The sequence below is a fragment of the Choloepus didactylus genome, chromosome 8 (genome assembly GCF_015220235.1).
Source record: "Choloepus didactylus isolate mChoDid1 chromosome 8, mChoDid1.pri, whole genome shotgun sequence".
NCBI lineage: Eukaryota > Metazoa > Chordata > Mammalia > Pilosa > Megalonychidae > Choloepus > Choloepus didactylus.
The window spans coordinates 79058010-79130098 of record NC_051314.1 but is presented as its reverse complement, the minus strand read 5'-3'; the positions used below and the strand labels follow the sequence as shown (position 1 = coordinate 79130098).

At 36.4% G+C, this 72089-nt stretch overlaps 1 protein-coding gene and 2 pseudogenes across 1 annotated transcript; 1 reads left to right on the top strand and 2 right to left on the bottom strand.

The window, feature by feature from the left end:
- Positions 1-10944: 10944 nt before the first annotated feature.
- Positions 10945-11916, bottom strand: LOC119542745 (olfactory receptor 6C74-like). Its single transcript, XM_037847414.1, has one exon. It carries the CDS (start codon positions 11914-11916, stop codon positions 10945-10947), a length of 972 nt encoding a protein of 323 aa, XP_037703342.1.
- Positions 11917-36367: 24451 nt separating this feature from the next.
- Positions 36368-37745, bottom strand: LOC119542413 (annotated as a pseudogene).
- An 11822-nt stretch (positions 37746-49567) lies between these two features.
- Positions 49568-50032, top strand: LOC119541273 (annotated as a pseudogene).
- Positions 50033-72089: the final 22057 nt, after the last annotated feature.

Genomic DNA, 72089 nt, shown 5'->3' with positions numbered 1-72089 from the left:
TATTTGACTTGTAATTCTTGTATAGCTTGTTTAGTTGCAAAGGTTTATTATACTGAGCTTCTTTCTTTTACACTGTTTCTTATAATATTGCTTCCTTTGTTTCTCAATTTTCTATAATCAGTTTGTACTTCTGTGTGGCTGTCTATTTCCCTCTTAATAAAATCATATATATCTTTAACAGTATTGCACTTGGAAAGCCAGCTCTCAAACTTTCTTCTGTATCTGGCACTTTTCAGAAATGCACATACCTTCTTTTACTTTTCTCTTTCTTTCTTTTTTTTTTTCTTTCTTTTCTTCTTTTTTTTTCATGTATTTCTTTTGTACTGTTTTCTATGTTCCTTACTAATTTTTTTCTTTGTTTTTTTTCTTCCTTTCCTCTTCAGGACAGCTAAATCTTCTTCAATTTTATATACCTGTAGAGAAGACAGTGGTATATAACTTCCATTATTACTTTTTCTTTATGTGACATATTCCAGTATTTCTTTGTCAGGTTATCTGATCCTCTGAATTAGCAGAATCAATTAATAAATTAGAATTATCAAGATTTTGCCTAAAAGGCATGTATATGTGTGTGTCATATAAAAATCCATGGAATTACCACTTTTGAGTGTGGCCTTATGTATCATTAGAGATGCATGATCATGTACAAAAACATCCCACAGACTATTTCATAAATTATGAGGATAGAGATACAGCTCTTTATTTTCTTAATGAAACCTAGGCCCTAAATATGGGGTCAGAGAATGGTAAAGATTCAAAGTCTCCTTCTACCAGTTTTCAGGTGTCCTCAATTTCTTGAGGAGAATCCTTCATAGGTTGGTGCTGATGATAATTATTTTTATTGATTCTTCTTCCTTTTTAATATTTATTTTTGAAATACAAATCCATTTCCCTTTTATTAATGGGGACCTGTTGGATATCTCTGTGTAGATTTTCTTGATGGTGACAGTTTTTATTGTATCCTGTCTATCCATGAGTATTTTATAATTATGGAGATAAAGACTTCATAAGACAATTTTAGCCAAATTCCTTTGTAAATCTAAAAGGTTCCAGCTCCATCTACTTAGCTCCATCAGATTCCACTTCTCCATTTTTCCATTCTTCAAAAGTTACTGAAAAATTCAGTTCAACAATGGCCCAATTCCTATTCTGTTTGTCAATTTGTTTACAGTTTCCACCATTTACAACAACTTTAATACTGATTTCCAGATGGAGAAATAATCTATTATATATAATTTATAATCTTTAACTAAAGGATCCTGAATTACTAGTTCTTCAAACATTTCCCCTCTATTGAAAGTGGGAATCTAAAAGCAAGCTGTACATGTAAATTTATAAAATGTGATTTCTACACATTTTTCCTGCCACATCAACACTCTAAATTCTCAAATCTACATTTCTGTTGCATGCATTAGATTGTAAAAGCCCTTTTGATTGGGGAAATGAAAGTTATGGAAATAATGTACTGCATATTTTACAAGGAAGAGGATATTTGTAATTATTCAAAGGAAAAGAATTTAAAGAAAAGCAGAAACAATATTGGAATAGTTATTTCAGTTTTCTAGAACTAAATCTATGATGTTTGATATGCAAATCCTAACTTTGGCAATAAAGAACCAAGGTGATATACATGATGCCTGAAAAGTCAATTCTTATTCTTCTTAGTGTTTTATAATCCAACTTATTAAAAAATCATTAAATTATAACATACATTGATTCCCCAAATCCCTTCTCACATTTAAAATTAACTCATTTACTCACCCAAACAAAAATCTTCAACAATTGATAAAATGTAAACACATATATTGAACAAATGAGAGTAATATCAGTTGGAAAAAAAAATTGGTGGGCAGCATCACATGTAATATTGTGTGAAATTATCAATCCCAGTTTAATATTAATGAAAACAACAACAGATCAATCCTAAATTTACACTCTCTATAGGTAAACCTCCACTAACGCAGTATCTATCCAGGGAAAGGCATCTAACTTTGCATCAGCATAGAATTGAATGACGTATTTATTCCTTGAACAAATGTTTACTAAACGCTATAAGCCAGTGTTTTAGGATCTGAAAAGGTAGTGCTTAAGTTACATGCAAATACACACTGTATGAATCATAAAAGAAAAAATAAAACAGCATGTTCTTAGGAAATTTGTTACAGTTTAAGCACTTGGAGGTATGATTGAAATGCCTGCCCCTTTGCCAATTCTAAATATTATAATTGTTTGACATGAGATACAAATTACATAGGGGAAAATGTACGTCTTTTAAGGGCACAAAGTAATGAATTTGATCAAACATGTATATAAACATACCTGGTATATATATCTGTGTAACCACAAGAGAGGTGGTGATTGATAATTATAATTGACAGATGATAAATAAATATATCAATTAATCACAAAATGGGATCAGGTATATAGTGAAATTTAATAGACAATATACTAGTCAATTATCTATATATTACTGTAATGAATAGAATATTGTTTTTCATTACCTCTTTGATTTTTCTGGGAAGAAGATTCATTGAACAGTTCAAATACATATATTTCACATGAATAAAGAAGTATGGGGATTTTCCCCTGGAGTACACAAAGGAAAAAAATCTCCAGAAGTGGAAAACACTGAGGAATGTATAACACATTTAAACATTTTTAATTAGGTGGCCTCGGGAGATTTACTGAAATGGCTAAGAAAGGTAACCAAAGATGAAGGGACTCTGTGAGCTTGTAGAGTAGAGAGCTGGCATGTACATCACTCACATTATTATAACAAGATCAAAAGCCGGACTAACTGCAAATTAATGACTTTTCTTAAAAGCATGCTGAAATTAAGGTTGCAATGCAAGTGACTAACTTCTAAATCTAAAGGGAGACGGGTGCCAGCAGGGAGAAACAGAAACCAAATTGTTGTTTATCTGTGGAGGAACCTCACAAAACATACATGTAAAAAGACAGAGTATTAACACAGAGAATTTAATGATTTGCTAAATGTTGAATGTGGGCTATCAGGAGAGTGTGAAACACCTACGGGTCCACAGAGGGGGATTTGGGCTCTCTTCCACATGTGTCCTCCAAGCCCATCAGTTTCTCACGGACACAATCAAGGAGAATCCTGAGCAAGCATCCCCCATGGTGCTGCCTGGGGGAGGTGAACAGCAGCTGCTGTGACACTCTGCTCAGACCCTTTGCCTTATAATTTCTATGGAACAAAACTAAATCTTCAAGGAAGGACCACAAAAATGTAGCAGACAGCAACTGCAGTGGGAAATGAATGGCAACTACCTATGAAACTATGCCCAGACCCATCTCCCATACCTCTGTTATGCAAAAAAAAAAAAAAAAAAAAAAAGCCACAGACTTAAGGGAGAGGAAGCGCAAAATTATAGCCTAAGGTTCCTGGTGGAAATCCATGCAGTTGTGAAAGTGGAAGAGGGGGGAGAAACTGTAGCCCTGAGCAGTGGTGGGAACACTTGTGAAGGCCACAGTCCAGAGACCCAAGTTCATACTACCTGCCTAGGACCAACTTCATTAGAAGATCAAAAAACTCCTCCCCCCAACACCTTACTAACAAACAAGTGTGGAGTATACATTGCAGTGGAATACAGTCGTCAGAGCTCCAAAAAATAAATTCTCTCTGGGACCAGTGCAAAGACAAGGGAAAAAGATGAGCAGGGAGAACCAAGTCAAGAGGGGTTAGATGTTCAGAAAAACACTCTGACTAATTAGCCCACAAAATAAAAACAAGGATCACTGAAGAAATCTGAAATCCTTAATGACTGAGGGTAACTGTAGAAAGTACGAACTTCAAACACAGTCCAAACCTGATTAGATTAAATTAAACAATTTGAATTTCTTTCAACAGCAAATAATGAGATGTACTAAAAGTGGAGATATGCCAGTAAACATAAAGCAAGCAATCATCAGAACTGGAATCTGGTATGACAGAGATATTGAAAGGATCAGGTAATGAAATTAAAATTGAAATAACCATGATTAATGTATAAAAGAATAGTGGAATAGGTAGATAGCATGCATAGTTTCATGATTATAATTTCACGAGAGAGATGGAAACTATAAGAAAGATTCAAATGGAAATGCTAGAAATAAAGGAACAAAAACCTTCCAGGAACAATAATGAAGAGGACTTTCCATGGGGTGTGTTAGTAGACTAAGGACAGCCAAGGAAGAACAGTGAGCTTGAAGCCAGGTCAATCTATTTCTCCAACTGTAATCCAATATCATCGAGTTCATTCTAGCTTTCTCCATGTTTTAATTTCTAACCTCCAATTCCAGCAGTGAGAAGACTGGCTCCCAATATCCAATATCCATTTTTTTTTTTTTAATTCCAATGTGCATGAAGAGTAGTTTTAGAATTTCTAAATTATAAACTTGTGGGAATCAACTTTACCACCTAGAGCACAGTACTTAAGTAGTATTCTTTTTAACCTTATTCTTAGAATATATACTAATCTCCAAATTACTTAGGTTAGCAACATTTTATCCCACCCTTCTCAAGTTAGGTTATACCATAGTATAATAATACTTTTAGATTATTTTCTAACAATGTGAATTCCATTCCAACATCCCTCTATCTTATAAATGATTTTTTTAATTTGCAGATATTAAAGTTCAATCTTTTAATGTAATATACTATGAATTTTGACCAATATATAATGTCATGTACCTACTGCCACAGCATCATACAGAATAGTTTTACCACCCCACAACCTGCGTTTTCACCTATTCAATTAGTTCTCCTTCCCAAATTATTGACAACCGCTGATCTGTTTAATTTCTTTGCAATTTTACATTTTCCAGGATGTCAGCATATGTAGACTTTCAGTCTACCTTCTTTTCCTTGGATATATGCATGTAAGATTCCCCCATATTTTGGGTATATTGAGAGCTGACATTTTTAATCATTGTATAATATTCCATTGTTGCTTCACAGTTTGTTTGTTTGTAATCCATTTATCTATTGAAGGACATATGGGTTGCTTCCAGTTGTGGGTGATTGTAAATAAAGCTGCTATTGAAAAGTACATGCAGGTTTTATTGTGGACAGAAAAAAATATGATCTTACAATTTAAATTTTTAATGATTTTTAACAGATTTATCTATAATGCCTATATATTTTAGTACAATAAATATTACCTTTTGGAGAAATATGTGATGGTTATAGATGAGCTTTTGTCAGTGATATCACTATACCACATGGCAAATGGTAAATGTCAACAAGTATCTGTTGTAAGTTATGCATTGCCCATAAGCTTTTATAAGAAATGGAATCCCATTGGCTTGGAATTAATTAAATATGTAGTTTAATTTTGCTCATTGCAAAATTTTATATCCTTCAACAAAGATTTTATATGAATATTTTACATTAAATACTTATTCCCTATTTTTATTATTTTCCTAAATTTAGATGCAGCTAAACATCAAGAGTTTTAAATGTATTCCATTATCATACATAATATCAATTTATATACTTAAACCCATTTGCTCATAGGAAGTGTCTTCTTAATAGATTTTCTTTTGATGCATCCAATGTCTCTGATGTTGAGCTGACATCACTTATACATTTGGAAAACCTTCTTCTGCTAATGGAGACATTAATGAATATCGTTTCACAAATGCTTTCATGCATACACAAAGAAACTTGAAATTGAAAGTAAGGGAAACATAAGAATTTTCCTAAATGAAGTCATGCTTTATAGAGTGATATGTGAATACATCTCCAGCAAATTTTCATGATTAAATGTTAATATTTAGGGAGATTCTTTTGAAAATGTCCAGTAATTTTGGAGAAGCTCTTACATATTACTCAGCATATTTGTATCTTCAAGTTTTCATGTTTTACTATAATGTCAACAACAATTAGACAAGTTACACAATGCCATAAATTTTTGTTCAAAATGCAGATTCATTGTTGATTATTTATTAAACATGAAGTTTCTTTCACTCAGTGCTGCTCTAAAGCTTACTTCAAAATCAAAGCTAATAAAATAGATGATAATTGCCAATGGTGTTGGGGATTAAATCATGTCTCCACACAAAAGTATCAACCAGGTCTGAACCTTGGTCCTGTGGGTGGGTACCCATTTGTAATAGGAACTTTGAAGATGTAATTAGTTAAGGTGTGACCAAACGGAATGAAGATGGGTCTTAATCTAATATGGCTGAAGTCCTTATAGGCAAAGTAAATTGAACACTGAAAGAGGAAGCCATGAGGACCAGCCAGAAGATGGGAGTCAATGGAACCTGAAGAGAGAAGAGAAGATGCCATCATGTGCTTTGCCGCGTGACAGAAAAACCAATGAATCCCAATGATTGCTGGCCAACCAGAACATACTGACCCTGGCAAAAAAAGGAACCTTTTAACCTCTGAAACTGTGAGCCAATACATTCTTGTTGTTAAGCCAATCCACTGCATGGTATTTCTTTTAACTGAGATTCCAAAACAGATGTTGACCATACATTTATACAATAAAAGGCAAAATGAGTAAAATCATGTACCAAGACCATCATGTGACCAGTGGGTGCCACATTGTCTGATACTTCTCCCACTAGTGCCACCCCCAACTTCCAAGGCTAAAAGAAGTTAGCTCTACCTAGTCACTTCTGTCCTGGTCCAACTGCATCCAAAAGGAATAAAGAGAGTAGTGTAAGGTTGTTATTTATTGTCATTCAGATTTAACAAGGTTTTTAATTGAAAATGATAGTCATTACATATGAATCACCCATACCTCTGGACAATATCAATGCAGAATCTGGAAATTAAAAGTGTAGGACTAGAAACCAAGCCTAGTCATTGTAAAACTATAAAATTTTAAGTGAAAAATCCAGGAAATTTGAAACTCCAAGGGTTGCCATGGCAAAAGATAAATATCCAAACTATAACAGAAAACCAGGCTCATGGTCACCCTGGTTTATACATCAATGTGTGAATGAAAAGGATAGTTTTCCTTTGGGGAGGCAGCAAAGGGCATATGGAGACCAAATTAATATCACGAAGAAAGGTCTAGGAAATAAGTCACAAGATAAACCAAGTATAACTTTTCTCTGGTTCTTAAGCTTAATATTGAAATAAATAACTTGCTTTTGGGGAATGGATTCATAATACTCTCATAACCTGCTTGATAATTCTCAACTGTAGCCTTGGTTCAAAACAACAGCAAAGGGTTCCTAGTTCTTGAAGTTTCTCTTTATCATTGTATTTAAGCATTATAGTCTCAAATCAAATAGATAATGCATGGTTGCTCTATTACTCTTGAAAACTAAATTCTTAAGCATCTTAGGTTATACTGCATATGACAAAATGTGACCAGTTGTTTTCCAGATGTCTTTAAAAAAATGATGTGTACAGATTGGTGAAAACTGTGGAGTGAACAGCAAGCCACATGCTTGAAGGTGTGATATTTCATAAATTATACATAAACCTCTCAGTTTAAGAGACAGTTGATCAAATTGTCATTTATTATCTTAAACTTCTAATGCCAAACAGTGATTAGCATTGAGATACTCAGAATGGTAAATTACTACTTAATATAGAAGTATTCCAGTAAATAAAAAAAGGACCCAGTGCATTGGCTATAACAGAGCACTTATTCAGCATTCATGATGCACATTCAGGATGTGGTACTACAATCACATACAAAACACTGCATTAATATGGTTAGCAGAGGAAATGTTGAATGCATAATAACAAATGATCAAGTACAAGTTTTGAATCTAATGTGAATACAACAATTTAAGTAATTTATTTAGTCTGTAATAGAATAGTGTTTCAAATCTGTCTGCAGAGTAGTCTGAGACTTCACCTGTGTTTACAGTAAGCTTACAACCCAGTTAAGGATGCAAAATATAGACATGTATGGTGAATCTTACCAAATATTTTGTCTTTCAGACTGCTCTATTCAAAGTGCATAAGCAATATTCACTGAAGGAGTGATGTGGTAATCATGAGATTTGAGTAACAGTGCTTTACCTAATCTGTAGACACTACAGATTTAGAAAAAATAAAGTAGGAGAAGAGATTCAAGTTAATCTACTCTAATTTTCACAGAAATCATTTTATACAATCTCCAAGAGATTGTCATCCATTTCCTTATAAAACATTGCCAGAAATGTATATGATTACTTAACAATACAAACCACTATTGTTTTATGAGTTATAATGGTCATATGTATATATTTTGCTTGGAATTCTAATAGCCCACTATTTGTCCATAACTATGGAGACAGACCCCCTACATTCATATCCCAACAAGACCACACACTGATTCTCTGACCTTGAACATGTTGTTTAAATGCCTTGTGTCTGAGCTATCCAGTTTTTCAAAGAGGACCTTGATAAATGATGTTACATAACACAAAGAGGAAGAGGATTTTTTAAATAGTAAATTCATTGATTGTTATATAATGAATAAATAAATCTTATTGCTCATTGGAAGTATTTTCGTCTTCGATATTATGTAGATGAAATGTAACTCATTTTTCGTGAGATAAAATTCAAGTTCTTAAAGAGTCATTGTTCCCAGCCATTCCCTCAATATGGACTAACCATTTTCAGGCTTCAAGAGCACTTGTCTTAATATGCCCTATAGGCAGCGTTTCATAGGCACATTAACATTATGGCTTATCCTATCTTTCTGTAATTATTTTTAATTAAGCTCAGTGTGGAATATTTTTGCATATATGGGGAATTTTTTCTCATATTTACTCTATTTCTATCTATGAAGTGAAGCATACAATGCTAGCGTGTTTCCCAAATGCTACAGCTACTTCATACGTAGCTTGTAGACAATTAAAATGACATGAAATTTGAAAGATATGCACAGTGTAATTAAGTAGCAATCAGCAGTGAGTTAATGAATAAAGGTTAGAGAAATTTTGAGCAAAGTTTTAAATTTCAAAGTTAGGGTAAATGTGGAGGGCTTTTCTTGGAAATACTTTGGGGCAATATACTAGCTTAAAACTGGGTTCACAAGGCTCAGTTTGGGGAAATAGTGGAAAGAAAATGGACTGATTCTAGTAAGAGTATTTGAAAGTAAGGCAGATTTTAATGAAATATTGGAGTTACCACATTATTTAAAGCAACATAGTATTTCACAATAGAAAAGTGTCATTCTTGAAATATTGACAAGGAAGATGGTTCTAAGTGGGGTGGGAAATGAAACAAAGGAATAATTACAATTGCATCAATAACTAGAGTAGTATGAAGGGAAGAAGCTATATTTTGGAGGGGTTAATACTTAGGAATTTGTTGTAGAATTTTATTGCTTCAAATGTGTCTACTATCTGGATTTATGGTTACTGAATTCTGAAATTCCAAATTTGTTTTCAAATCATGAAATCATGGGCAAGTTAATTTTGGAGTCTCAATTTAAACATATGTAAAATAAGAATATTAATATTTATCTTTTTGGTTGGTTGTGAGTTTCAAATATGCTAGACAAAATTATTAGTGAATTCCAAGAGTATATTGTTCATACTAAAATATCACTATTTTTTGTTTCTTGCACCTAGGAACTAACATTTTGGAATTCTAAAACAATGGCATAGAGCAGTCACCCCAGAAGAGCAACTAACATAACTCTGTTATGCCTGAGAGATCTTTTCATGAGTGTACTACAGGTTTCAACTAAAAAATAAAAACAGCCTTGTATTACAGAATAATATTACCCATTTGAAGGCAAAGTGCTTACTGATCCGCAGTTGCTCTCCTTTATCAATTGCACGTATGATCTATAATTGATGCTTCTCTACACCTGAGGCCCTGATAAGATTAAAATAAATTACACACAATCCCAGAATTATTATCATCTTCCTGGTATACACCTTATTTTATCTGTATTATGAAAAGAATGATGTCTTATCACAGATAGGTATCTTTGTTCCTTGATGACTTTACTTAAAGGCCAAATAACATATTAGTGAGATATTTTAATAGCAGGTCACTAATTACAGATAAACAATTACCAGAGTAGTCCAAGACATTTGAAAGGAGACAGTAAACCAGAATATTCAGAAGTTGCAAAATGCCCTGGTTTATACAAAGATATGTGCCATGAAAGACATCAAGGAGTTTCACAGTCCCTGTCCCTTTATCCTTTCCCAATTCATTGAGATGAAGCACAAATAGGGAATTATAAGATACTGTATACGCACAAAAAAAATGTCTTCAGTGAATTCCAAATATTGAATATATTGACAATTCCTGAAGAACATTTTGGATATCCTTTTGCATTTGAGCACAAGCTCATTGCTCAAGATAAATAAGGTGACTTCGAGAAAATTAACTATATATTAAAACTGAAAAGTCTCTAAGATTGCAAGTTATTCAATAAACATAAATGTATAAAACAGTTCAGTAAGTTACATCTAACAGCAGAAGACAATAATAAATATATGTGCCTTGGAGTCAGAATATATTTATTTGAATATGGGCTTTCCCTTACTGTTTGTCTGACTTTGGGCACATTTCTTAATTCTTCTCAACATTGATTGTCTCACCCATAAAACGGAAAGCTAAAATATTACCTCATGGGAAATTTATGAAGATTAAATGAGATACCCTACTGTGAAACAGTAAATTTAGTACAGTCAACTCACAATTATTAAGAATATGCCAAACATTCTACTTATCAGGTTAAATGAAGTATAAGGATCAATTCTCCACACCAATGTTTATTTTTCTAAATTACAAAGACATGACAAAAATAGAGACATTTAAGTTCTGTTTTCTGTAAAATGTAGATTAATCAGAGACTTGAAATTAGAGCAGAGAGAAATTGTCTCAATCAAAGTAATTCTAGATCTTGAAATACCTATTGAAAAGAGTGGAATTCAGGAGAATATTATGCAAAAATGGGTTGGAGGGAATAAAAGAAAAGGTAAAATAAAGATGATTCGGACATCACCAATCAAAGTAGGTGTTCAACTTCTTTCAATTTTTTGCAGACAAAAGGATTTACTTGATAGGAAAGAAACCAGCTTTCTTACATTATCTCTGAAGGCCTGTTTGACTTGCTGGTTTCTTAGAGTGTAAATGAAAGGGTTTAGGAGTGGGGCAACTGAATTATTGAGCATGGCCACACCTTTATTTAAAGCCACCCTTTCTTGTGCATTAGGCTTAATATACATAAAGATACAGCTTCCATATGAAATGCAGAGGACAATCATGTGAGAAGAACAGGTGGAAAATGCCTTTTTCCTTTTCTGTGCAGATGGAATCTTCAAAATCGTCCTTATGATGAGTGAATAGGAGATAATCACTAGCATCAGGGTAACAACAAGTGTCACTAAGGCTAAAGTAAAAGAGAAGAGTTCTATGTGCCTGGTATCTGTGCAAGAGAGCTGAAGGACAGGGCCATAGTCACAAAGAAAATGATCAATTATATTGCCTCTACAGAAATCCAGCTGTAGACCCATGATTACCCCTGGAAAGACTTCCAGAAATGCAACAAACCAAGAAATAAAGACCAGCTTGGTACAGACCCTGCTGCTCATGATGGTTGTATAATGCAGGGGTTTGCAGATGGCCACATAGCGGTCATAGGACATGGCTGCTAATAAGAAAAACTCTGCTGCTCCAAATAAAATGTACAGAAACAATTGGACTGCACAAGCATTATAGGTAATTGTCTTGTCCTTTGTTGCTATACTGACCAGAAATTTAGGAATACAAGTTGTTGTCATTGAAATTTCTAAAAGGGAAAAGTTCCTCAGAAAAAAGTACATGGGTGTTTTAAGGCTGGAATCAAGGACAGTGAGGGTGACGATCATCAGGTTTCCTAAGATACTAAAAACATAGGTTATAAATAAGAAAATAAATAGCACAATTTGCCAGTTTGCATCATCTGTCAACCCCAGAAGAATGTACAATGTTGGCCTTGTATAGTTTTTCATGGCTTTATCCACAATTTGTAAGATCTAGAAAGAAAATAATAAGAAAAGTCACCCCAAACCATAAGTTTTTAATGGAGTATTTTGAAAGTCTTTTTGAAAGGCCATATGAGTCAGTAAAAAATTACTTTAAAATAATATACACAGACTAAACCCTGCAATAGATATGCCATTGTGCATCTTCCCTATTTGTTTTCAATCCACATGTTCATTTACTATATTCTTGAAACTATAATTCTCTGCAGTGATCATACAGAGAGTTACATCCTTATTGGATATCTCTACCCCAGATTTTCCCAAGAGTCTCCTTTTTAAATATTCTGAACAATTGCCTCATAATGTTTGCATTGGGTAGAAAGAAAACACTGTTGATTCATAAAAATGTGGTGTTTTTTATTCCCAGTTCTCAATATTCTCTGATTGCTTTTATCAAACAGCAAGCCTGGGATGGAGGGAACACCTTCACTTAATTCAAATATAGCTGTGCAGGAAGTTTAAGCGTGAAAATAATGTGAAAACATATTTATAGGTACTATATCATTTGTTTTAAGCTAGTGTTAAACTCTATTAAAAACATACAATATATCCTATGTTGTAAACAAATTTATTAATAAACTCTTTTCTTTTCATGTTCTTATTCTGTAAATTAAAATTATTTTTAGAGTTAATACATATTCCAGTTTTTCATTGATATGCCATGCAGTTAATGTATTATTTCTTTAATGAAAAATATTTTCAAGTGACTTCCTTAGACTTTATGCAATTTCTCATCTATATTTCATTTCAGTATTGTCCAGCTCATGGAAATGATGAGCACATGGTAATGGATTAATTTACTTTGGTCTTTGGTGATTTAAGCAGGTTTTCTAGTTCAAAGAATTATACATATTCACATCAAAGCAACAGATAAAGCCATGTAAATATTTTAAGAATTAAATTAATATAAAATATTAATAGATTCTAACTTTAAGGAAAAACATTAAGTGTTTCATTTAGGACTCTGTTCCACTATTAGGTAAGTAGGAAATGTACTATCAAAATTTATATTCAGGATTTAACTGCCATAATTTTATAATAATTGCCTCTATTTCTGAATTTGAAAAATATGGCTAAAATTTTAAGTCACATAGACAAATGATGGACATACCCATTCTTTTTATTGTTTAGTTGTTTTTTATTAAAAAAGACTCATTGACAGGGTAACTGTTAAACATACTGTGAAGCTGGAAGAGTAAAAACTTTACTAATATTTAAACTCTCATTTTACTCAGGAAACTACAAAGAAGAAACAAAAAGCACCTGATGCAGTCTGGCGTGTCAAAGATCCCATGCGGTGCTAATTGAGACCCTTGCCTCTAAGGGAGAGGAGGAATTGTGATAAACAAGTCATGCTGGCATGAGCAAGTCTACTGTCTTCACCGGACAGGTCCATTCCTACACAAACATTCTGCCTGGGTGGCTTTTGCAGATTTATTGTACCCAAGTACCCCCTGCCCCAGACAACCCCCATAGCTCACGTCCTCCTTGCTTCCCCTCCCTATTCCCCCACACCGTTTCTTTGTTCTAAGCAGGTATATAAACTGTTTCCCCACCATTTTGCTTTAAGCATTAACTTTCTTTTAGTTCTGCTCCCACATGTGCCACTTAGCTCAATTAATTTATTCTGCATCTTGGTTTATAGTCTTTTTCAACTTAATACTCACTTTTTAAAAAAACAAATCATAAAAACTGGGGGAAGTTAAAATACCATTTCTCCTTGGTGTACTTCATAAAAAAGCTTGGTGATTGCTTTGCTTTTATTTCATGGAAGTCTCTTTGACTTAAATGTATATCAACTGCAGGGTCTTTATTTGCAAGATAGCATGTAAAAATAACCTTCATTTGGAGATTTCAAATCATGCCAGGTTTTCTGCATCCATTTTCCTTCATCCATTGCCAATGATAGTGTGATTGTTCCACCAGAAATCAATTTCCTAAACTCTAAAAGCAATGTCACTTTAATGCAGAAATCTTGTTTCACATATAGTGAACTAATGTATACTGTATCTAAAGAATGATACTTTAAAAATCTTATTTACGCCTGAGTCAAATGTGTTTCACCAAGAAGAAATATGTTTTTTTCTAATTCAAAACAAAACAACAAAAAAATACAGACTTCCTTTTTTCTTTTCCTAGAGCTGAGATGATATATATTCAAAGTCTAAGGACAGAGATCTTTGGGGAATAATTCACAGAATGGTGCTAATTAAGCATTGTTATTAGTCAGTTTCTTTTTTTTAAAAAGGGCATAGCCCAGGGAATCAGCACATTTATATACAATGCTAATACAAAGTGAAAAATAAACACTGGTGAAGCACTCTATCCAATGACCAAACAAAACACCAAGATAACTATTTTTAACAATTTATTTTCTCACTCTTTTTTCTACAAAAGTTACTTGTTTTAAAAACTGGGATTATGTGCTATTTAAAGTAATGGACCCTATTTTAGTTCCCATTACATCATAAGAATTTTCTTGTTCTTATATAAAAATTAAAATCATTGATGATTACATTGTATCCCATTTCCTAATTATTTCCAGCTTTCCTTTCATTGATGCATTTGGAGTGTTTTGTAAAATCAGTGTCATCTAGTAGTTAAAATTATTGGATGTGGAGTGCAACTTCATGCACAGAATTCAAGATCTTTCATTCCTTAGCTTGTGACTTTGATCAAGTTTTTAATCTTCCTCAGATTTACTTTCTTATCTTCAAAATAGGTGTAAAACAGAACTTCATTTGGTTTACGTGAGCGTTAGTCATGCAAAACATTTATCTGTGTGCACAGAACTCAAGAAATGCCTGCAATTATTGACTCTAATTGTCATAAACAGTATAAAAAGATTTTACTGTTTTATAAAAAAATTAACATTTCTATGAATGTTTTTCTTCTTTCATTACTCACATATTGAATTAAACCAAATGGCATTGTATAAATATGCTAGCTTTTAAGTATATATGACTTTGCATACATCAAACTTTTAGGCATTATCTCTAACATATAATAGCATCATATGGTTGTTTTAAGGTTCAAAACATTTAATTAAATGTAAATAACTCAGAAAAAACTTGTACATATTAAAGTACCAATAAAAGTTAACTATTATTTTTGTTATCAGTAGTACTAGTATCCATTTGTAAATGCCCCCTTCTACTATGAACTTGCTATTAATTTGTACCATAAATTGCTGTTGAATTTCATTACATGCTGTTACGGTTTGTGTTGGAAATCTGCCACTGAAGTTCTCCTTAAACATTTTTAATGTGCTGAATGCCATTTTATATTTTTAAATCACACATGATCCTTGCATTGTTGAGGTAATATTTACTTGGTAATGGTTATTTATGAGAATGTTTATACTTTGCTGATTTTAATTAGGAAATAATTTAATCATTTTGTATGTATATATTCATAAATGCCACTGAGTGCCCTTGACCTGTTTGATATAAAAGATACAATATTTTTTTCAGTGTCTTGGTAATTATTCTATTTTATGAAAATTTTTAGAAGACAAAGACTTTGATATCTTCATTGTGTTGTTCATTGAATTTTTAGCAATATTGTCCCTAAAATACTCTAGATATGCTGATAGTTTATGTTTAGATTTCAACACATAATTACTAAGTTAAATATATTTAGCTAATTTCCTTGTGTTCCTCTGGAAAAGATACATAGAAAAACTAAGTTTAATTTTAATTTTTAAACATACTATTAAAATGTTGTTGAAAGTAATATTCTTTTATTTTATTTCTTTCTTAATTATTTGTCTACACTTATTAAAATGTCATTTCTTTATAATTTTTTTCCTTCTTGATCAATACTGATAGGCTTTTGACTATTGTCTTAGTCCTTTCAAAGAAATAGCTCTTGTTGATATTTAATCTTTCTGTTTTAATTATTGACATTCAATTTTATGTATTGACTTTAAGCTATGTTTTTTGTGAAATTTATATTTTAATGGTACCCTAAACTTATTTTATCCTCTTGCCTTTAGCAATATATCACTATTCTAATTCTCTTAATTGTTACTCTAAGTGTAATTAACATAACATAACATGTTTGTTTCAACCATATTTTAATATATTTCCTGGTTGATATGTTAACTTTTGCTTCTGTTATAGAAGAAAAAGCCCTAAATGAAGGAGTATTGTCTTTTGCTGATTTACCTGGAATGATAGAATGGTGTTTATCCATTTATTGGTGCTTAAGAAGGCATACAATATATGATCCCTATATAAACCAATCAATAAATAAAAACAAAAATATAGGAGGCCAAAACTGATAGAGCTGGGAGGAAAAATAGACAAATCCACAAATACTGATGGGCACATCAACCCTCAATTATCAGCAACTAAAAGAAATACTAGGCACACTCAGCATGGATATGAGGAGTTTAACAAGGCAGTCAATAAACAGGATCTTATTTAAGTATTTAAGATAATGAACTCAACAACAGAAGACACACTTTTGTTCCCAAATTCTCATGAAACATTCACCACGATAAACTATATTCTTGGAAATGAAACAAAACTGCTCAAATATAAAATAATTGATATCATAACAGACTCTGTACTTTGCCATCAATAACTAGAAATTAAAGCAGAAATATAACCATAAAATCTCTAAGCATCTACCATATAACACTTCTAAATAAGCCATGGGTCAAAGTGGTACTCGCAAAGGAGATAATGTTCACATCTCCACTCAAAGTCTGATCTCCTTTTCAGCCTCTCTAGTGGTTGATTTATGGGGCAATGCTGACACTCACAGTTGCTGTACCCTGGCCCCAAGTCCCAAGTGCCACACAAACACCTAAAGCTATAGGGACTGACCCCATCCACAGAAACAGCTCAGAATCTCAAAAATTTAGAAATAAGTGTTACAACTCATGAATAAATGTGACTGCTGTAGGAACTTACAAGCTAGGAACCTCCACACAAGCCTTCCCGTTATAGCCCATGCTCCCAGATTCAATTCTCAGAGTTTATGCACTGTTATTAGTCCATATTAGTGAGCCTTTATAATATTTGTCTTTTCAATTCTGGTTTATTTCACTCAACCTACTGTCCTCATGGTCTGTTCTTGCTACATACCTCACAACTTCATTCTTCCTTGCTGCTCCCTGATGCAAAAACAATCTTATATTTGTACATGTTGACCACTCTATGTTTCACTAAGTTATGCCATCCCAGTCTTTATCTTCTATCTTTCTTTCTGGTGTCATACAGACCCCTAACCTTCCTCTTTCAACCGTATTCACAGTCATCTTTTTTTCATTGAGCTTACAATATTGTGCTACCATCACACTGTATTCAGCTATCCATTTCTTGATCTACACAATCAATCCTCTAGAACATTCTATACTCCTTCAAAATCAAATATCCACTCTCTACCCTCTTACTACCTCATTTGTTCATCTCTGCACTCTTCTCCAAACCTCTCTCCTGTCTTTTTCTATCTGTCTGTAGCACTCCCTTTAGTATTAGCTGTAGAGGAGGTCTCTTGTTCATGAACACTCTCAGTGTCTGTTAATCTGTAAATATTTTAAACTCTCCCTCATTTCTGAAGGACAGTTTTACAAGATATAGGATTCTTGGTTGGTACCTTTTCTCTTTCAGTATCTTGAATATGTCATACCATGGCATTCTCACCTCCTTGGTTTCTGTTGAGAGATCTGCACTTCGTCTTATCAAGCTTCCCTTATATGTGATGTATTGTTTTCCTCTTGCTGCTCTCAGAATTCTCTTTGTCTTTGACATTTGAAAATCTGATTAGTAAGTGTCTGGGAGTAGGTCTGTTTGGATCAATTCTGTATGGGGCATGCTGTGCCTCTTGGACCTGTAATTTTATGTCTTTCATAAGTGTTGGGAATTTTTCACTGTTTATTTCCTCTATTATTCCTTCTGCCTCTTTTCCCTTCTCTTCTCTTTCTGGGACACCTATAATGTGAATATTCATGTGCTTCATGTTGTCTTTCAATTCCCTGAGACCCTGCTAATATTTTTCAATTTTTCCCCTATCTGTTCTTTTGTGCGCAGGAATTCAGATGTCCTGTCCTCCATCTCACTGATCTTTCCTTCTGCCTCTCTAAGTCTGCTGTTGTATGTCTCCATTGTGTTTTTCATCTCTTCTATTGTGACTTTCATTCCCATAAGTTCTACCATTTGTTTTTTCAAGCTTATGAATTCTTCCTTATGATCACCCAGTGTCTTCTTTATATCCTTTATCTCTTTTGTCACATCTTTTCTCACATCTTTGATTTGATTTAAAAGATTTTTTTTGAACATCAATAACTAGTTGTTTCAACTCCTGAATCTCAGTTGACATGTTAGTTTCTTTCTTTGACTGGGCCATATCTTCCTGTTTCCTGATGTGGCTTGTGATTTTTAGTGGTGTCTTGGCATCTGACTTTCCTGATTGGTTTATTCTGGAAGTTGTTCCCTTGCCTAAGGATTTCTTGTTGGTTGACTTTGATCTCTATCTTTTTTTTTTCTCTCCCTGGCCAGTTGTCAGATTGGTTCTGTCCCCCAGTCTTCTCCCCACAATCAGGTGCCCACTGTGGCCTGCCACAGGGATAGGAGGTAGGCACGCCAGCAAGTTCACTATGTGTGGTAATACGTATCTGCTGGCTTCCAGTGGTGCTCTATTTTCTACTGGCTAGCATGATATGGGTTTGATTTGGGTCCCTGCTTTAAAAGTTGGGTCTTTTCTATTTCTCAGCCAAAACAGGGCCAGGCTTCTGTACAGAGTGTATAGACCAGCTTCTGTGTTCTTAAGAAAGGGCTGTCCAGCAGATGGCACTGTTTTGAACTTAATTGTCCTCAGAGGCTAGTCTGTGTCAGAGTTCAGCTTCTGACTGCTGCTTCTTTCCAGGATGGGGGAAGGGCTTTTGGACTCAGGGCTGGAAACACATCTCTGTCCTCATTTGCTCAGTCTCCTTGCCCCTCACTTTTCTGGGTCTTGAAATGTCCTCCCCAGTCCACTGAGTGTTAAAACAGTGAGGGTATTTTTCACTGCCAGGAGATTTTAAAATCTGTGTCCCCAGTGAGAGAGTTCTTGTCTGCCACTTCTGTGCCTTTCCTGCACAGAGACCAAGTGAAGGGAAGGGGAGAGGACTGGCTGGTCAGGGATAGAAAATTCATACCTGATATTTTTTCTGTTTGTTTAATTTGGCATTTTTAGGGTCTTACTCCAGTCCATGTCCTCCTCCAGAATTTCAAGCAATTCAGAATTGTTCCTGTTTTCATTAATCCCTGGAGAGAAGTTTTCAGTAGCTGTTTACATTGCTTTGTTCTAAACACACTTGTAAACAACCCTTGTGTCATGGCAGAAATTATAAGAGAAATCAGTAAATATCTTGAGGCAAATGAAAATAAGAGCACAATATGTCAAAGTTATGGGATGCAGCAAAGACAGTGTTGAGAGAGAAATTTATTGCCCTAAACACCTGTATTAAAAAAGAAGAAAGAGCAAAAATCAAGGACCTAACTGCTTACCTGGAGGCTCTAAGATAAAGAAAAGCAAACTAACCCCAAGCAAACAGAAGGAAAGAAATCATAGAAATTAGAGCAGAAATACATGAAAGTGAGAACATGAAAACAATAGAGAGCATCAACAAAACTAAGAATTGGTTCTTTGAGAAAATCAATAAATTAGATAGACCCTTAGCCAGGCTATAAAAGAAAAAAGAGAGAGGACACAAATAAATGAAATCAGAAATGGGAGGGGGGACACAACTACTGACACTGTAGAAGTAAACAGATAATGAGAAGATATTATGAGCACCTATATGCTAACAAATTAGACAACTTAGACAAAATGGACAACTTCCTAGAAAAGCATGAACAACCAACACCGACTGAATAAGAAACAGAAGACCTCAATGAAACAATCATATATAAAAAGATTGAATCAGTCATCAAAAAACTACCAAAAAAAAGAAAAGTCCAGGACCAGATGGCTTCACATGTAAATTCTACCAAGCATTCAAGAAAGATTAAGTATCACTGCTGCTGAAACTCTTCAAAAATGTGAAGAGGAGGGAAACCTATGTAACTCATTCTATGAAGCCAACAACACCCTAGTACCAAAGCCAGACAAAGATACAAGAAAAGAAAATTACAGACCAATGTCTTTAATAAATATAGAGACAAAAATCCTGAACAAAATACTTGCACATCAAATCCAAGACCACATTAAAAGAATTACACACCCTGAAGAAGTGGAATTTATTCCAGGTACGCAAGGGTGGTTCAACACAAGAAAATCAATTAACATAATGTATCATATCAATAAATTAAAGAAGAAAAACCACATGATTGTCTCAATGATGCAGAAATGGCATTTGACAAAGGTCAGCATCCTTTCTTGATGAAAACACTTCAAAGGATAGGAATGGAAGGAAAATTTCACAACATAATAAAGGAAATACATGAAAAACCCACAGCTAACTCATACTCAATGGGGAAAGACTGAAAGCTTTCCTTCTAAGATCAGGAGCAAGACAAGGATGCCCACTGTCACTATTGTTATTCAACATTGTGCTGGAAGTTCTAGCTAGAGAAATTAGACAAGATAAAGAAATAAAAGGCATCCAAATTGTAAACGAAGAAGTAAAACTTTCACTGTTTGCAGAAGATATTTCTCTGTGTGGAAAATCCACCAAAAGCTACAGTAAAGCTACTAGAGGTAATAAATGAATACAGCAAAGTGGTGGATACAAGATCAATGTGCAAAATCAGTAGTGATTCTATACACTAGTAAGAAGCAATCTGAGGAGGAAATCAAGAAAAAATTTCTGTTTACAACAGCAACAAGAAAAAAGTCAAGTATTTAGGGATAAATTTAAGCAATGACATAAAAGACCTATACACAGAAAACTCAGAAAAAATTTGCTAAAAGAAATAAAGGAAGACCTAAATTAATGAGAGGACATACCATATATAAGCATTGGAAGACTACATATAGTTAAGATGTCAAGTCTACCAAAATTTTATTAGATTCAATGCAATACCAATTAAAATTCCAACAACTTACTTTGCAGAAATAGAAAAACCAATAATCAGTTTGGAAGTGAAGGGTGCCTTGAATTGCTTAAATATCATGAGAAAGAAAAATGAAATGGGAAGCCTCACTATACTTGACTTTAAAGCATATTACAAAGCTACAGTGATCAAAACAGAATGGACTGGCATAAAGATAGGTATACTGACCAGTGGAATCTAAATGTTCAAAAACAAACCCTCTCAAATAAGGACAATGGATCTTTGATAAGGCCATCAAGTCAAATCAACTGAAACAGAGCACACTCTTCAACAAATTGTGCTTGGAGAACTGGATATTCATATCTAGAAGAATGAAATAGGACCCCATCTCACACATTATATAAAAATGAACTCAAAATGAACAAAAGACCAAATGACTAGAGCTAAGACCATAAAAACTTTAGAAGAAAATGTAGGGAAATATCTTAAAAATCTTGTGATAGGAAGTCATTTCCTAGACCTTACACCCAAAATACAAGCAATGAAAGAAGAAATAGATAAATGGAACCTCCTCAAAATTGAAAACTTTTGTGCATCAAAGGAATTTTTCAGGAAAGTAAAAATACACCCAACTCCACAAGAGATAATATTTGGAAACTGCATATCAGATAAGGGTTTAATATCCAGAATATATAGAGACATCCTACAATACAACAATAAAAAGACAAACAACCAAATTAAAAACTGGCAAATGACATAGACACTTTTCTGAAGAGGAAATACAAATGGCTCAAAACATATGAAAAGATGCTCAACTTCACTAGCTATTAGGGAAATGCAAATCAAAACCACAATGAGATATACTCTCACATCTAGTAAAATGGCCATGATAAAAAAATAAAACAGAAAACTACAAGTGTTGGAGAAGATATGGAGAAAGAGCTACACTTATTCACTGTTGGTGGGAATGCAGAATGGTGCAACTGCTCTGGAAGACAGGTCTGTGGTTCCTCAGGAAACTAAGCATAGAATTTGCCGTATGATACAGCAATCCCATTACTAGGTATATACCCAGAAAAACTGAAGGCTAGGATGCAAATGGACATTTGCTAACTGATGTTTATAGCAGCATTATTCATGATTGCCAGGAGATGGAAAACATCCAAATGTCCATCAATGGGCAAATGGATAAATAAGCTGTGGTAAATACATATGATGGAATATTATGCACCTCTAAGAAAAAACAAAGCCATGATGCATATATACATGTAGATGAACTTTGAGCACATTATGTTCCATGAAATTAGCTAGAAACAAAAGGAGAAATACTATATCATCTCACTAACATGAACTAAGGATAATGAGCAAACTCTGAAAATTCAAATTAAGAATGCAGGTAATCAGGAAGTAGAAAGAGGGTGGACATTGGGCATTTGATACTGAAGGAGTACAGAATGTTCAACAGGACTGATTGTGAAGATACAGAGATGGATGGCACAATACTATGTGATGTAGCAGAATACTGTAAGTATAATGAACAAAGTTGAGTGTGGGTGTAGTTGAAACAGGAAGGCCAGGGGCATGTATGACACCAGAAAGAAAGACAGAGGATAAAACTGGGACTGTATAATGTAGCAAAAACTTGAGTGGACAATGATGGTGATTAAATGTAGAAATATAGTAAAGTTTTTACATGAGAGAACAAGTGAATGTCAACATTGCAAGATGTTAAAAATGGGATGGTATATGGACAGAATACAATCAATGAAAACTAAGGTCTATAGTTAAAATAGCATTGTAATATTCTTCCATTAATTGTAACAAATGCAATAACCAAACCCAATGTCATCAGAAGGGGATATAAGGAAAGGGTATGGAGTTCTTGCTGGTGTTTCTCCTTTTTTATTTTATTTTTTGTACTTTATTCTTTTATATTTTTTCCTGTCTTTTTCTTCTTTTCCTGTGGAAGAAATGGAATCATTCTTATATAGATTATGGTGCTGAAGGCATAATTATGTGATTATACTGGGAGCTAAATATTAGTCACACAGAATGTATTGCATGATGTGCAAATGAAACTTTAAAAAATAAACAGAAAGATACAAGTGATGGGGAAGATGTGGAGAGAGAGTTATATAAATTCACTGTAGGTAGTGAAATAGAATGGTGCAGCTCTTCTGGAGGGCATGTTGATGGTTCCACAGGAGGCTAAATATAGGGCTGATATATGATCCTACAACCCTGTTATTTGGTATATGCTTGGAAGAAATGAAAGCAGGGACCCAAACAGACATTTACAGACTGGTACTTATAGCAGCAGTATTCACGATTTGCAGTGAATGTAGGTGGCTCAAGGGTAAATTGATGGGTGAATTGTGGTATATATACACAATGGAATACTGAATGGCTGCAAGAAAGAATAAAGTCTGAGGCATGCAACTAGGTAAATGACATTGAGGACATTATGTTGAGTGAAATAAGTCAGAAATGAAAGAAGAAATATTGTAAGGCCTCACTAATATAAATTTATTATAATGAGCAAATGCTGAGAACTGAATTTGAAAGCATAAGGGATAGAATGTGGACAGAGATAGGGAAATCGACAATGCAGGAGTGTGGCATACTCAATGAGGCTCATTGTAAAGGTCTATAGATTGTAAGCTCTTATGGCAGTCAAATTTATTCCCAAGTTTTGATCACTATTTAAGAGATGTTTATTTGGTACAAAATTTATATTCTCTGTAGCATGCTTTCCAATATAACCTGTATGGTAAGTTTATTTAAACAACATGGTTGCATAGAACCTAGAATGGGAAATTAGATCTTGTTATTCTGTACAGGTTAATATGATATTCCAATGTACCCTGGAGTACTTTGAGCAAATATGAATTTGCAAATCCCATTGAAGAACTTGGTAAAAATGTCAAAGTATTGTACTTTCTCACCTGGGGAATTCCTGCAATTCCCGTAAGCATTAGGGAATCCCAATTTAATAAGTCATGCCTTCGATCTTGGGGCTTGCCCTTATGAAACTTATTCCTACCAAGGAGAAGCTAAGCCAACTCATAGTTATGCCTAAAAGCCACCAAAAGAGAACATCTTATTTTGTTCAGATGTGGCCACTTTCTCTTAGCCAACTCTGCAAATAAACTCACTATCATCTCCCCTACAAGGAGCATTACTCCTAGGGGTTTAGGTCTCCCTTATAATGAGGCACAGGACTCCCAGGGATGAACCTGACCCTGGCATTGTGAGATTGAGAATTCCATCTTGACCAAAAGGGGGAAAATAAATGAACCCCCCCCCCCAAAAAAAAAAAAGCTTCAGTGGCTGAGATAACTCAAATAGAGATGAGAGGTCAATCTGGAGGTTATTCTTATGCCTGAAATAGGCATTCCTGTTTAGTTTTTAGTGTATTAGAATAACTAGAATGAAATACCTGAATCTGTTTAATAGTAAAACAGTAGACCTGATTTTTGGTGATAACTGTATAACTACATAGCTTTTATTGCATTACTGGATGTACTGAAAACCTAGTGACTGTCACTGGCTTTTATCAGTATATGGGTAGATGAGTAATAAAATAATGACAAAAATATATAAATAATAGGGGGGATAAGGTGTATAGGGTGGTTTGGGTGTTCTTTTTAATTTTTTATATTTTCTTTATTTTGAAGTAATGAAAATGTTTGAAAATTGTGGTGATGAATACACAAATACATGATAATACTGTGAGATATTGATTGTATACTTTGGATGGATTATATGGTTAGTGAGTGTATCTATTATTAAATTTGCATTTAAAAAGTGGTAAAAACAATAAAGAAAAATATAATTAACAAATCCCAAAGAACAGTGAGCATGTTTGGCAGGTTACTCAAAATATTTGGATCATCTCTTGTTTCATCATAAGCCATCATGGTTTTCTTATTTGAGAAAATAAATGAAACAAAAAAGTGTAAATAAAGAATGTGTAAAAGAAGAATATGTCTATTATTATTAAAAACAAAATGAAAAACATTAACTGGGTTACTATTTTGTATTTCTTCAAGCAGTACAAAATAATCATGTTGTCAAAATAATATAAAAGAACTGCATTCTGTAGGATGGTGAGAAAAATAATAGAAGAAAAAGAGGACATAGCCTTGAAATCCAAAATATAATTAGAGAAATGCAGAAACAATCAAGGAATTGCAAAATTGTGGTGGGAAGAGGTAACATAAAAAAATATAAAGTATATTAGAAGATGCTCAACATCACTGACCATTGAAACCATAGTTGAGATAGCCAGGAGACCTAACTAAAAATCAAGATTCAGGCCAAAATCTCCTGCTTATCAGAATTTATATAAAAAGAAAAACTGTATGTCCAAATAGTTACTACCAATAAAACAATGTAGTAAAATAAAAGTAAAATTACTATAACTTAGCTTAGTTATTTCTAAATAAGTTAAGAAAAAATAATAATAATATTAAAGCTTAAATTCCCAGCTCAAAGTCTCATTAAAAAAAACAAAAATCTTCCATGTAACCACAAAATTAAAATTTCTAAAAACCAAACACAAAATCTCATCTTATAGATGGGTCAATTACAATGCAAACTGAATTTACAACTTCCCCCACCTCTGTTTTAGTATCAAGCCTTCCAAAGCAATTAAATAATAAAAAATTATAATAATATAAAATGTGCTAGCCTATCAGTTTTAAAATTTTAAAAAAAAACCTAGCCATAGAAGTCCTTGCAAAAACCTAAAAACTGCTAAAACGTCATAAATAACCAACACGATTTAAAAATCAACAAAACTGCAAATTTTCAAACCAGTGTTGCAAAATAATATCTCTACTAAGTAATCTAATAATAAAAACTTTAACTCTCTCTCTCATGCGGCAAGAAAATAATCATTAAAAATCTTTGTCTCCACGCAACATACCTCTACACAAAAGGCTAAACTCAGTGCAGTTCTCACAGCCCTGCAACAATTCCCTAACGTACCTCTTAATATTGTAACTCAAGAGTACACAGTCTACGTGGTTCAGCATATTAAAACAACATTGTTAAAAAAAAAAGTCCTAACTTTTCCCTCTTTACACTTTTTCTCTCCCTACAAACTACACTCCAGTGCTGCACCAAACCCCTTTTCATCCCTGGCATTTCTTCTCACTCCGATCTTCCAAACCCTCTATCTAAAAGCAATTCTCGAGCTAATGCTCTAGTTGCCTTCAACCTTTCATTTCACAATGCAGTTGCTTCCCATGAGTTTTATCATCAAAATGCTAAAGCTTTACAAAAAACAATTCATATCACCCATCAGCAAGCCAAACAAATTATTAAAGCTTGTCCTAATTATCAAAAAATTGCTCATCCTGTTCCCTCAGAAGGAATAAACCCATGAGGTTTACAAGCCAATGAAATATGGCAAACTAATGTAACACGTCTCCTCCTTCAGGCGCCTCAAATATCTTCATGTAAGTATTAATACTTTTTCTCACTGTATTATGCTTCTGCTCACTCAGGCAAAAAGGTCAGTCATGTCCGTTCTCATTTTTTAAAAGCCTTTGTCACATTAGGAAAACCCTTTACTATAAAAACAAACAATAAGGCAGCTTATGTATCCATGCCTTACAGCTTTTATTCCAACAATAAAATATTAACCACATTACTAGCATTCCATATAACCCCCAAGATCAAACTATCATAAAACGTGCTCATCACTCATTAAAAAATTTATTGTTAAAACTAACAAGGGGGGATACTGCCTTATGTCTGCCACTGAAAGATCAATTACAAAAAGCCCTTCATACATTAAACTTTTTAAACTGTGACAACATGGGCTATTCTGCCATTGAACGGCATTTTCATTTTAAACAACCTGCAGGGCCTCGCCCCTCAGTGTTGTATAGAGATATCCTAGACAGCCCCGAATGGAAAGAACCTATTTCTCTACTAACCTGGGGGAGAGGCTATGCTTGTATCTCCACCCCCACAGGAACCCGGTGGCTGCCTGCCAGGCACATCAAACTGTACCATGGACCTTTCGACGGAGCAGCTGAAACCAATGACCTTCAACTGGACTCTGAACCGCCCGACAACGGATGACCCAGAGCAGCTTGTACCACTGATGAAAAGAATGAAAATTCAGAACCGTGGAAGGAAGAAAAACTTCAGCAATCATCTGCTGCAGTGACTTGCGGTGAACTCAAAAAGTTAGATCAACAAGCCTCTAATGCTTAAACAAACAGAAACATCAGAATCTCCTGACAACCGCTTTCTTGCTTATCTTGCAATTGTATCCAGTAATTCAGTCAGAGCTTTCATGATCTTATGTTTGCTGTTATATTGTACCCCTGCTTTGGGCAGTTATATGTATTGGGCACATGTACTTGAACCCCCTCCATTAACCCTTGTTACTTAAAATAACCCTGATCCCCCTATATCCTGAAATGACACTGCCTGGACTGGGGGAGCTTGGCTTCCCCCTTATGGCATCCTAGATTCACGCCTACATCATTTGCAGATTAATTAATCCCTCTCCTTTTATTCTTTGTCTCATCCCCTTTGTGTCCCTTATAATGATAGTAAGTCATCTTGCGTTCCTGTTAAACCAACTCAACATGCTTTTAAATTTGTAGGAAACGTCTCTAAACAGGTTAATTTTTCTGTGATTGTTACTAGTGGATTTAATTGTAGCATTGTTACTCAAAATATCTCTATGTATCCGCCTCCGCCAGCATACCGTTACTGTATACGTGGAAACTTTGCCGCCCCACAGTGGTGAGCCTACTGTTGAGTGCTTCCAACTGGTTTGTAGCAGAGAGAATGTTAGTTTTATTAATTGGGGACCTGATTAGATTCTTACCTCCAATGGCCATCATGCAGACTAGAATGTTACTTATCACGGAGGTTTCGGTTAGGAGAGCTTTGGAATCGGAAGCCCTATTATCTACATGCAAAGTAATTCCTCTACTAGCCCCTGGCACACCAATCTCTAGAGATTAGGTCTTCCATTTTTTCCACACTCTGTATTCACTGCTATGTATATGAAAAACTTTCCAAACTACACCATAACAAAACACAATATACACAATACCTCAATTATGATTTGTGCTACTCACCCATGTTTTTCTTGCTGTTCCTTCTCAGTCCATTAGCCTCTCCAACGGGATTTTTAACCTCACTATCCCCCCTAACAGTTATTACTTCAGCTGTGATACTCATCAGAACATTTCTTCTTTAAATATTACCACTCTTTTTCTCCTTAAAAGGAAAACAGATGTATGGTTGCCAGTCAACCTCACTAGGCCCTGGCAACCCCCTTCTTGATTGTCACTCTTTTCACAAGCCTTAAAAAAAGTTACATTAGCGTAAATTTCTAGGTACTGGTATCGTGTGTATTATCTCCATAGTCCGCCTCGCTGCTACCGCGTTCACCGCCATTGCAGCATTGTCCACCTCCCTTTCTATAGCTAATCAAGTAAATCATAATGAAAAATGTTTCCAATAAGCTCTTAGAGAAAACGCAAGTTGATAATGAAATCATGTCTAGACTCGATGCCTTAGAAGCAGCTATCCTTTGGATAGGAAAATGACAACAAGCCGTAGCGACTTTGTTAACCTTGCAATGTAACTACAATTTTACTCATATCTGTGTTACCCCCTTATCTTGGTCTCCTCAGAATATGTCTTGGCAAGAAATTCAAGTTTACCTACAACATGCATTTCAAAGTAACTTAACTAAAGAAATAGTTTCCTTAAGTGTTGTCCTTAAAAAAACAGCTACAAAATATCCCTGATTCTGTTAACAATAATCTCACAAAAATTTCCACAGCTTTGAGAAAACTAAACCCTAAGCAATGGTTGCCTCAACTTCATATTCAAAACTGGTTTAATACAAGTTTTCACAATATTATATGCTGCATTATATTCTTACTTGTTAAGTTCTTTTCTCAAAAACAACAAAATCAAAGTCTGTTACAAACGTTTCTGTATCTCATGCTATCTGTAAACAAAAAAAGGGGGAGATATAGCAGGGTATGTGACATCTAAAGTCTAAGGAAATGCTGGAACACCGCATTCACAAGCTGAACACAGCTCGGCCTTTGGATTAGGAGGTCTTGTACCTTGCGTAAACATCTCTGGTTTTTGAATTCAGATCGTTTTAAATTGCTCCTGTCCCCAAGATGTTTTCTTAAGAATGTAGGTACGCCTGTGATCAACATGTTTTCCTTCTTAGTGCACTTAGCCTTGCTTAGCTAAAAGTGGTAATGCTAAAAATAGTAACACTGCGAATGCTACATAAGAAAAGATCAAAGAATAAAGCTTAAGCTGTTGCTTGCACAAAAGGTGAGATGGATCTTTTTCATGCATCTCTGGCTTGCTATTTCACAGGACGAAATAGCAACCAAACCACAATATATGGCTCCAAATATTTTCTCCCATTGAGTTGGCTGCCTCTTCGCCTTTTTGACAAAGTCTGCTGAAGTATAGAAGCTTTTTATTTTGAGGCATTCCTACTTATGTATTTTTTCTTTTGTTGCTTGTGCTTTGGGTGTAAGGTCTAAGAAGCTACCTCCTATTACTAGGTCTTGAAGATGTTTCCTTTTATTATGTTTTAGGAGTTTTATGGTACTGGCTCTTATATTTATGTCTTTGATCCACTTTGAGTTAATTTTTATATAGGGTGTGAAGTAGGTGTCCTAGTTCATTCTTTTGGCTATAGATGCACTGAATTCCTAGCCCCATTTGTTGAAGAGACAGACTATTCTGTCCCAGTTCAGTGGATTTGGTGGCCTTGTCAAAAATAAGGTGACCATAGATCTGGTGATCTCTTTATGAACACTCTATTCAATTCATTGTGGGCTGGTATTTTGTCCTGAAAAATATCAAGCCGGAGATGCATGAAAGAAGGAGTTTCTCTCCTCATGCAAACAAAAGCTTAAGCTTTATTCTTCGTGTTCTTATTTTATAGCATTTGCAGTGTTACTATTTTTAGCTATGAATGGCCATGTGCATAGAAAAGGAATATGTTGATGGAAATCATACAGTTTTAAGATAACATCTTAGGGGCTAGGAAAATCTGAGAACAACCTTAAGTTTCTGACCAGAGGTGTTTATGCAAGGCACAAGGCCTCTTGATCTAAAGGTCAAGCTGCGTTCAGCTTGTAAATGCAGTGTTCCAGCATTTCCTTAGGCTTTAGTTGTCCTGTACACTGCTACATCTCCACCTTTTTTGTTTACAGATAACATAAGATACAGAAAGGTTTGTAACAGTTTTGATTTTGTTGTTTTTGAGAAAAGAACTTAGAAGTAAGAATAATATAATGCAGCATATAATAATGCCAAAACTTGTATTAAACCAGTTTTGAATATGAAGTTGAGGCAACCATTGCTTAGGGTTTAGTTTTCCCAAAGCTGTGGAAATTTTTGTGAGATAATCATTGTTAACAGAGGTGGGTCAAGTACATGAGCCCAATAGATATAATTGCCTAAAGCTGGGGTACAATATAATAGCAAACATAAGATCATAAAAACTCTGCCTGAATTACTGGATACAATTGTGAGATAAGTGAAAAAGAGATTTTCAGGAGATTCTGATGTTTCTGTTTGTCTACGCATTGCAGAGGTTTGTTGATCTAACTTTCTAAGTTCACCCCAAGTCACTGCAGCAGATGGTTGCTGAGGTTTCTTCTTCTTTTCGCGGTTCTGAATTTTCATTCTTTTCATTGGTGGCACAAGCTGCTCTGGGTCATCTGTTGTCGGGAGGTTTGGATTCCAGTTGAAGGTCGCTGGTTTCAGCTTCTCCTTTGACAGGTCCGTGGTACAGTTTGATGTGCCTGGCAGGCAGCCACCAGGTTCCTGTGGGGGTGGAGACACAAGCATAGCCTCTCCCCCAGGTTAGTAGAGAAACAGGTCCTTTCCTTTTGGGGCTGTCTAGGATATCTCTATACAACACTGAGGGGTGAGGCCCTGCAGGTTGTTTAAACTGAAAATGCTTTTCAGTGGCAGAATAGCCCATATTGTCACAGTTTAAAAAATTTAATGTATGAAGGGATTTTTGTAATTGATCTTTACGTGACAGACATAGGGCATTATTCCCCCTTTTTTCTTTTAACAATAAATTTTTCAATGATTGATGAGCACACTGTAAAATATCTTGACCTTGGGGGTTATGTGGAATGCCAGTAATGTGGTTAATATTCCATTGTTGGAAAAAAAGCTGTAAAGGCTTGGATACATAAGCTGGCCCATTGTCTGTTTTTATAGTAGAGGGTTTTCCTAATGTGGTGAAGGCTTCTAAAAAATGAGAACGGACACGGCTGGCCTTTTTGCCTGAGTGAGCAGTGTTAGGTTTGGAGCCATTCAAGAATTCACACAATGCAGCGAGTCAAAGTTTAAGTATAAAGTTTAAGATTTATTAGAGGAAGAAAGCAGTTGGGAGCCAGCAGAAAAGAAGAAAAAAGATAATGGCTCCCTCTCTCTATCTGAGAGCAGCATTCTTTAAAGAAAAAAGGAACCCACGCTGGGTAGGGTGTCCGCTGTGATGTTCTGTGCCTCGATTGGGTGAGTGCCTGTCTCGTTTTGGGCTGATTGGTCGGTAGAATTCTGAGACAATATTCTTTTTAGGAAAGCAGCCGCATTATCTAACTAGGGAGAGCAGGCCTTTTTGGTTGTTTATTTTATGGGCATTATCTGTCCTTGCCTTACCTGTCTTTGAGGGGCCACTGGGACGGCCTTGAACAGCTTTGAACAGCCTTCATTCTTTAGTTTATGGGGCACCTGTTTTCTTGTGAGATAAGCTGTGGGGCCCCTGAGTTAGAAACTCCTTCTACATGTTAGTTTCTTCTTCTGGGATCTAACAAGCGGAAGCATAAATACAGCGAGAAAAGGTATGAATACTTTTGTGAACATATTTGAAGCACCAGAAGGAGGAGACATGTGTTACATCAGTTTGCCATATTTCATTGGCTTGTAAGCCTCGTGGGTTTATTCCTTCTGAAGGAACAGGATGAGCAATTTTTTTACAATCAGGACAAGATTTAATAATTTGTTTGGCTTGCCAATGGATGATATGAAATGTTTTTTGTAAAGTTTTTGCATTTTGATGATAAAACTCATGGGAAGCAACTGCATTGTGAAATGAAAGGTTGAAGGCAACTAGAGCATCAGCTTGAGAACTGCCTTCAGATAAAGGGCCTGGAAGATTGGAGTGAGAATGTGAGTAATGAAAAGCGGCTCAGTGCAGCGTTGGAGTGCAGTTTGTAGGGAGAGAAAAAGTGTAAAGAGGAAAAAGTCAGGACTTTCTTTTAACAATGCTGTTTTAATATGCTGAACCACGTAGACTGTGTACTCTGAGTCACTTATAATATTAAGAGGCACGTTAGGGAATTGTTTCAGGGCTGTGAGAATTGCACTGAGTTCAGCCTTTTGTGTAGAGGCATGCTGCTTGGTCACAAAAGGTTTCCAATGGTTATTTTCTTGCCATGTGAGAGAGATTTTTCCTGTTTTACTGGCGCCATCAACAAAGACAGAAAAGGCATTGGTAATTGGTTGGTAAGACACTATTCCAGGAACAATTAAAGAAAGCACTGGTAGCTGTTGGAGTAACTTATCAGATGGCAAGGTTAGTAAAATTTGTCCTACAAAATCAGCTAATGCTATTTGAAATTTGGGTGAAAAGGAAAAGAGTTGATTTAATTGTTGTTGTGATGATTTGCTTTGAAGGAATTCAGGATCTTTTCCTGTTAATTGGCAACAACGAGTATGTCCGTGAGCAATTAAGTCAGCTAATAGCTGGTAGTAAGGTGTAACTGAACATTTTGGTAGATGTGACAAGAAGATCCATTCTAAACAAGATAAATTGTAGGGATATGACTGAAATATCTGCTCCAGTGTCAATGAGGCCTGAAAGCTGCTGATTTTCTACTGTAAGGTTTAGCATAGGCTTATCAAGATTTAATATTTTTGTCCAAAAAAGAGCATTTATGTTGGTACTGCCAAAGCCTTCTTTACCTCTAACCTTATTGGAAGAGTTTGTTTTTGAGAAGGAATTATAATGGAGTGATTTTCTTTCCTGGAGGGATAACTTGAAAAGTAGGTGAACTGAGCATGATTTTTATTTCACCCTTATAATCAGTGGCAATAATGCCTGGGTGTACAATGATTCCAGAGCAGGTAGCACTGGACCTTCCTAAGATAAGGCCAAAGATCTCTGGTGGGGAGAGGAGCCCATACTCTTGTAGGAGCCAAGTTAATTTTATGTTGCTCATTAAGAATTACTTCTCGGGAAGGGGAAAAGTCCAAACTGGCACTTCTGGTTGTGGCTGCTTAGAGCTCAGTAATTCCTCATTGTTGGTTCCCCAATAAGTTTGTTTGCAGCCCTGGTATTTTTTCAGGGTGCCAGTGGCTGTGCTCCTCCTCCAGTTTCCCGACAGGGCTTGTCCTTGGACATTAAATTTATATTTACACTGATTAACCCAGTGTTTGCCCTTTCCACATCAGGGACATAATTTGTTAGGAGTAGCAGATTTAGCTTGTTGTTTATTGAATTCCTGACAATTTTTCTGAATATGACCCTTTTTCCCACATTTGAAACAAGTAATATCTTCTTTAAGTAAAGCTGCTAGGATTTGAGCTTTGTGGGTTTCTGTTCCTACATTTTGACATGCTTTTAGAAATTCTCCTATGCCAGAAGCTAGATTTTTAACTGGTAAAATAGCTTTCTGACAATCTGCATTGGCATTTTCATAAGCTAACTGCAGCAAGAGGGTGTCTGCAGCCTGTGGGTTTTCTATTTGTCTGTCTATGGCATCTTTTAGTTTATCAATAAAGTCCATATATGATTCGGTGGCACCCTGTCTTATGGAAGCAAAAGATTTTTGTGGTTGTTTCCCTTCTGGGACTGCTTTCCACAAACGGAAAGCTAAATCAGAGCATTGCTGGGCTATATGGGCATCTGCTCGAATTTGGTCAGCTCACCGAGTGTAGGGGCCAGTTCCCATAAGCAGCTCAAGGCCAATTGGAATGTTATTGTCGTAAGTTTTCCATAGCCAGCCGGGTAGCTCAGACTTGATATTCACTAAGCCAAATGCTAAACTGTGCAGGGGTGAGCAAGGTTTTTGCTAGAACTTTCCAGTCCCATGGAATCATAGCATACGAAATTTCCAATGCTTCTACTATACCTTTAGTAAAAGGAGAGTGCATGCCATTCTCACAGATACTCCTTTTTAATTCTTTAAAGACTGCATAGGGTAAAGTTTCAGGCACCAGAGGGTGCTTTGGTGCTCTGATTACTGGAAAAAGACCTGCACAAACATCTCCCTCTTTTAAGGTTTCTTTAAGGCAGCTTTCCATAGAGGCAACAAAGGTTTTAAAAGCGTCGGGTGGCAGCTGTGGCGGGCCAGAGTCCCAGTCTGGGGCAGGTGGGGATATTTGAAAAAACAGGTTGGAGTTTTGACTTTTAAACATTTCTTTTTCTGGTTCTTCACAAGGGGAGAGAGCAGAAGTGGGAACTGATGCAGCTTCACAGGTCGAGCAAGCCTGTACTTGGATTGGTTCTAAGGCGGTTTTTATTAACCCCCAGATAAGCATGTGGGTGAGAGTAACTCGACCTCCAGCTTCCTGGTGATATTTTAATTTTTCCATTCAGTAATGTCTAAAGTACCATTTATAGGGAACCAAGGACAATAATTTCGGATGACGTGAAGAAGCAAAAGCAAACGTTGCTTTTCAACTTTGCAATCTGCAGCTTTAAGAGGCTGCTGCAGCACCTTTAAAAATTGTCCCTGCTGTTTAGAGAACTCGGAACCCATATTGATGTTTATATGTTAAAGGAGAGAAAGAGAGAAATAAGGAAAGTAGAGTACTCTGGCAGTGTCTGTAGCAGTGCGATCCCCTACCCCGGAACGAAGTCCGGACTTTTGTTTTTTCCCCTGCCTGGGCTGTACTGCTGCGACTCCACCAGATCACGTCGGGGTCAGCAATTGTGAGCTGGTATTTTGTCCTGCAAAATATCGAGCCGGAGACGCATGAAAGGAGTTTCTCTCCTCATGCAAGCAACAGCTTACGCTTTATTCTTTGTGTTCTTATTTTATAGCATTTGTAGTGTTACTATTTTTAGCTATGAATGGCCATGTGCATAGAAAAGGAATATGTAAGACATGTTGACTGAAAGCATACATTTTTTAGTGTGCTTTATGTTCGATAACTAAGTTTCAGACTCAACTGAATGTGTTTAAAATTTTTGTTTCACTTGATTCTACTGAAATTTCAATTACCTACTACTTTACTTAACCAAATTACATATGAGGTGAGTATCAGCTAAAAAAAAAAAAATCCACAAAATAAAGTTAGCAATTTAAAGAGTAAACAAAATCATAATGCCCTCCTCATATTCTGAGTTTACAAGTTTATGAGTTAACTATTGCATATCCAAGAAAAGTTTACTATGTAATTTAAAAGCTAATCTTCTTGCACATTTTAATCAAATTATACTGGGAAATGTGGGACAAAAAACATGGCAAAACTTGTTTTTGGTAGCAGAAGACAATACAATAATGAATTCAAATGGAACATAAGACCAATGTCTTAAGTTTCTAACTTCTAAACAAACACACACACTTCTATCTAAAAAACATTCTTGTAGCAAATTGGACAGAATAAATGTTTTGATGCAAATAAAGAGTGTAAATTTCCAAAGACGGCCTGATAGCCAGCAATAGCTTTTTAAAACATGTATAGCCAACTAACAGTGTTCTAAAACACATATTTTGGCACTGAAAGATCCCTGCTAAAATCAACTGCATTTAAATGGGTCTTACTGAATCAGGACTTTCATGATAGAAATCTTTTTAAAAGTGAGTACAATAGGGCTACAAGAATAACATTACTATTCATAAAAATTATAGAAGTGATTATTGCTGTACTTTTCCCCGAAAACACTATCAAACTTTGTTGAAGTTGTGCAATCCCAAATTTCTTTCCTTCTTACTGAATTCCATTATCTTTCACTAATCTCTAAACTTTTTAATTCAGCAGAGAATGAAACTTAAAATCTGTTCTGCAAGAATTCAAAGTATTTAAATTTGTAGCTTCACATCATACAGCCATGTTTTACTCTTCTTGTTTTCCAGATACACAAAAGCAATACATATTTTTCTCAAAAATGAAATAAGATGTCCCCATTAAAAATAAAGCCTACAAAAAGTTCCAGAGCTAAAACAGGTTATTCATATGGCACAAAGTGATCTCCTACTAGTCAAAAGTCCAAAACATTTAAATGAAGTCCATTTAAATGTCTTGTTTTCTTTTCAATGGAATATTACATTTATTGAGGTGAAATCGCATTTTTTTAGTTCTTGAGTCAACAAGTGTACACAAATTTTTTTTTAATACAGTTATTAAAAATAGACCAAGTTGAGAGTGTCAAAGGAAAAGCATTCAGTCAAAATTTTCAGAGTGATCAGGAAGAAAATTAGAGAAGGGATTTCCTTGGTTAGTTTCCAAAGCCTGATAAACCAAAAGCAAAAAAACTCCCACAACAACAAACAACAAAATTTTTATCCACAGAGGAATATTATATCCCTTTTTTGTCTCTTCTGTCTTAACATCTGCTAAGGAAACATACTTAGGGACATAGTTAGGTGAAAAAGATTCTTCTATCCTGAAATCACTTGAGTTCTAACAGCCAGCCTGCAGCCCCTTTGATTGGCCTGCAACAATTAGCAATAATTCCTGTTGGTGTAGATGCTTCAGAGGGAAACATTTCCTCAAGAATATCCCTTTCTACTCTTCATTCCTCTGCTTTTTTTCTCCCACTTCAGCTCTCATTAATGGTTTCTTTGGTGCTCTTCTGGATATGTCTGAGAATTCAGTGATTGGTAGAATAGGAGCTGCAAGCTTGAAATTTCCAGTCACCCTATTGACAATTAAGGTTTGGTTGCTTAAAGCCATTATAGTTTCAGCTATGAGAGTACTCTCCAAAGTTACTGCACCATCTATACGAAAATGTTCTGACGTTTCCACCCTTTTCCTTGGAATTCTTCTTGGCCTTCTGAAGAGTCTCTAATTAATGCCTGCAGAGGTCTGCCTTTTGAATGTCCACCTGTCCATTCAGTCCAGTTATTCCAGCTTGAAAATAGCTCTGATTGTGTTCAAATCTTCTTTGCCTGAGTACTACTGGAGTCTGCGCTGCCCCTTGTGGTGCTTTCTTCTCAAGCTTCAGCTCTACTTTTTATTAGAGCCTTCCTCCTTGTCACTGTGTCTGTCAGAGTCCTTACTCCCATCCTGCCTTCTATTTTTTGCTGAAGAAGAAACTGTTAGCAGAGGTGTCGATCTTGATTCTGCTCCTTGTTCCCTCAGTTTTAGGAGCTTTTTCTCATACAAGCTTCCTGGTTGTTCCTACAGTAGGACCAGGATTCACTTCATATTCCACAGGTTCATCCAGAAGGTCTTCATTAGTGAGTTCTGCTACATCTAGATCATCTTTATCTTTTTAGTCTGGGTTTATCAGTTTTCTCTGTGGCTTTCCTGTCATCCGCGGCGCGGCTTCTGTGGGCAGCAGCCCCCGCGGAGCCGAGGACCGGGTGGGCTCGCGCTCTTCGTCGCTGGGGAAGTCCGGGGTCCCTTGCTGTTGGCGCCTGCGGCGAGCGCTCGCCGGTTGTGCGCCGTGAAGTGCTGCAGGTGGAGGGGCACGTCCACCTCTTTGCGCGGCTCCCCAGCCGGGAGCGTCAAATTGTTGGCGATCAGCTCACAATTCAACTTCTCCTTTGTCAGCACCGAGGGGTCTTCCAGGAACGGCATCTCTGTGGAGAATCCGCGTCCCCGCAGCCTTCACACCCGCTGCTCACGCCGACGTGCTCTCTCCTTGCTGGGGCCGCGCAGCCGCCTCCGAGCCTCCCGGCTCCAGTCCGGGAGGAGCATCGCGGAGCAAAGCAAAAACTTGCAGACACAAGGCAAAGCAAAAACCTGTGAGGCCAAGATAGAGCCCGGCACCAATCCCAACCCACACTATATTTTCTCTTTATTAAGGAAAGCACAGTTGATGAAAAACCAACTTAAATTGGTACCAGTAAAAGCTAAAGAGATTGCTATAAAGAAGGATACGTGTAATTGATTAAAATATATCTCTAGGTAAGCAGTTCTTTTTGGAGAAGATTACATGTATTTTAGAAACCATGTAAAAATTTAAATAACTTCACTAACAAGAAAAATGTTCTACTTTTTTGTATTAATGTGCCCTCTTTGCATGGGTTTTGAAAACAGCAGAGAAGTATGTCATGTATGTTACAGTTTAAACAGAGAGCAAAACTACTATGATTGATATGGAATAAAAATTTTAAAGAAAATAAATCAAGTCATGCACAACTGTGGAATTGATGAAGACATATATGTAAGACTGTTGCCCCCACTGCTTTTGGGGATCCTGCAGTTGCTGTAGGAAGCAGGCCAGGAAGTTTGGAAGAAAACCGTATGAATCAGGGATAAATCTTATATTTAAAGATAGCAGATTACTGCAGAAGCAATGAAGACTAGCGTGATTAAAATTACAGAAAGAAGAGAACCTTTCAGTACAGGTATTTTCACAGGGATCATTTGCTGTATCTTACCTCTAGACAAAGATGAGAATTTGAGCTTTGCCCCAGTAGAAGGTTGCTTCTGTGGGTCAGAGAAATTGATAAAAGTACTAGCTATCCAGAATGGTTGTAATACAAGATGTAAAAATATGGATTTAAACAAATGGCGAATTTTATTGCTAAAGACCATTGCCAAATTCTAAAGCTGGGTGAGATCAGAGGCTAAAGATTAAAGATTTAGGCAGATCTAACTGCCAGTATTTATGAAACAAAAAACTCCTCCGCTGAGAACACAAACTGCAACCAACTAAAATTACCCAAGGAAGCATTGCCTTGAAACTCATGATTTCCAAAGCCTGGAGACACTTCTGTATCTGCAAGTCAAACTGCATCCATGGCAGAGGGACTTGGGAGGAGAGAGAAACCAGCTGAGATTTTAACAGTTGCATTAAAGTTAAGTAATAAAATTAGAGTTGGAAAAGTTTCTCAAGTCTAGAGTTGTTGCTTCCTCAAAATATTTGCCAAACTTTGAAGTTGAATTGAGCAGGAATCTGAAGAGATAATCTCTCCATTTCTGAAAAGACTACAGAAATGCTTACAGAATCTCAGTACTAGGAAAACATAAATCCAACCTCCCACATCACAGTGTATTAGTTAGAATCTTTGGAGAGCTACACATTGGGTATAGGAATGAATGAGAGTTAGGTTGATTCTAGCTAAATTCAATCCAGCTTCAATTCAACATAGTTCAGGTTTAGATTTAGTTGATTAGCATCACCTCTACTTATATATAACGGAATATGATTATATATGTTATCAGAAGTATATAAGGATTTAAAAAACAAAACAAAAACACAAATTCCAGTGAAAGAGGATTGTGGGAAGTTGAGTGAGTAGGAGTCTCCAGGAATCAATCCCTCCTCCAAAACAACTACTGAACTCTCTGAATCAACTATTTGGAAATTCTGCAGTCTAGTGGAATACAATGCAGCATAGAAGAAAGAGCTGGAGGAATACACTAGTATATTTTGGTGAATACCAGTGAATTTCACCCTCCCTGCATCAGTTCCCATCCCCCAACTCCCAGACTCATGGAGGGCAGCAGCGGGGTCCACAGCACCACACCTTGGTTCAGCTTGCTTGATATAACAACCTAATCCTAAAAATTCCAGACTTGTATGGTCTGATTGAGATCACTGATTTAATCAGCTACTTCAGATCATGGGGGCCTGTTCTGAGGGTGGCCCATTGTTTCAATCCCCATCATACAAATGTATAAGAGGAATCTTAAAGAGGATACCCTTCCTTAAAATAGCAAAAAACAGTTACAGGGCTGCAGCAACTGGGCAAGGACCAAATCAAGAAAACATAGCTTCAAAAGCCTTAAGAGAATCTCTTTGCATGCTTGATGGCCCCCTCCCCACTCTTCCACAATATGAGGTGGAGGCAGCCTGCATTCCTGGCACTGTTCTGGCAAGAGTAAAGTAACCCCTATGGGAATACTGGAATGCCTGTATGTTGGGCCAGTCAACCAGGAGGCAATCTGAAAGATTAATTTCAGATTCCCATCTTGGGGGCTTACTATTCCAGAATTTGCCCCCTCTTAAACCCTTTCATTTACACTCTGAGAATATCATAATTATATGATATGAAAAAGCATGGGACTATTAATGATAATGGCATAAATTAATAGATGGTATTAAACTTGAAGGAATGGACCAAAGATCTCAATATAAAAGAAAGAACCATAAAATTCCTAGAAGATAATGTAGGAAAACATCGTCAAGACCTTGTATTAGGCGGACATTTCCCAGACTTTACACCGAAAGCACAAGCAACAAAAGAAAAAATAGATAAATGGGAACTCCTCAAGCTTAGAAGTTTCTGTACCTCAAAGGAATTTCTCAGAAAGGTAAAGAGGCAGCCAACTCAATGGGAAAAAATTTTTGGAAACCATGTATCTGACAAAAGACTGATATCTTGTATATATAAAGAAATCCTACAACTCAATGACAATAGTACAGACAGCCCAATTATAAAATGGGCAAAAGATATGAAAAGACAGTTCTCTGAAGAGGAAATACAAATGGCCAAGAAACACATGAAAAAATGTTCAGCTTCACTAGCCATTAGAGAGATGCAAATTAAGACCACAATGCGATACCATCTCACACCAATTAGAATGGCTGCCATCAAACAAACAGGAAATTACAAATGCTGGAGAGGAGGTGGAGAAATTGGAACTGTTATTCATTGTTGGTGGGACTGTATAATGGTTCAGCCACTCTGGAAGTCAGTCTGGCTGTTCCTTAGAAAACTAGATATAGAGTTACCATTCGATCCAGCGATTGCACTTCTCGGTATATACCCGGAAGGTCGGAAAGCAGTGACACGAACAGATATCTGCACACCAATGTTCATAGCAGCATTATTCACAATTGCCAAGAGATGTAAACAACCCAAATGTCCTTCAACAGATGAGTGGATAAATAAAATGTGGTATATACACACGATGGAATACTACATGGCAGTAAAAAGAACGATCTTGTGAAACATATGACAACATGGATGAACCTTGAAGACATAATGCTGAGTGAAATAAGCCAGGCACAAAAAGAGAAATATTATATGCTACCACTAATGTGAACTTTGAAAAATGTAAAACAAATGGTTTATAATGTAGAATGTAGGGGAACTAGCAATGGAGAGCAATTAAGGAAGGGGGAACAATAATCCAAGAAGAACAGATAAGCTATCATGGGTAAATTTAATGTTCTGGGAATGCCCAGGAATGACTATGGTCTGTTAATTTCTGATGGGTATAGTAGGAATAAGTTCACAGAAATGTTGCTATATTAGGTAACTTTCTTGGGGTAGAGTAGGAACATATTGGAAGTAAAGTAGTTATCTTAGGTTAGTTGTCTTTTTCTTACTCCCTTGTTATGGTCTCTTTGAAATGTTCTTTTATTGTATGTTTTTTTAATTATAATTTTTTTATTTTTTTATTTTTCATACACTTGATTTAAAAAAAAAAAGTTAAAAAAAAACACGGAAAAAAATATGTATAGTCAGCCCCCTTGAGGAGCCTGGAGAATGCAGGGGTATTGGCCTACCCCACCTCGATGGTTGCTAACATGACCATGGACATAGGGGACTGGTGGTTTGATGAGTTGAGCCCTCTACCACAGGATTTACCCTTGGGAAGATTGTTGCTGCAAAGGAGAGGCTAGGCCTCCCTATAATTGTGCCTAAGAGCCTCCTCCTGAATGCCTCTTTGTTGCTCAGATGTGGCCCTCTCTCTCTGTCTAAGCCAACTTGACAGGTGAAATCACTGCCCTCCCCCTACGTGGGATCAGACACCCAGGGGAGTGAATCTCCCTGGCAGCATGGAATATGACTCCCGGGGAGGAATGTAGACGCGGCACTATGGGATGGAGAACATCTTCTTGACCAAAAGGGGGATGTGAAAGGAAATGAAATAAGCTTCCATGGCAGAGAGATTCCAAAAGGAGCTGAGAGGTCACTCTGGTGGGCACTCCTACACACAATTTAGACAGCCCTTTTTAGGTTCTAAAGAATTGGGGTAGCTGGCGGTAGATACCTGAAACTGTCAAACTACAACCCAGAACCCATGAATCTAAAAGACAATTGTATAAAAATGTAGCTTATGAGGGGTGACAATGGGATTGGGTGCGGGACACTGATTACGTGCTTCGACTTGGCGGGCCTGGGCCAGGGGATCGGCCACCCCTGGGGAGGGTAGTGGGTACGGGTGAACAGCGCCCTTCACAGCCCCCCGGGCCTGGGAAAGTGAGGCCGGAGGCAGGCCCCATTTCCTCACCCAAAATACCACTGTTAGGGGAGGCTTGCCGGAGGGAACCGCCTTTTCCCCACCCCCTTATCTTGCCCGGACACTCCCCGTTGCCAGTGCAACTCCCATCACCACCAGTGCGCATACATTGTTGCCAGACACCGCTGCCAGAGCAACTCCCGCCCCTTTTCAAACAACCTCCGTGCTCTCTTAGAACCAATCCTAACCTCCGCACCCTCTCAGAACCAATCCTAGCCTTTATCCCCTCAGCATTGACTTGTAACAACCCCCGCCCTCTAGGCCAGCCTATATAACCTGTGCTCACCCCTAATAAACTCTCTTGGCTTCTTCACCCTCAAAGAACCGTGTCCTGCCTGTTCCTTCTCGCCGCCCTCCACACCTTGCACGCCTCCGCCGGGGACCGGGCCCAGTCCCCCGCCTCGCCCTCGCCTCCGGGAAAGAGCCACCGCCGCCGGTACCCTCCGAGCAACGCCGAGAGCCGAGGGTTCAGCAACCGGCCGCCCCCCCCCCAGACAATTCAACTGCGACCGCAATTGGGAAAGCCATAAGGACCACACTCCCCTTTGTCTAGTTTATGGATGGATGAATAGAAAACTAGGGGAAGGAAACAAACAAACAGACAAAGGTACCGAGTGTTCTTTTTTACTTTAATTGCTCTTTTTCACTTTAATTATTATTCTTGTTATTTTTGTGTGTGCTAACGAAGGTGTCAGGGATTGATTTAGGTGATGAATATACAACTATGTAATGGTACTGTGAACAATCGAATGTACGATTTGTTTTGTATGACTGCGTGGTATGTGAATATATCTCAATAAAATGAAGATTTAAGAAAAAAAAAAAACTTGAAGGAGCTGAGGCCTAGGAATGGAAGTTTTACTTTCCAAAATGAAAAAAAACACAAAGAGGATTTTGCTGCTAAAATACTACTATAGGTTTCATTGAGCAAAAGCAAACATGCATGTGGAACAGAGCTAAGAAACAGCACCTGCTGAGGGGTTAGGACTTACAGAGTGTCATACATGAGTTGCCTTGGGAAGGGGTAGGGCATTGTTAGGGGGTGGTCTAGGGCAGATTGTCCCTGATCTATGTTGGAGTGTCCTTCAGGTACCACACCAGAGTGGAATGCTGTTGGACCTGGCTAGTTCAGTCACTACAGAAGCAGGATGTTCATTAGCAGACTTTTTCCTTTTGTCTGGCAAGCTAAAACCAGTTGCTTAGGCCTTATGGTTGCTGCAGCTGCAGAAGTGTTCTGGGCTCACTTGGAGGGCAACACAAAGGATAACTCTTATTTTAAGCTAGAACAGAGGCTGCTTGCCTCTCAGTTGGTTCCGACAGATTCCCAGTCAACTCAGCTATATCCTGTATAATGTGGGAGCTTTAGCAGATCAAGATGGTTAGTGTAGTCATTAACCATTCCTTTTTCTCAATTAACATGATCAACCCAATATCATCTAAGAACAATATTTACCTACAGGTAAATAAAACAATATTTATGCAAATGTAATATAAGAAAAAAATTAATGCACTCTTCAAGTATATATAAGTAAACCTGAACAAATAGGATGGCTTAATGTTAACACATATTAATACTCACATTGTAAAGAGGCAATACCCACATTGTAAAGAGGCAATTTTCTCCACATAAATTTGCATATAAGGTGTTTGCAATTAAAATACCCAACTTTTAATTTCTGCTTAGTGATACAGAGAGGGAAAGATCTTTAATCCCATAGTAACATTAAGAAGAAAAAAAAAATCCTGGATACACTGCAAAATCAAGATTTTCTTGGAACCATCTAAGACCTGAGGACAAAGGGCAATCAGCTAAACTGAAATCTGGGGGACACAGTTGCCTACAGACAGAAATAAGAACTGAGCATTTGTTTTCCTGGAGCTGATGATACCAAAGAAAACATACATCGGTAAAACAATACTGCTAGAAAATTGTAAAGCTTGGCTAAATGTCAAGTGTGGGCTAGTGTAAGAATGTGAAGCCCCAGGGGCCATGTACACAAGGGATTTCACACCTACTTCTAGGCTTTTCCCCAGGGAGCTCCATCAGCAGCTCATAAGGAAGATGGGGACAGATTCTGAGTTAAGCTTCCTATGTGGTACTGTCAGGAAGAGCAAAAGAGCAGCTACTGCCCAAATTGTTCCCAGATCTCCTGTATCTCCAATATGAAACAAAAGGAACAGTTTTCAGGGAGAAGGCCAACAAAACTTGTAGCCTGAGAACATTGGTAGAAATACATTTAAGCTGTGGAAGGCAGACAGGAAAAAAGCTATATCCCCAGTCATAAGAATAGGATTCAGATGACGTACAGACTTAGACTTAGCAGAGAGGTGATTTAAAGTTATCATGCATAATATATCAAAGGCTAAAATCACAAAGGTAGACAACATGTAAGATTGGGTGGGTAATTTCAGCAGAGTGATGGAAACTATAAGAAATAAATGCAAATGTCAGCATGGGAAGGCAGGTTATAAGAGCAGAGAGCTCTGACTTTTTCCCCAAAGGAACTGATTTTATTTGAATCAGAGTGTGGGAAAGTTCAAGCCTCAGGAAACTCTTGAAAACAATGGAAATTTTGTTGAAAAGCAATTTAGGGGAGGCTGGTAACTCCATGAGAGCAACCAGCTAGACTGTAGGCCAGCTAGTTTGTCAGAGAATGAGGAATACAGCAAAGATGATAACTCCCGAGAACATAAAAAAACAACAACACAAGACCAGCCTCAAAAGTACCCATGCAAAGAGGCCTGAATTTACTTGGATAAGATCATGAAGCTACAAGAACAAGAATAGCACTACATCCCTTATAGTCATCAACAGAACACTATACCCATCAACAGTGGAATATACATTATTTCTCAAGTCACATGGAACATCTTCCAGAATAAACAAAACACTAGGCCATAAAATAAGTATCAGTTAATTTACAAGGATCAAAATCATAGAAAGTATGTTTTCTAGTCACAATAGTATTAAATTAGGAATTAATGACAGAAAGAAATTTGGAGAATGTACAAATATGTGAAAATCATATAATGCACTTCCAAATAACCAGTGGGTCTAAGAAAAAGCATGTAGATGGAAGAAAATAATTGATTAGAGCAGAAAATAATGAAATAGAGGATAGAACAAAAAACAGGGAAAATCAAGAAAACCTAATTTGGTTCTTTGACAATATCAACTAAGCTGACAAAGCTTTAGCTAGACTAACCAAGAACAGAGCAGAAAAAAATAAAATAATAAAGCAGGAAAGAAAGAAGAAATATGATTACAGAGCATACAGAAATAAAAAGAAATATAACAGAATGTTATGAACAACTGTATGCCAACATATTAGATAAATCAGATTGAATGGAGAAGTTCCTAGAAAGACACAACTTATTGAAACTAATGCAAGAAGAAACATAGACTGAATAGAGGTATAATAAGTAAATAAATTGAATTGGACACATAATAACAAAGATATTGAGAAATCAAGTTTCAGGTGGCTTCACTGGTGAATTCTTCCAAATATTTAAATAATCATTTAAACCTATATGAAATGTTCATATAATCAAAACAGAGAATATTTGTGTGTACATTTTGTATATTTATGAATAATATTTATGGTATTTTATGTTCTGCAATTTGCAAAATGTCTCTGGAGAAATTAACAAGTAGTGGTGAGGGTAGGTGCCATTATTTTGTTGTCATTAATATAACTAATGCTACCATTTAACTTTGAGTATGACTTTAAGTTTAATTTAGTGTACATTTTCATTAAGGCTTTGGCATAGTTCACTTCAAATGTGAACAAAAAGTTTTTCTGTTTTTCCTTGAATATTCATTTTCAAATAGTAAGATCATAATTAGCTTTCTCATCTTACCTATTTAAAGGATAACATTATTATATTATAGAATGCCATTATAATTTGTATCTTTGTGTTCTTATACTAATGCTTTTTTTACTGCATTGATTCATTGTAGTAGGATTTCATAAAGGCTTATGCATATATCATATGGATAGTTTATACATTAATGACTATATTATTTTCCATTTATGTATGCAACTATTTACATAAATCTATATGATAAATGAATGTTTATACATTTAAAGCTTATAACAGGATATTCATAAATTATGAGAATGTTTTGGGGACATCATTTTAGCACTTTGTATTTTTATTAAGTCCTTCTGTATTTAAAATATATATTAACATCTTTTGCTGCTTCAGGAACATGCTAATTTGTACATTCTCCTATGAATTTTCAAATATTCTGTTACATAATTGTACATAGCATCATTTCTACCTTACTATACAATAATTATACAATTATACTGGGTTTTATCATAATTCAGAATATTTATACTTCTTATGCTTTAGTGTCACAATTACTTACAGTATGAGAATTGGGAATTTTTTAGTAATTATCTGTTGTATAAGCCTTCTTGATTATTTTTTATTAATTTCCATATATATTATTTTCAGTGCTCTGAATTTCAAATTCAATATTTTCATTCTTACAAATTATTGACATGAGTTACTTAGAGTGATTATTTGTATACAGCAAAGTTGTGTATTATTTGTCCTTGGACTCCTCTTATTTATTTGGGGGCTGATAAAGTCATGATCTTTGATTCTTATACCCATGTTAATGGATATGTATAAACCCTGCATTAATTATATGTGACATCAACTGAATTTTATCATCTCACACCTCCCTCTATTAAACAATGAAATTTTGTAATACTGTATTTCATCAGTTCTTACTAAACCTGTTTATAAGTTTCCTTGAGTAGATCACCCTTCACAACACCTACTCCTCTGCTACTTATTGTTTATCAGGGGGTGCATAATCTGAAAGGATGTAGATAAATGTTTCTGATAGAATAGAGTTGATGGAACAAAAATTTAGAAAGCTTAAAATATCCTATCTTCACAACAGAAGAGATTGTTTCTCAGTTATTTTTCACATACAGATTCTGAATATCCGATCAGTAGAATAAGGAATAAAAGTAAGGTAGAAACAGAGCCCTTTCCAATAAATAAAAATCATGAAGTACTATTTCTAGGTCTCAAAATTAGGACCCATTCCATTGTTTAATTGTGAGATGCTGTACATTTTTCTTTTGGTTAACTTATTTTCAAATAGGACTTGAATATGCTGTCTAAATCTAGCTACATATTCTCTTAAAGCAAAGAGCAAGACTCTTTCTTTCTTTTTTCTTTCTTTTTACAATCACATCTCACAGTCTTCCTATGCTTGGTACATGCACAATACATGAATCTATAGACATGAGAAAATTAGAGCAAACATAAATGATTCTACAAGGAAGTAAATTTGACTGTAGAAAATATACAATAAAAAACGTCTTAAAATAACTGTGAAGTCTACAAAAAGCCTTTTAATTTGGAGTCTGACCCATCCCTTTTCCTTACTGTATTTCCTTTTATTCATAGCTCTTGCTAAGAATTAGGTAATTTACTTATTAATCATGCTTATGTTTTAAAATTAACTCTACCATGGTGGTAACCCATATGTGCTTTACTTCCTTGGGTATATATACAACCTAGAACAATGGTTTGGGTTTGCATGCGGTTTATTTGTGGTCTGAAGTACAGATTTAATAATAATTACTTTTCTTTTGATAATGACACCCTTTTGATTGAGCCCTTAAGAGCTTATTTCACCTGCTGGTTCCTTGAGGTGTAAATGAAGGGGTTCAGCCTGGGAGCAACAGAAGTATTAAGTATTGCTACACCTTTGTTCAAAGCCACCCCTTCTTTTGCTGAAGTTTTGACATACATTAAAATACAACTCCCATATGAAATGGAAACCACAATCATATGGGAGGAACAAGTGTAAAGGTTCTTTTCTGTTGCTGGGCAGAGGGAATCTTCAGAATTGTTCTAAGGATGACTACATAGGAGAAAATCATCGAGGTCAAAGTTACCATGAGTGTGAATACTGCTAAGAAAAATGCCATGAGCTACAGGAACACTGTGTCTGTGCAGGAGATCAGCAGCAAAGGAAGAGAACCACAAGAGAAGTGGTCAGTAATGTTGGAGTTGCAGAAATCCTGGTGGGGTCCCATAATTACCAGGGGAAAGATAATGAGGAATCCAGCCAACCAGGTGCTGATTACAAGCATGTGGCATACTTTGTTGCTTATTATACTTGTGTAATGCGGAAGTTTGCAGATAGCCACATAGTGATCATAAGACATGACAGCCAAAAGAAAAAACTCTGTTGCTCCCAGAAGGATTAAAAAAACAATAATTGATCCATGCAAGCATTATAGGAAATGTTTGTGTCTCCTTTAGTGATGCTATTCAGAAATCTAGCAATACAGGCAGTTGTGAATAAAATTTCAAAGAGAAATTCCTGAGGAAGAAATACATGGGAGTCTTCAATATAATATTTGACAATGTTAATGTGATGACAATTAAGTTTCCACATACACTCAATAAGTATGTGCACAACATAAAGAAGAATCACATTTTGTAATTCTGTGTCATCCATTAGTTCTAGAAGAATAAATTCTGTAATTGTCTTATTTGGCATGCTAAGCTCTGAATTCTGGTAGGTCTGTAGGTAGAAAATAAAAGTAGTTGTCAGTCTATTGTATGACTTCAAATACCTTTAAAGTACTCTTATTCTGCACAAATAACCATAAAAGATGCATTTAAGAACAAATGGAAAAATAGCTATCCCTCAAAATTACAAGGCTTTTTCCCAATCTCTTTGGTTGGTAAAAAGAATAGTCACTTCCCTTACTTTAAAAATACAGTGTTTTTCCCTTCAGGATGAGCTCCTCTCCCAGGCTGACTGCACTTCTGGGCTTTCGGGCTTGGGACGACCTTGAGAAGCAATCCCCTGATTCTCTCAATTGGACTGGACTGTCAGCTGACCTGAAGGTGGTCCTATTGTCTGTAAAAGACTTTTTAGCTTTTCCCCTATGCTTCTGCTAGGTATTAAAAAACCAACCTCTCCCTCTGGTATGATAGGATCCAGAGCAAGATAGGATCCAGAGCAAGCTGACCCCACTTCACCTCTGGTGCTTGGCAGCAGGAGCAGGGATAAGGAAAGGAGCCAGAGAGAGGAAATTGTGACATGTGTTCTGGGCAGGGTTTAAGGTTCGGGAGCATTTTCTAAAAGGGACAGCAAGCACCCTGGTACGTTTCCTAATTTTGGGGTTGCGGTGCAGCGGCTGGGTCCAGAGTGTGCTGGACTGGTCATGATACAGAGGATCCTCCAGTGCATTAGGCTTGTCCTGGCTGTCTCATTCACCCTGATTTGGGAATCTTCAGTTCAAGGTTATCCCATGCAGAGAGCCAGGTACCAGGGGGTGTGCTGCAGCCCAGACAGTATTTCTGCAAACTGTGTTGAGGAGAAGGGACCAGTGTTCAACCTGCATCCTGATGAATCTAGCAGGATCCTCCCTCCGAGGATTGACCCTTTATCAATGATGAGGTTCCCGAACATGCACGATCTGTTCCCTCTTCCTGAGGACTAGTCTGGATCAGGCTCTGGCTCTGGATCGGGCCTTGGAAGTGGATTCCTATCTGAGATGGAACAAGAATATGAACCAATAGATGAGGATGATGCTCTCCATTACAATGTTCAGCCTTTCAATAGGAATCTGCCTTCAGACTAACAGGACTTGGGTCAAGATGGATCAGAAGATTATTTTATTATATAAAAGAGAGGGTTTCCCCACCTTGACACCAGGCAATATATTCAATATCTTTGACGTACCATAGTTAAATGATCTTGGGACAAAATTTTTATAGGAATTTTAAAACATCTGAAAAGAAGCTTAAATTTCTATCACTTTTTTTTCTCACAAATTTTTAAATTTATACGCTTATGCTTTAATGCTGATATCTATCATATTGTTCTGGAAAGTACCTTCATTCTCTTTGTATCATAGTCAACCAACCTTAGTATGAAATTAACTAGACTCCTCATGTCCATGTAATTGCTTTGAAGAATAAATTATGCTGTTTTTAAAAAAACTGTTGGAGAAGCAAGTAGACAGGAAATACTTCATACCTTTTTAGTCTTCAGGAACAGGACTCTGAATGTGAATTACAAATATGCCTCTTTTCATATGAAAAAAATCAAAATGTAACAGTGAGTTTATAGAGTAGATATTTGATGTGTTTTATAGTGCAAGGTGTATTGCTATTATACTATGAATGGATGTGTTTGCAGAGTTAGTGGATGTTGTTTAGAAGTGTGGTGTCTGTTACAGTTAGAAACTTAAGATCCAAATTAAAGCACAGCCATATTCTCAATGCCTCATATGCCTTTACCTTTTCCTCTGGATATCTGTGCATTTTCAAATTACTCTATTAAAGCAGAAATATAACCAAAAATATATAGAGTTTTAATTTCAGATTTGTTAATCCCCTAGTATATATTTTTTATTAATTCACTAATAGAATGTTCCATTTTACAGTTACTAAAATAGGCAACAATGATAAATACTTAGTTTTCTTCATTTTGCTTTGGGGAAGATAAAAAAAATATTGAAATACATAGCATTTTCTTAGCCTTGATGGCCAAAAACTTCTAGATGGAAATTTTGTCACTGGAAAATTTATTTTGTTTCACAAGGCCATTTTTTCTTTATTGATACTTGGTTTCTATTCATGTAAAAAGAATACACTGTACATAGTAAGTTAATTGAACCCCACCACTTCTTGCTTTTATGAAAATGGCCCATTACCTCTATTTCCCCCAAATTTGGCATAACACAATGCCAATTATTATTTTATTATTAGTAAACAAAACAATAGGGATAGAATTCCAATTGCACTTATAAACATGGTAATCTCAGATGAATTCCAATGAGTAAATATATGAACTAAGTATCAAAAATTAATCAAGGCCTGGAAAAAAATCCAGCCTAGGTGATTCCATAGTGCCACAGGATGAATAAGTAGCTCCCTGAGTAGTTTTGAGGTTCTCCTTTGAAAAGGCCATGAATTTTTAATGGAGTGATATAGCAAATTATTACAGCTTTCTTAAAATAAAAAAGTTGGCATCCTTGGATTTAGAGAAAATAGATAAAATGTTTGATCCACTATGGGATAATTTTAGGGTAAAATCTGAATTTTGTCAGCAACATACTTGATTCCAGGCTATGATATAAAGTATTTTTATTCATATAAAGTATATAAAATATAAAGTGTATTTTACATAATATAAAGTATATTATACATGGCCAGGAATGCCTGACTCTGTGTTCCTTATGAACAGTACCAGTTACTTTTTATAATAGAGAGCATTCGTGAATATAGAAGTGATGATTATGGTAAACAGTGCTCTCAGATTATTCAAACAGTGGTGAAAACAAGATGAAATCTAATATTTTGGGTCTAACTGGAAAGATTACCTTACTCTTATACCAATATCAGCAAGCAAGGGAATCCCTGATCTTTGAATAGTAAATAAGCCAAAGAATATTAAACTGGAGCTCAAGTGTTTTCTTTTCTTTCTTTCTTTCCATCTTCCTTTTTATTGAGAGTACCACAAAAGGAGGGTTGAGGAATCAAATCTCTGGAAAACATCCCCTTGGAAAGAGTGTGTTTGTCCTTATTTTATGCTCACTGTGACATATATGATCCATAAACAAAAAAATGTGTAAATTGGACATCATCAAAATGTAAAATTAATACTCTGCAAAGACACATTTAAGAGAATGAAAATGTTTTTCAAAAACAAAGCAAATTTCTTTCAATGGATGAATGTATAAACAAATTTGATATATTCGTAAAATGTATTGTCCTCAGCAATGAAAGGGAACAAACTGTTGCTAAACTGGAAATCTTGGATGAATCTCAAAGGTATTATGTGAAGTGAAAGAACCAGTTTCAAAAGATTACAGACTGCATGGTTCTTTAATATGGCATACTTAAGAAGGAAAAACTTAAGGGACAGAAATGGATCAGTTGTTGCCGTGGGATCAGGATGGAGTGTGTATCTGATCACAAATGGTTAGCATGAATGAAATATTTGGGGTGATGGAAATCTGCCCCTATAGATTGTTTATTCTGGATATTTCACATAAATAGATCAAATAATATGTGGTCTGCTGTCCCTGGCTTCTTTCACTTAGCATGTTTTCAAGTTTCCTCAATTTTGTGGCAAGTATCAATACTGGAATCATTTTAATTGGCAAATAACATTCCATTATATAGATATTGCATAGAAATTCCAAATTTTATCTATTTATTCATCAATTGTGAATATTCCTGTTTTGAATATTTGTGTACACATTTTTGCAGAAACAAATGTTTTCATTACTGTTTCATATACACTTAGGAGTGGAATAGCTGGGTCATATGGTAACTATGTAATATATTAAACATTTTTTTATTATGATAACATTTGCAGAACACACATTTTCCCATTTTAAACATTTTTAAATGTAAAATTCAGTGACATTAATTACATTCACAATGCTGTGCTACCATCACCATTATCCATTACCAAAACTTTTTCATCACCCCAAACAGAAAACCTGTATCTATTAAACAAGAGTCCTCCATTCTCTCCTCTCCTGCTCCTGGTAACCTGTAATCTACTTTCTATCTCTATGAATTTGCTAGTTATGAATATTTCATATATATGGAATAATATAATATATATCTTTTTATGTCTGCCCTACCTCATTCAACATGATTTAAAGATTCATCAATGGTAGAAATATGCCAGAGAGCTGCATCTCATCTTCCTTTTGCAGGACCCCTCACATTTGACTGGCTTCCGAGGACTCCTTATCACCATAGTCTTGGTGCTGAGGAAGATGATCTTTGTCCCTAGTGTCCCAGGGCAAGGGCATTGATGTGTCTGTGTCTACACATGCTCCATCAGCAGCTGAGTCTGGACTCTCTTCTATCTCAACTACGGTTTCAATGGTTGGTGATGTTGAACATCTTCTAATGTTCTTTTCATTTTCTAACATTACCTCTCTGCATCACAGTTTTTGTAAATCCCTGATTGTTTCTGCATTTCTCCAATTATATTTTTTCTTCTATTATTTTCACTAACAAATTATGATTCTTCTATATTATTTCCACTGCAGATTATTTTGTACTTCTTGGGGATATACAAGATTGTTGCTTAGTATGCTTCTCGTTTCCTGTTGTTAATAATAATAAAAACTCTCTTATTTTAACACTTTATTGTGTATCACCATGCTTCAAATTTGCAATGGCTCATGATGAAAACAGAGATGACCCAAAGACTGTAACACTGCCATATTTGCTCATCATTCTTAGCATTTGTACAATTTTGTGGTTCCATTTTTTTTTTAACCTTTTAAGAGTATATCTTACACCATAGGTGAAATATTTTATATCACAGGTGAAATGTCCATTTTATAACCTGCATATTATTTAGGCTATCTCTTTTTTCTTTTTTTTTACAATTAAGATTTATTATACCACTGCAAGAAACACAAACATAAAACATAGATTTTTTTTTAAAAATTGTACTGTTTTAGAAAATGAGAAATATGAACTCTAATTTGGTTATCTATAGTAACAGTCCAACAATAACCCTTTCCAGCAAATAGATTACCTATCTCCATAGCTCATTAGTTACAATAATATTTCTATTACTATCCATGATTTCCTATTTTGTATCTTCATTTTATTGAGATATATTCACATACCACGCAGTCATGCAAAACAAATCGTACATTCGATTGTTCACAGTACCATTACATAGTCGTACATTCATCACCTAAATCAATCCCTGACACATTCATTAGCACACACACAAAAATAACAAGAATAATAATTAAAGTGAAAAAGAGCAATTAAAGTAAAAAAGAACACTGGGTACCTTTGTCTGTTTGTTTGTTTCCTTCCCCTATTTTTCTACTCATCCATCCATAAACTAGACAAAGTGGAGTGTGATCCTTATGGCTTTCCCAATCCCATTGTCACCCCTCATAAGCTACATTTTTATACAATTGTCTTTGAGATTCATGGGTTCTGGGTTGTAGTTTGATAGTTTCAGGTATCCACCAACAGCTACCCCAATTCTTTAGAACCTAAAAAGGGTTGTCTAAACTGTGCGTAAAAGTGCCCACCAGAGTGACCTCTCGGCTCCTTTTGGAATCTCTCTGTCACTGAAGCTTATTTCATTTCCTTTCACATCCCCCTTTTGGTCAAGAAGATGTTCTCCGTCCCATGATGCCGGGTCTACATTCCTCCCCGGGAGTCTTATTCCACGTTGCCAGGGAGATTCACTCCCCTGGGTGTCTGATCCCACGTAGTGGGGAGGGCAGTGATTTCACCTTTCAAGTTGGCTTAGCTAGAGAGAGAGGGCCACATCTGAGCAACAAAGAGGCATTCAGGAGGAGGCTCTTAGGCACAATTATAGGGAGGCCTAGCCTCTCCTTTACAGCAACTGTCTTCCCAAGGGTAAAACCTATGGTAGAGGGCTCAACCCATCAAACCACCAGTCCCCTATGTCTGTGGTCATGTTAGCAACCATCGAGGTGGGGTAGGCCAATACCCCTGCATTCTCCCCAGGCTCCTCAAGGGGGCACTACGTATTTTTTTCCTTTTTTTTTTAACTTTTTTTTCCTCTTTTAAATCAACTGTATGAAAAAAAATTAAAAAAAAAAAAAACAACAAAAAAACATACAATAAACGAACATTTCAAAGAGACCATAACAAGGGAGTAAGAAAAAGACAACTAACCTAAGATAACTGCTTTACCTCCAACCCGTTCATACTTTACTCCAAGAAAGTTACCTAATATAGCAACATTTCTGTGAACTTGTTCCTACTATATCCATCAGAAATTAACAGACCATAGTCATTCCTGGGCATCCCCAGAATGTTAAATAGCTTATCTATTCTTCTTGGATTATTGTTCCCCCTTCCTTAATTGCTCTCTATTGCTAGTTCCCCTACATTCTACATTATAAACCATTCGTTTTACATTTTTCAAAGTTCACATTAGTGGTAGCATATAATTTTTCTCTTTTTGTGCCTGGCTTATTTTGCTCAGCATTGTGTTTTCAAGGTTCATCCATGTTGTCATATGTTTCACGAGATCGTTCCTTCTTACTGCCGTGTAGTATTCTATCGTGTGTATATACCATATTTTATTTATGCACTCATCTATTGAAGGACATTTGGGTTGTTTCTATCTCTTGGCAATTGTGAATAATGCTGCTATGAACATTGGCGTACAGATATCTGTTCGTATCACTGCTTTCCGATCTTCCAGGTATATACCGAGAAGTGCAATCGCTGGATCGAATGGTAACTCTATATCTAGTTTTCTAAGGAACTGCCAGACTGACTTCCAGAGTGGCTGAACTATTATACACTCCCACCAACAATGAATAAGAGTTCCAATTTCTCCACATCCCCTCCAGCATTTGTAGTTTTCTGTTTGTTTAATGGCAGCCACTCTAATCGGTGTTAGATGGTATTGCATTGTGGTCTTAATTTGCATCTCTCTAATGGCTGGTGAAGCTGAACATTTTTTCATGTGTTTCTTGGCCATTTGTATTTCCTCTTCAGAGAACTGTCTTTTCATATCTTTTGCCCATTTTATAATTGGGCTGTCTGTACTATCGTCATTGAGTTGTAGGATTTCTTTATATATGCAAGATATCAGTCTTTTGTCAGATACATGGTTTCCAAAAATTTTTTCCCATTGAGTTGGCTGCCTCTTTACCTTTTTGAGAAATTCCTTTGAGGTGCAGAAACTTCTAAGCTTGAGGAGTTCCCATTTATCTATTTTTTCTTTTGTTGCTTGTGCTTTGGGTGTAAAGTCTAGGAAGTGTCCGCCTAATACAAGGTCTTGAAGATGTTTTCCTACATTATCTTCTAGGAGTTTTATGGTACTTTCTTTTATATTGAGATCTTTCATTCTTTTCAAGTTAATTTTTGTGTAGGGTGTGAGGTAGGGGTCCTCTTTCATTCTTTTGGATATGGATATCCAACTGTCCCAGCCCCATTTGTTGAAAAGACCATTATGACTCAGTTCAGTGACTTTGGGGGCCTTATCAAAGATCAGTCAGCCATAGATCTGAGGGTCTATCTCTGAATTCTCAATTCGATTTCATTGATCTATATGTCTATATTTGTGCCAGTAGAATGCTGTTTTGACAACTGTGGCTTTATAATAAGCTTCAAAGTCAGGGAGTGTAAGTCCTCCCACTTCATTTTTCTTTTTTAGAGTGTCTTTAGCAATTCAAGGCATCTTCCCTTTCCAAATAAATTTGATAACTAGCTTTTCCAAGTCTGCAAAGTAGGTTGTTGGAATTTTGTTTGGGATTGCATTGAATCTCTAGATGAGTCTGGGTAGAATTGACATCTTAATGACATTTAGCCTTCCTATTCATGAACATGGAATATTTTTCCATTGTTTAAGGTCCCTTTCTATTTCTTTTAGTAGAGTTATGTAGTTTTCTTCGTACAGGTCTTTTACATCTTTGGTTAAGTTTATTCCAAGGTACTTGATTTTTTTAGTTGCTACTGAAATGGTATCTTTTTCTTGAGTGTCTCTTCAGTTTGTTCATTTCTAGCATATAGAAACATTACTGACTTATGTGCATTAATCTTGTATCCCGCTACTTTGCTAAATTTGTTTATTAGCTCCAGTAGCTGTATCGTCAATTTCTCAGGGTTTTCCAGATATAAGATCATATCATCTGCAAACAATGACAGTTTTACTTCTTCTTTTCCAATTTGGATGCATTTTATTTCTTTGTCTTGCCGGATTGCCCTGGCTAGCACTTCCAGCACAATGTTGAATAACAGTGATGACAGCGGGCGTCCTTGTCTTGTTCCGGATTTAGAGGGAAGGCTTTCAGTCTTTCTTCATTGAGTACTATGCTGGCTGTGGGTTTTTCATATATGCTCTTTATCATATTGAGGAAGTATCCTTCAATTCCTACCTTTTGGAGTGTTTTTATCAAAAACGGATGTTGGATTTTGTCAAATGCTTTATCAGCATCTATTGAGATGATCATTCGATTTTTCCCTTTTGAATTTTTAATGTGTTGTAATACATTGATTGATTTTCTTATGTTGAACCATCCTTGCATGCCTGGAATGAACCCTACTTGGTCATGGTGTATGATTTTTTTAATGTGTCTTTGGTTTCGATTTGCAAGTATTTTGTTGAGGATTTTTGCATCTATATTCATTAGGGAGATTGGCCGGTAGTTTTCCTTTTTTGTAGCATCTTTGCCTGGTTTTGGTATTAGATTGATGTTAGCTTCATAAAATGAGTTAGGTAGTGTTCCATTTTCTTTGATGTTTTGAAAGAGTTTGAGTAAGATTGGTGTCAGTTCTTTCTGGAAAGTTTGGTAGAATTCCCCTGTGAAGCCATCCGGCCCTGGGCATTTATTTGTGGGAAGATTTTTGATGACTGATTGGATGTCTTTGATTGTGATAGGTTGATTGAGGTCTTCTATTTCTTCTCTGGTCAGTCTAGGTTGTTCATATGTCTGCAGGAAATTGTCCATTTCCTCTAGATTATCCAGTTTGCTGCCATACAGTTGTTCATGGTATCCTCTTATAATTTTTTTAATTCCTTCAGGATCTGCAGTTATGTCACCTTTTTCATTCATCATTTTGTTTATAAGGGTCTTCTCACTTTTGGATTTTGTCAGTCTAGCTAGGGGCTTGTCAATCTTGTTGATCTTCTCAAAGAACCAACTTTTGGTGATATTTACGCTCTCTATTGTTTTTTTGTTCTCTATGTCATTTATTTCTGATTTAATCCTTGTTATTTCTTTTCTTCTACTTGGTTTAGGATTGGTTTGCTGTTCATTTTCTAGCTTCTTCAGTTGATCCATTAGTTCTTTGATTTTGGCTCTTTCTTCCTTTTTAATATATGCGTTTAGTGTTATAAATTTTCCCCTCAGCATCGCTTTTGCTGCATCCCATAGGTTTTGGTATGTTGTGTTCTCATTTTCATTCGTCTCTATATATTTAGCAATTTCTCTTGCTATTTCTTCTTTAACCCACTGATTGTTTAGGAGTGTGTTGTTTAACCTCCAGGTATTTGTGAATTTTCTAAGTCTCTGATGGTTATTGACTTCTAATTGTATTCCATTGTGGTCAGAGAATGTGCTTTGAATAATTTCAATCTTTTTAAATTTATTGAGGCTTGTTTTATGTCCCAGCATATGATCTATTCTGGAGAAAGTTCCATGAGCCCTAGAAAAGTATGTGTATCATGGTAATTTGGGATGTAATATTCTGTATATGTCTGTTGAATCTAATTCATTTATCAGATTGTTTAGGTTTTCAATTTCCTTATTGGTCTTCTGTCTGGTTGATCTATCTATAGGAGAGAGTGATGTGTTGAAGTCCCCCACAATTTTTGTGGAAACATCAATTGCTTCCTTTCGTTTTGCCAGTGTTTCTCTCATGTATTTTGTGGCACCTTGATTGGGTGCATAGACATTTATGATTGTTATTTCTTCTTGCTGAATTGCCCCTTTTATTAGTATGTAGTGGCCTTCTTTGTCTCTCAAAACATCCCTGCATTTAAAGTCTATTTTATCTGAGATTAATATTGCTACACCTGCTTTCTTTTGGCTGTAGCATGCATGAAATATTTTTTTCCATCCTTTCACTTCCAATTTCTTTGTGTCCCTGTATCTAAGATGAGTCTCTTGTATGCAACATATTGATGGTTCATTTTTTTTGATCCATTCTGCGAATCTATATCTTTTAATTGGGGAGTTTAATCCATTTACATTCAACGTTATAACCGTGAAGGCATTTCTTGAATCAGCCATCTTATCCTTTGGTTTACATTTGTCATATATATTTTTCCCCTCTCTCTATTAATATCCTTTATTGTACCCATACCGAATCTCTTTAGTACTGAACCTTTCTCCAAGTCTCTCTGTCCTTTCTTTGTTTCTTTGTCTGTAGGGCTCCCTTTAGTATCTCCAGTAGGGCACGTCTCTTGTTAGCAAATTTCTCTCAGCATTTGTTTGTCTGTGAAAAATTTAAGCTCTCCCTCAAATTTGAAGGAGAGCTTTGCTGGATAAAGTATTCTTGGTTGGAAAATTTTCTCTCTCAGAATTTTAAATATATCATGCCACTGCCTTCTTGCCTCCATGGTGGCTGCTGAGTAGTCACTACTTAGTCTTATGCTGTTTCCTTTGTATGTGGTGAATTGCTTTTCTCTTGCTGCTTTCAGAAATTGCTCCTTCTCTTCTGTGTTTGACAGTGTGATCAGAATATGTCTCAGAGTGGGTTTATTTGGATTTATTCTATTTGGAGTTCGCTGAGCATTTATGATTTGTGTATTTATGTTGTTTAGAAGATTTGGGAAGTTTTCCCCAACAATTTCTTTGAATACTCTTCCTAGACCTTTACCCTTTTCTTCCCCTTCTGGAACACCAATGAGTCTTATATTCGGATGTTTTATATTATCTATCTTATCCCTGAGGTCTGTTTCGATTTTTTCAATTTTTTTCCCCATTCTTTCTTTTATGCTTTCATTTTCCCTTCTGTCATCTTCGAGGTCACTGATTCGTTGTTCAACTTCCTCTAGTCTTGTACTATGAGTGTCCAGAATCTTTTTAATTTGGTCAACAGTTTCTTTAATTTCCATAAGATCATCTATTTTTTTATTTAGTCTTGCAATGTCTTCTTTATGCTCTTCTAGGGTCTTCTTAATATCCTTTGTATCCCTTACTGTGGTCTCATTGTTCATCTTTAGTCCTTTGAGTAGCTGCTCTGGGTACTGCGTCTCTTCTGATATTTTGATTTGGGTGCTTGGGCTTGGGTTATCCATATCGTCTGGTTTTTTCATATGCTTTATAATTTTCTGTTGTTTTTGGCCTCTTGGCATTTGCTGAACTTGATAGGGTTCTTTTAGGATTTGTAGACCAATTGAAGTCCTTATCTCTAATTTATCAGATCTACAGCTTCATGGAGTACACTTTCTCTAACTAACCAACAGGTGGCATCCATGAGCCACCTGTTCTCCACAAGCCAGTTCTCCCCTGCTTTGCCTTTGTGGTGAGTGAGGGAGTTAGTCTTGTGTGGTCCAATTGGTGTAACAAGCTTGGGTGTGTAGTTGGTGCTGCCCGCCCTGTATATGGGGCGTGTTTCTGGGCATTCAAGGAGGGGGGGGTGGCTCTAACAATCAAATCTCCCTGGTGATCCTGGAGTTTTAAAGCTGCTGCAATAGTCTAAGCCTTCAGTTCAGTCCTGCCACAGTTTGTTTCTGCCACTGACCCACAAGTCCTTGGTATTGGTGTATGGCTCCTGAGACTTGAAAGTGGGTCCCTCTTCCAGGCCGTGTACTCCCTGTTCCTCTGTTGAGGGATGACTGTGCTGTGTCACAGGTGAATGCCATCCCCCCAGGGCGGTTCTGGGCAGCTGGCCCGTGTCGGGAGGCTCCCAGTCTGCTGAAATGATGGCTGAATTGGGCTTTGTTAATTCACGCTGCTCCACCTTCCCAACTCTGGGACAATCAGCTGAGGTTGCAGGGAAGGCTAATTTCCACGCCCAGTTTTGTGGTGTGTGCCTGTTATTTGAAGCACTTCCGTCACACTGGGTTGTCTGGGGCACCTCTGGGCTATGGGGCTGGCGATGGGCAGGAGTGTTTCCTGTCCACCAGGATGATGGCTGTGAGCGGACACCCCCCTTTTCTTGGGAAGTTGTGGTGTTTAGTGAATTTTCTCAGCCACTGGATTATTGCCTTTTGTCTCAGAGCTCTCTTAGTTCTGCTCTTGTCTTGACCTGCCCAAATTGCAAGTCTTTGAAGCTTTCTGTATTGGGCTTCGTAGAGTCATTGTTTTAGAAAAAAGAAAAAAAGGATTAAAAAAAAAAAAGGGCCCTCCTCACAGATCTAATGGGTTATTGAAATGCTAAGAGACAAAGCAATTAGGGCCATTAAGGAAAGTTCCACAGGGCAGAGAGATCAGCTTTTCTTTGGGATTTGCATATGAGCCTCAGGGCCTGAGCTCTGCCCTTCCCCTTTCTATGTTCACCAGAACTCCAAAAATCCTCCGCTTTTATTTTGGAGTTTTTCGTGCTATTTTTGTCTATGCCTGTCTCCTCTCTGCTGGGCTGGCTGCTCTCAGATTCTCTGGTGTCTAGTCTCAGTCTATCTATGGTTGGAGTTTGGATCAGTAGAATGAGTTTCCAATAAGGGCTGCCACTGCAGTTCTCCCTTCTCCTTCCCAGAGCTGACAGCCCCTCCTCCCATGGGACTGAGCCTGGCAGGGAGGGATGCGGGTCCCCTGGCCACAAAAACTTACAGATTTCGCTGATCTCAGCAGTTCCACATTTTCATGAGTATTGTATGAAGTATGCCCAAAGTCAGATTGCTCTGTGGTGTCCAGTCCACACAGTTCCTGCCTTTCTACCTACTTTCCTGGAGGAGTAACTAAAACATACAGCTCACCAGTCCGCCATCTTGCCCCGCCTCCTAGGCTATCTCTTTTATAAATTAACAAATGTATATCATTTCACCAATATTTATTCTATACTCTTATGTGAAGAGAAAATTTACCATTATTTGGACAAAATGCAAATTTTGTGACTATACATCAATGCAAAATAACCATTGCCCAAAATGTGTTTGATAACACCACACGCACACACACACACACACAGAGACATGAAAGGTGTGTGAAAGGTTTTCTTCTTCTCATAATGAGACTTTCCAGGAAGTGTACAGAGGCTTCAAAAAGATCTGAAAATGGCTGGGGAGATAGCAAAGAGAAAGCATTGGGGAAGTAGGAGATGAGGTTTAATAACTGGCAGTAGTCAAACATCAAGAAATGGAGTCATACAATTTATTGAAATTCACCCCTGATGTGTGACTGATGACTAAAATACACCATGCTTTATTTAAGTGAATTTGAACTTGTTTAAATTAGCCACTATGTCACTCAGTGAAGCCTGCAGTTTGAAGCCAGTTAAGTAAGTGAATATTCCATGCCTTGTTCAAGAGCCAAGTATTGTGTCTTCCAAGAATTCGAAAGAATGTCTTGGTCACTATCAGTGATGTAGGGAATCCCAAAGGAAATTAAAAATGTCATGGTGAAGGCTTGTTTTGTGGTTTTAGTATATTTAGCGATATATGTGTAATGTTGATTTATATTTTGAGTATATGTGAAGCAAGTGAGTGCAAGAATTCTTTACCCTAAAGGAGAAGGAATTGTCACTGATGCTATTGACCAAACCAGATGGCTAGACAATTGGCAGTGGTTCAAGAGTCTGTAAAAATGTGCAGAAAAGACTGAGTGTTGTGCAAGGCACTAAGTCATAAATTGACTACCTTATGACAAGCAAATTGTACTGTTGTTTGGGTCCTATCATTTATCAGAGAAATAGTGTTAAAAGGATGAAATGCAGCAGCTATCCACTGGGCTCCATTAAATATGAGAGAGGCAATAGCATCTATAAATTTTCCAAATCTTTTGCTGTTAACTCAGCTGATCCCCAAGGGTTTCCCTCATTGTGAAGAGGTCTGGGAGAAAGGTGACCTCCTCAAACACTATGGAACCTTGCAAGTCACCAAGTACCCAACAGATGTGATAAGCCAAAAGACTCAGGTTTGGCTGTGTCCTGTAGCAAGGAGGCATCAGCAGCTCTGCTGTGCTAACAGGGTGCTGCTTGAAAGCAGTTTAGAGAGATTCATTGGTTTTGAATTTGTGAATACTTCTGTTTCCAATAAGTGGCCACCAATTGCCACTGTGATGGCACAGAAAATGGCACTGACAAAGACAGTTTTTTGCATCAGCAACCCATGGGCAAACTATGACTGCTAAGAAACTAAATAGTTAGCCAGTTGTCTTAGTTTGTCAGGCTTTTATGACAAATACCACACAATAGTTTGGATTAAAGAATGGGAATTTATTGGCTGATAGTTTTGGAGTACAAAATCAAAGCATCTGCAAGACTATGCTTTCTCCCCAAATTTGTATTATTCAGGTGTTCAGTTTGCTAATACTGACATTTTGCAAAATACCAGAAATGGATTGGCTTTTATAATGGGGATTTATCTGGTTACAAATTTACAGTCTGAAGGCCATGAAAATGCCCAAAGTAAGGCATCAACACAAGTATATCTGCAGCAAAGGAAGGCCAATGGCATCCAGAAAACTTCTCTTAGTAGGGAAGGCATGTAGCTGGTATCTGCTGATCCTAGTTGTGTTTCAGCTCCTCTCTCAGCTCCTGTGCATTCTTCAAAATGTTGCTTTTGGGGCATTTTGTCCTCTTTTAGCTGTAGCAAACTTTGGGCTAGCATAAGTCTGCTTTCAACTGCCATCTTTAAAATGTCTCTCTAAGCAGCAGCAGCTCTGAGTTTGTGAGCTTTTATAGGACTCCAGTAAACTATACAAGACCCACACTGAATGGGTGGAGCCACACCTCCATGGAAATAATCTAATAAAAGTATTAGACTGGTGACCCACAGTTGGGTGGGTCACATCTCCATGGAAAGAGCCTAATCCAAAGATTCCAACCTAATCAACAGTAATATGTTGGACCCCACAAGACTGCATTAAAGGACATGACATTTTGGGTGACATAATACATCCAAACCTGCACATTGGGTGCTGACTTGCCACAGTTCTTGAAGATCCGTGACTTATATTTCTGCCTCCTGTCACATGGCAATCTCTCCTTTCTTGTATGTGCTCTTCTGGTTTCCACTGACTTCCAGCTTCTTCCAATGTGACCTTCTCTAACTCATTGCATCTGAATTTCTCCTACTTATAACAGAATCCAGTAATATAGACTGAGTCTATATACACTGATGGATCACAACTTAATTTCAAATAATATCTTCAAAAGATCCTATTTATAATGGGTCCACACTTGTGGAAATCCAGATAGTTAAGAACATATCTTTGTTGGGGTACATATTTCAACATATCATGCCTGTTAAGGTGTGCTCAATAAAAGTATAGTGAGTCTAAAAGTCTATTGAGATAGACAATGAACAGAACATCTTCATCCAATTTTTAATAGCAGCATATTTAGGTACAGATGTAACAAAATATATACAGAATCTATTTTCAGAAACTGCAAATATCTGATGAAAGAATTCAAAGAAGATCTAAATTTATGGAGAGAGATTCCACATTCATGGATTGGAAGGTGCCCTAATATTAAGATATCATTTATCCTTTACTTGATCTTTAGATTCAATGCAACCCAAATTAAAATTTCAGCAAGTTCTTTTGAAGACATTGATGCATGGATTCTAAAATTTATATGAAAGGACAGAGACCTAGATTATCCAATACAATACTAAAAAAGCCTAGGTTAGGACAACTCACACTAAATGATTCCAGACTTATTATAATGATGCAGTAATGAAGACAGCATGACATTGTCAAAAGAATACAGACTAGGATCAAAGAAACCCAATAGAGATACCAGAGCAACAACAACAACAAAAAATACATAATCAACTGATCATTGTCAAATAAGCAAATGCATTTCAATGGAGAAAGAATATTCCTGTCAGCCAATGGACCATTGGTCATCCAATGCAAAAAAAATTAAAGATTGGATGCAGACCTTGCATGTTCCACAAAAGCCATATCAAAATGTATCATAAACCTAAATGCAAAATGCAAAAACTATGAAATCTCTAGAAGAAAACAGGAAAAAAAAACTATGTAACCTTGCATTTGGTGAATGAGATTTTGATACAGCATCAGAGACATGAACCATGCAAAAAAAAACAAGTGATCAGTTGGGCTTCATTAAAATCAATAATGTCATCTCTGCAAAAAACACTATAGAGAGAATGGAAGGAAAAGCCACTTAATGTAAAAAGAAATTTGTAGAACATATACCAGAAAAATTACTTGTATCTGAAATATGCAAAGAACCCTTGAAACTCAAAAAAAAAAACAAAAAAAACCTGATTTAAAGTGAGCAACATATTGTTCAGACAACTCACACAAGATGATATTAGATCTCAAAAAAAATGTGAAAAGATACCTTTCACCATTTGTTTTTCTAAATGTAATGCTGTTTCCTGGAAGATGTCCTGGAACAGAACAAAGACATTAAGTAAAACTAAGGAAATTTGAATGAAGTAGGGATTTTAGCTAGTAATAATGTATCAATATGCATTCATTAATTTTAACAAATGACTCATCATAATGTATGATGTTAATAACAGAGGAAACTGAGTAAGGGGTATTTGGGAACTCTCCATGCTATAGTCATGATTTTTTTCTGTGAAGCCAAAAGTGTTCTAAACAAAGAAGTTTAGATTTTTAAAATATGCTATGAAAAGTTCCAAAAATCTACTAGAACTAGTATATGAGTTTAGTAAGCTTGCAATAAGCAAAAGTGACCAACCAATAATTGAAAGTAGAAAAGAAAAAATTCACAATATCTTAAAACTATTGGACAAAAGTTTAGAAGATGTTGGAGGAGGATCTAAGATGGCAGCATAGAGAGTAGTGGAAGCTAAGTAGCCCCCTGGAACAACTAAAAAAAAACAGAAACAACTAGTAAATAATTCAGAATAACTGTAGGAGGACAAACATGACCGTCCACTCATCATACTCCAACCTGATTTGGGAGGAATGCCCCAGATCACAGCATAAAATCTGTAAGTAAAAACTGCGGATCCAAATCGGGAGACCCCTCCCCCACAGCCTGAGCTACAAAGCCTTGTGGTGCCAGAGAGAAGCTTTCTCCCAGCAAGCAAATATAGCTCAGCTGAGCTCCACCTGGGGTTTTAATTAGTGAGTGTGAACTGCTCACTAGGAGGTAAGAATCCCCAAAAAGCAGACAGAGGCTTTGGGTGACAACTGACCTTGGAGAGCCGGAGGGTCACCTCAGACTAGCTCTGTTCCTTTTTTGACTTGGTGGAGAAAGCCTCAGCCATTTTCAGTTCCCAGTTCTGTGACCGAGACAGGTGTATAGCACAGGCAGAGAAAGACCATTGAAATGCTAATGACCTCTCCCTAGGGCATCTATCTTCTCTAAGAGGAAAGGGGTGGGGTCCAGCTCTATTACCTGCCTTTCATTCAGAACTTACACCAATCAAGAATTATAGGCTAACAGGCACCACCTGCTGGGATGAAAAGCACAGTGACTGGAGGCATCAGAGGGTGTACCAATTTTCTAAGACACACCCTCAGGGAAACTGGATACTGAATATTTCTTCCTTCTGGGACCTTAGCCCATTTGGTCTGGGGAGGCCTGATTGGGGTAAGCAAGGAGACCATACCTAGACAACAGAAAACTACAACCTACACCAAGAAAAATGAGGTTATGGCCCGGTCAGGGGAACAAACTTACACTTCAACTGTAATGCAAGAATTGAAACAACTAATAATAACTGAATTCAAAAAGTTTAGAGAAGATATGGCAAAAGAGATGAACCATATAATGAAAACACAGGATGTACATAAGGTAGAAATTGAAAGTTCAAAAAACCAACTGGCAGAATCTATGGAAATGAAAGGCACAACACAAGAGATGAAAGACACACTGGAAACATACAACAGCAGCTCTCAAGAGGCAGAAGAAAACACTCAGGAACCGGAGAACAAGGCAACTGAAAACCTACACACAAAAGAACAGATAGAGACAAGAATGGAAAAATACGAGCATCGTCTCTGGGAACTTAAAGACAAAATGAAAAGCAAGAATTTATGTGTCATTGGTGTCCCAGAAGGAGAAGAGAAGGGAGAAGGAGCAGAAGCAATAATAGAAGAAATAATCAATGAAAATTTCCCATCTCTTATGAAAGATATAAAATTACAGATCCAAGAAATGCAGCGTACCCCAAACAAAATAGATCTGAATAGGCTTATGCCAAGACACTTAATAATCAGATTATCAAACATCAAAGATAAAGAGAGAATCTTGAAATCAGCAAGAGAGGAATGATCTATCACATTCAAAGGAAGCTTGATAAGACTATGTGTGGATTTCTCAATAGAAACCACAGAGGCAAGAAGGAAGTGGGGTGATATATTTAAGATACCAAAAGAGAAAATCCACCAACCAAGAATCCTATATCCAGCAAAACTATCCTTCAGATATGAGGGAAAGCTTAAAATATTCTCTGACAAACAGACAATGACCGAGTTTGTGAACAACAAACCTGTTCTATAGGAAACACTAAAGGAAGCACTACAGACAGAAAAGAAATGACAGGAGTGAGAGGTTTGGAAAACAGTTTTGGGAGATAGTAGCACAGTAATGTAAGTGCACTGAACAAAGATGACTGTGAATATGGTTGAAAGAGGAAGGCTGGGATCATGTGGGACACCAGAACAAAAGACGAACGATAAAGACTGGGACTGTGTAACTCAGGGAAACCTAGGATGCTCAACGATTGTAACAAAGATACAAATATGTTTTTACATGAGGTAGAACAAATGAATGTCAACATTGCAGGGTGTTAAAAATAGGGTAGGATTGGGGGAAAATACAATAAATGCAAACTAGAGACTAGAATTAACAGAAACATTGTATTATGCTTCCTTTAATGTAACAAAAGCAATATACCAAAGCTAAATGCATATGGGAGGTGGGGAACAGGGGAAGGGTATGGGACTCCAGGCATTGGTGATGTTATCTGACTGTTTATTCTACTTTAGGTTAATGCTATCTTTCGTTTTTCACCTTCTAGCTGTCAAGTTTTTTTGTTTGTTTTTCTTTCTCTTGCCATTTTCTTTTGCCTCTCTGCCTTCTTTGACTCTTCTTCCATCTTTGTGGAAGAAATGTCCTTATATAGAGAGTGGCAATGCTGCTCAATACATAAATATGTGACTATATGGGGAACCAATGATTGTTTACTTAGGACAGAATGTATAGTGTTTGAACAAAACCATCTTAAAAGAAATGGATTGATGAAGAAAACTTGAGGGCACTATATTGAGTGAAATAAGACAGACACGTAAATGCAAATATTGCAGGGTCTCAATGATATGAACTAATTATAATATGTAAACTCATAGACATGAAATATAAGTTACCAGGATGTAGAATGAGGCTAAAGAATGGGGAGCAGTTGCTTATTATGAGCAGAATGTTCAACTAGGGTGAACTTTAATATTTGGAAATGGACAGGGGTGATGGTAGCATGTAATGAGAATAACTAACAGTGCTAAAAAGTGTGTGAAGGTGGTAGAAAGGGTAAGCTCAGAGCCACACATGTCACCAGAAGGAAAGTTGGAGGTTAAAAGATGGGAATGTATAAAACACTGAATCTTGTGGTGGACAATGTCCGTGATTAACTACACAAATATTAGAAATCTCTCTCACGAACTAGAACAAACGTATGCCACTATAACTAGAGGTTAATAATAGAGAGGCATATAGGGAAAAAAATACATACCTATTGCAAACTATATACTACAGTTAGTAGTATTTTAACATTCTTTCATCAACAGTAACAAATGTACTATACCAAAATTATGAATCAATAATGGAGGGGTTGTGGTTAGGGGTATGGGAGGATCTGAGTTTCCTTTTTTTGTCTTTGTTTCTTTTCTGGAGTAGTGAAAATGTTCTAAAAATTGAAAAAAAATAATTGTGTTGATGGATGCACAGCTGTATGGTGGTGTCATGGGCAATTGATTGTACACTTTGGATCTTTGGATAGTTGTATCTGAACAATCTCAATAAAAAAAGTTTACAAGATCTTTACAGTAAAATCTACAAAACAGTGTTAAGCAAATGCAAAGAGCTAGACTTTTCTTAGCTGTGTGTCAAAAATCAATTGGCTAAATTTGTGCAGGTGTTCTCTATACTCTATTTTATCTCATTGATCCATATGCTTATGCATTTACTGATTCCACACTCTTTTTATTAGTTTGGCTACATAGAAGTCTTAAAATTGAGGAAAGTGAATCATCCAGATTTTTCCATCTTATTCAGTGGCTTTGGCTATTCTATGATATTGATTAGAAATGCATTATATGCATAAATATGTAATGGTACTGTGAACAATCGAATGTACGATTTGTATGACTGCATGGTATGTGAATATATCTCAATAAAATGAATTTAAAAAAAAAGAAGTGCATTATATCTATTGATAAATTTTGGAATAATTAACATTAGTGTGCTGATTCTACCAGTCCATGAACATGATATGACTTGCCTTTCTTGTATTTTGGGTTTTTTCATCATTTCTTGCTGTTTTTCAGCATACAGATCCTATACATTCTTTGTTAGTTTCATACCTAAATATTTCATTTTGTTACATACAGTAAATGCAATGTAAATTAATATTTGAAAAACTAGCTTTCTATTTGTTAATAGTTAGTATATAGAAATATGTTGATCTTTTATCCTGAAATATTTGTAAACTTAATTTTAATACTAAGAGGACTATCTTGGAAAAACTCCTGGAAATTTGTAAGAAAAAAATCATACTTTCTACAAATAGGAGAGTTTTATTCATTCATTTGCAATATGTAGATATCCATTTATTTATTTATTTTTTTTAAATGCAATTTTATTGAGATATATTCACATAACATACAATCCTTCAAAGTATACCATCAATTGTTCACAGTATCATCATATAGTTGTACATTCATCACCACAGTCAATCTTTGAACATTTTCATTACTCAAAAAGATAAAATAAAAATTAAAATAAAAAAGAACATCCAAAACATTCCATTCCCCCGCTCCACCCAATACTGATTTACTTTTTTAAAATTAAATTCAGTTTTAATGAGATATATTCACATACCATACAATCATCTATGGTGTACAATCAGTTGTTCACAGTACCATCACATAGTTACAACTTAATCACCCCAATCTACTTTTTTTTTTTTAATCTTCATTTTATTGAGATATATTCACATACCACACAGTCATACAAAACAAATCGTACTTTCGATTGTTTACAGTACCATTACATAGTGGTACATTCATCACCCAAATCAATCCCTGACACCTTCATTAGCACACACACAAAAATAACAAGAATAATAATTAGAGTGAAAAAGAGCAATTGAAGTAAAAAAGAACACTGGGTACCTTTGTCTGTTTGTTTCCTTCCCCTATTTTTCTACTCATCCATCCATAAACTAGACAAAGTGGAGTGTGGTCCTTATGGCTTTCCCAATCCCATTGTCACCCCTCATAAGCTACATTATTATACAACTGTCTTCGAGATTCATGGGTTCTGGGTTGTAGTTTGATAGTTTCAGGTATCCACCACCAGCTACCCCAATTCTTTAGAACCTAAAAAGGGTTGTCTAAAGTGAGCATAAGAGTGCCCACCAGAGTGACCTCTCGGCTCCTTTTGGAATCTCTCTGCCACTGAAGCTTATTTCATTTCCTTTCACATCCCCCTTTTGGTCAAGAAGATGTTCTCCGTCCCACGATGCCAGGTCTACATTCCTCCCCGGGAGTCATATTCCACGTTGCCAGGGAGATTCACTCCCCTGGGTGTCTGATCCCACGTAGGGGGGAGGGCAGTGATTTCACCTTTCAAGTTGGCTTAGCTAGAGAGACAGGGCCACATCTGAGCAACAAAGAGGCATTCGGGAGGAGGCTCTTAGGCACAACCATAGGGAGGCCTAGCCTCTCCTTTGCAGCAACCGTCTTCCCAAGGGTAAAACCTATGGTAGAGGGCTCAACACATCAAACCACCAGTCCCCTATGTCTGTGGTCATGTTAGCAACCATGGAGGTGGGGTAGGTGAATACCCCTGCATTCTCCACAGGCTCCTCAAGGGGGCACTACATCTTTTTTTTCCTTGTTTTTCTTTCTTTTTTTTTTTTTTTTAACTTTCCCTTCTTTTTTAAATCAACTATATGAAAAAAAAGTTAAAAAGAAAACAAGCATACAATGAAAGAACATTTCAAAGAGACCATAACAAGGGAGTAAGAAAAAGACAACTAACCTAAGATAACTGCTTAACTTCCAACATGTTCCTACTTTATCCCAAGAAAGTTACATAATATAGCAACATTTCAGTGAACTTGTTCCTACTACATCCATCAGAAATTAACAGACCATAGTCATTTCTGGGCATCCCCAGAACGTTAAATAGCTTATCTGTTCTTCTTGGATTATTGTTACCCTTTCCTTAATTGCTCTCTATTGCTAGTTCCCCTACATTCTACATTATAAACCATTTGTTTTACATTTTTCAAAGTTCACATTAGTGGTAGCATATAATATTTCTCTTTTTGTGCCTGGCTTATTTCGCTCAGCATTATGTCTTCAAGGTTCATCCATGTTGTCATATGTTTCACGAGATCGTTCCTTCTTACTGCCGTGTAGTATTCTATCGTGTGTATATACCACATTTTATTTATGCACTCATCTGTTGAAGGACATTTGGGTTGTTTCTACCTCTTGGCAATTGTGAATAATGCTGCTATGAACATTGGCGTGCAGATATCTGTTCGTATCACTGCTTTCCGATCTTCCAGGTATATACCGAGAAGTGCAATCGCTGGATCGAATGGTAACTCTATATCTAATTTTCTAAGGAACTGCCAGACTGACTTCCAGAGTGTCTGAACGATTATACAGTCCCACCAACAATGAATAAGAGTTCCAATTTCTCCACATCCCCTCCAGCATTTGTAGTTTCCTGTTTGTTTAATGGCAGCCATTCTAACCGGTGTTAGATGGTATCTCATTGTGGTCTTAATTTGCATCTCTCTAATAGCTAGTGAAGCTGAACATTTTTTCATGTGTTTCTTGGCCATTTGTATTTCCTCTTCAGAGAACTGTCTTTTCATATCTTTTGCCCATTTTATAATTG

Bases quoted from the DNA above. Each gene is read 5' to 3' on its own strand.
- LOC119542745 (XM_037847414.1), bottom strand. From the start codon at position 11,916: ATGAAAAACTATACAAGGCCAACATTGTACATTCTTCTGGGGTTGACA.